We start from the raw sequence: 70,430 nt of genomic DNA on the forward strand, positions 1-70,430 counted from the left end.
CTGCCGGCGCAGGGCCCGGCGGCGGTGCCTGCTGTGAGTCAGGGCGGGACGGCTCATGGTCCTCGGCCGCTGGCGCAAGGCCCGGCTATGGTTGCCGCTGCGGGGTGGGGTGGTGCACATGGTCCGAGGCCGCCTCCGCCCGGGAACCAGGTCGTGGCGCCCGGTCATCAGCCTCGGGCGGCTCCGCCGCCTCACTACGTCGCGAGGCCACCGCAGAAATGGCCTTTGTCGGTGCAGACGCATGCACCGCCGCCTCAAAACGTGGGTGCTGGAGGTGCTACTGGACCGCGCCGGGGACAATGGGGAGACGATGGATACAATGCGTATGGTGATGGCCAACACCGTGGTTCGTCGTCGACGGGTGGTGGCCGAGGATATGCTTGGCAGAGTGATGGTACCGCGGAGAAACCTTTTCTCGGTCCTCTGGGTTGTTTTGTTGAGGGGGCGTCTGGCCCTGACTATCGGCAGCGGGGTGGCTACCGTGGTCATCGTGTTGGTTAAGGTGGTCGTTTCCGTCACCGGCAGACTCCTCCGCCTGTAGCCATTGAGCAGACGGCCGCCGCCGGGGCTGCCGAGACGTCGGAGCTGTCCGGTCAGGCTATGGATGTGGTAACGGCGCTCGCCAATGCTGAGGTACCTGGGACTGAGACCACGGCGTCAGCCTCGGTAGAGGTGGCAGACAGGGCTGACTCGGATAGAGCATCCAAGTGGGCGCGCAAGGAGAAAATGTTGTGCTATCATTGTGGAGAGAAGGGCCACTTTATTGCTGAATGCGTGGCTGAACTTTGTGATACTTGTGGCAAGCCGACACATGATACGGGGGAATGCCCGATTTTGCGTGATCAGATGCCGTCTCTTACTATTTATGGAGTGTACTGTGCTGAGCTGATGTTCTTTGAGTCTCCTAGTGCGAGGGAGATACCAAAGGAGACCCTGAGTATGACCACTGGGCTGGTGAAAGTTACCAAAGGAGATGTCTCTGAGACCCAGATTGTGCAGAGGCTTAAGGAGTTAGCTCCAGGTGACTTCCAGTGGGAGCTCGTTAGTCTCGAGGCCAACATGTTTAAGGTTGATTTCCCTTCGGTTGAGGATTTGCAGAGACTGTTGAGTTTTGGATTGTGCAGAGTACCTGGCACACAATGTATCCTGGAGTTCCAAGAGTGGAAGAAGGTCGACCTCAGGGCAAGCTTCTTACTGAGGTATGGTTACGTTTTTCCGGGGCTCCCTCGAAGCCGATGCAGGATGCTAGGGTCGTGGCTAGCTTGGGCATTATGGTTGGGAAAACTGAGAGAGTGGATACGGCTTTTACCCGAGCTCACGGGGTGGCCCGACTGTTGGTGAGTGTTCTGGATATTGAGTTCGTGCCTGATGTGGTCAAGTGGACATATAGGGGCCAGATTTACAACCTCGAGATCGAGTTTGAGGATACTGATCTGTTCGCTGAGGCTATCAATGGGACTGATGTAGACGTGCACGAGGGAGATGACAGCTCGGGTGCTAAGGAGGCACCAGTCGATGATGCTGGACGAGAGTTGTCCAACGGATCGGGGTCCGTTTCTCAGACGCCCGGGGATGGGAGGGCACCACCCTCTTCGGTGCCAATGACTTCTCTGAGATTTGGGTCTTTTCAGCCTGCTTCTGCTTCTCCCAGACTCTGGAGTGACCGGATGGAGTCCGACAATGTGTTTGAGCGCATGCTACCTACCCTGGATTTTGAGGATGCTGATAGTCCCGTTCTTGGGGGCTCGACGACCTCGGTCGAGGGAGGGGGGAGGAGCTTGGGCCGGTGGCCACTCTTTCTCCCGCTCCGCCCGTTGTCTCACCTCAGGCCACGGTACCGGTGATGGAGGTTGTACCTAGGGGAGGGGGTCCGGGGCAGGTGGCCTCGGCGCCTTCTTCTCCTATCGCGGCGACGGAGCCGAAGTTGGCGGCTCAGCTTAGAGGAGGGGGCTCGGGTCAGGTGGCCTCGGCTCCCTCTTCCCCTGTGGTGCCTAGGGTGGCCGCGCCCCTTGTGGCGCTGGCGAGTCCCTCTAGCCAGAGGGCCGGGGTGGGTGGGGAGTACGGGCAGGCGGCCCGCGCACTTCCCTCCCCCGGCACGCCTGCGCCTCAGTGCCGCGGTTCGCGGCTGACGTCGATGGCGTCGTGGAGTTCCCCGCCGCCGCTTTCGGCTGCTCATGCTATTTCTTCGACGGGTGCAGCCCTGCTGGGTGTTGGGGGTGAGGCCGGAGGCCCCACTCCGAGCAGGGTCACTCGGGAGGAGGTTATTGCTTTTGGAGGGATTCCGGATCCGGTCTCTGTGGGGCGACGGATGAGCTGCCGTCTCCAGGATCATCCGGAGGTTGATGACATGCAGCAGCGGTGCGCCATGAGGACGGCCAAGCTTCGTGACATTGAGTTCACTGCTGGTATGTCAGTCAATACCTCTAATTCCATTCTGCATTTTTCTAATAATGAGATCATTAATAATGCAAACCAATTAGGAGTTTCACTAGGTAGCAATGATAGTGAAATTTCAAATTCCGTTAATGATATCCTGAATTTGGAAGCGGAACGCGCTTTAGAAATGATTCGAAACTTAGCAGCGGTTAAACCCATGAATGATTCCGATATTGATGCATTGGGGGTCAGGGTGCTCGATAATTTTTGTGTGGAACCATCCCTTCCTGAGTCTGAGGAAGAGGATGACACTTCTGAGGCTGCAGTTGTTAGGTCCACAGAGCCTGGTTGTGAGGACCGGCTGGAGGATCAGAACAAACCTAAACGCAAGTGGAAGGGGAAGATTTACCCGGCTTTGGCGGTGCGTAGGAGTGCTAGGATCCGTACTACTAAAAAATTTCATGACGAAATATGTGCTACCTCTTGAGCACTGCGTTGGTTTTCCCTTGAAGAGGAAAGGGTGATGCAGCAAAGTAGCGTAAGTATTTTCCTCAGTTTTTGAGAACCAAGGTATCAATCCAGTAGGAGGCTACGCGCGAGTCCCTCGCACCTACACAAAACAAATAAATCCTCGCAACCAACGCGATAAGGGGTTGTCAATCCCTTCACGGTCACTTATGAGAGTGAGATCTGATAGATATGATAGGATAATATTTTTGGTATTTTTGTGATAAAGATGCAAAGTAAAATAAAAGCAAAGGAGATAAATAAGTGTTGGAAGATTAATATGATGAAGATAGACCCGGGGGCCATAGGTTTCACTAGTGGCTTCTCTCGAGAGCATAAGTATTTTACGGTGGGTGAAAAAATTACTATTGAGCAATTGACAGAATTGAGCATAGTTATGAGAATATCTAGGTATGATCATGTATATAGGCATCACGTCCGAGACAAGTAGACCGACTCCCGCCTGCATCTACTACTATTACTCCACTCATCGACCGCTATCCAGCATGCATCTAGAGTATTAAGTTCATGAAAACAGAGTAACACCTTAAGCAAGATGACATGATGTAGAGGGATAAATTCATGCAATATGATTAAAAAACCCATCTTGTTATCCTCAATGGCAACAATACAATACGTGCCTTGCTGCCCCTACTGTCACTGGGAAAGGACACCACAAGATTGAACCCAAAGCTAAGCACTTCTCCCATTGCAAGAAAGATCAATCTAGTAGGCCAAACCAAACTGATAATTCGAAGAGACTTGCAAAGATAACCAATCATACATAAAAGAATTCAGAGAAGATTCAAATATTGTTCATAGATAATCTTGATCATAAACCCAAAATTCATCGGTCTCAACAAACACACCGCAAAAGAAGATTACATCGAATAGATCTCCACGAGAGAGGGGGAGAACATTGTATTGAGATCCAAAAAGAGAGAAGAAGCCATCTAGCTACTAACTATGGACCCGAAGGTCCGAGGTAAACTACTCACACTTCATCGGAGGGGCTATGGTGTTGATGTAGAAGCCCTCCGTGATCGATGCCCCTTCCGGCGGAGCTCCGGAACAAGCCCCAAGATGGGATCTCGTGGGTACAGAAGGTTGCGGCGGTGGAATTAGGTTTTTGGCTCCGTATCTGATCGTTTGGGGTACGTAGGTATATATAGGAGGAAGGAGTACGTCAGTGGAGCAATAGGGGGCCCACGAGGGTGGAGGGCGCACCCTGGGGGGGGGGGGGGTAGGCGCGCCCCCTACCTCGTGGCCTCCTCTATTGTTTCTTGACGTAGGGTCCAAGTCTCCTGGATCTTGTTCGTTCTGAAAATCACGTTCCCGAAGGTTTCATTCCGTTTGGACTCCGTTTGATATTCCTTTTCTGCGAAACTCTGAAATAGGCAGAAAAACAACAATTCTGGGCTGGGCCTCCGGTTAATAGGTTAGTCCCAAAAATAATATAAAAGTGAATAATAAAGCCCAGTAATGTCCAAAACAGTAGATAATATAGCATGGAGCAATAAAAAATTATAGATATGTTGGAGACGTATCAATATGAAAGGAATATTTTGGAATAGCAGAGGTCTGAAAGACTTGGCTAAAAGAAGGTTTCTTGCAGATGCGTCTATCGAGCATAGGCTGGATTTTATTGCATTATCGGAAACTGGTAGAGATAATTTTTCACCCCAGTTTCTCAGTACTTTATCGGGAGGTATCGATTTTGATTGGCATTGTCTGCCTCCGAGAGGAAGATCGAGTGGGATCTTTCTCAGAGTTAGATGCGATTAGCTCGAAGTCTGAAGTGTGGTGATGGGAGATTTCGCAGTTAAGTTTCGGGTGCGGTCGAAGGCGGATGGGTCTAATTGGGCTCTGGTGGCGGTTTATGGTGCCATGCAGCCCGAACTCAAACCAGAGTTCTTGGCGGATCTTGTTCGGATTTGCGGCTCTGAGGAGCTCCCAATCCTGGTTGGGGTGATTTCAACATTATTAGAAGGCGAGAGGAAAAGAACAATGATAATTTCGACGGGAGGTGGTCGTTCATGTTTAATACCATTATTGAAAGCTTGGATCTGAGAGAGATAGAGATTTCGGGTAGAAAATTCACCTGGGCCAACGCGTTGCCAAATTCGATGTTTGAAAAGCTGGATCGAGTCCTAGCGAGCGTCGAATGGGAACAGAAGTTTCCCTTTGTAACGGTCCAGGCACTTTCGCGTGGTATTTTAGACCACACGCCTTTATTTGTGGACTCTGGTGAGGCAACCCACATGGGGAAAAAAACTCTTTTTTGTTCGAACTGGCTGGGTTTGAACGAGAAGGCTTCTTGGATCTCGTAGCGAGGGAATGGGCTAAGGATGCAGGAGGCAGGACTGTGGTTGACCGATGGCAGAATAAGATAAGGCACTTGAGAAGTTTCTTGCGTGGGTGGGCTAAGCATCTTAGTGGGATTTATAAGGTCGAAAAGGAAAGGCTTCTTACACTTATTCAGTCCCTAGATTTAAAAGCCGAATCCACAATTCTGCCAGCCTCGGAGCTTCATGCTAAGCTTGAGGCGGAGATGAGATTGAAAGAGCTTCTCCGTGAAGAGGAATTAAAGTGGGCGCTGCGGGCTAAGGTTCGCAAAGTTGTCCAGGGGGACGCAAACACTCAATTCTTTCACATGATCGCCAATGGCAAGCACAGAAAGAAGAGGATCTTTCAGCTTGAACAAGATGAAGGAACGATTTTAGGACAGGAAAATATAAAATTATACATAACCGAATACTACAAGCAGTTGTTTGGGCCTCCAAAGGATAATTGTGTATCTCTGGATGAGTCTAGGATTGAGGATGTTCCTCAACTTGCTGCTGATGAGAATGATATTTTGACTGCCCCTTTTTCCGAGAAAGAGGTGTTTGAGGCCATTCACAGATGAAAAACAATAAGGCTCCAGGACCGGATGGATTTCCGGCGGAGTTCAATAAAAAATGCTGGCATATTATTAAGGGGGATTTGTTACCGATGTTCCATGATTTATTCTCGGGACAGCTTCAGTTATTTCACCTGAATTTTGGAACGATAACCCTGCTTCCTAAGAAAACAGAGGCTATGAGAATTGAGCAGTTCAGGCCCATCTGTCTTCTTAATGTTAGTTTCAAAAAATTTACCAAGGTTGGGACTAATAGGCTCACGCAGATTGCGCATTCTGTGGTGCAGCATTCCAAACTGCTTTCATGCCGGACAGAAACATCCTAGAAGGGATTGTGGTCCTTCATGAAACGCTCCACGAGATTCACACGAAAAAACTAGATGGAGTTGTTTTCAAGGTGGATTTCGAGAAAGCGTACGATAAGGTCAAATGGCCTTTCCTTCAACAGGCCTTACGTATGAAAGGTTTTGATGAAGCCTGGCGACGCCAGGTAGAATCTTTCACGCAAAAAGGGAGTGTTGGAATTAAAGTGAATGACGATATAGGTCATTATTTCCAGACACATAAGGGCCTGAGACAAGGTGATCCGATGTCTCCTATTTTGTTTAACATTGTGGTTGATATGTTGGCAATTTTAATAGGAAGGGCTAAGGAGTCTGGTCAGGTGGGTGGCTTGGTGCCTAATCTAGTTGATGGAGGTGTGTCTATCCTACAGTACGCTGATGATACGATCATCTTTATGGAGCACGACTTGGCAAAAGCGAGAAATATGAAGCTGGTGTTATGCTTATTTGAACAATTGACCGGGTTAAAGATTAACTTTCATAAAAGCGAATTGTTCTGTTTTGGTAGAGCCAATGAGGAACAAGAGGCTTATAGGCAATTGTTTGGGTGCGATTTGGGGGCTTTACCTTTCACTTACTTAGGTATACCAATCCACCACCGTAAGCTGACAAACAGAGAATGGAAGTGCATCGAGGATCGCTTTGAGAAGAAACTGAGTTGCTGGAAGGGCAAGCTCATGTCATACAGAGGCCGATTAATTCTTATTAATTCGGTGCTCACGAGTATGCCTTTGTTTCTCTTGTCTTTCTTCGAAGTCCCAGTTGAAGTTAGGAAAAGGCTGGACTTCTATCGATTCCGATTCTTCTGGCAGAGCGATGAACTAAAAAGAAAATACAGACTCGCCAAATGGGATATTATTTGTCGACCAAAAGACCAAGGGGGTCTTGGCATTGAAAATCTTGAAGTCAAGAACAGATGTCTTCTCAGCAAGTGGATGTCTAAGTTATCTGTTGAGACTGATGCCACATGGGCGCAGATTCTCCGTAGTAAGTATCTGCAGTCCAAAACTTTGTCCCAGGTGACAGTGAGACCGGCGGACTCGCCTTTTTGGAAGGGGCTCATGGGAGTCAAATCAGCCTTTTTCAATAGGACAAAGTTTATAATCGGTAATGGCACTACGACGCGTTTCTGGGAGGATACCTGGCTAGGAGAGACGCCACTCACGCTTCAGTACCCGTCCCTTTATAGTATTGTTCAACGACGTGATGCTTATGTTGCAATGATACTTCAGTCCATCCCCCTTAATATTCATTTTAGGAGGACGCTTGCCGGCAATCGTTGGGAAGCATGGCTTCATTTAGTGAGTAGACTGATGGAGGTTCAGCTATCTCAACAGCCCGATCAGTTGCGCTGGAAGCTCACTAGGTCTGGAGAGTTCATAGTTAAATCGATGTATCTCGATGTTATCAACTCTAGCGCCATTCCTAGTTCCAAATATGTTTGAAAAGTCAAAGTTCCTTTGAAAATTAAAGTGTTTATGTGGTTCGTACATAAACAAGTCATATTAACTAAGGATAATTTGGCAAAGCGCAACTGGACAGGATCTACTAGGTGTAGTTTTTGTGATCGGGATGAAACTATCAAACACCTTTTTCTTGAGTGCCCGTTGGCCAAAGTTTTGTGACGGACGGTGCACATAGCCTTTAACATTACTCCTCTGAATTCTGTCAGCACGTTATTTGGAACGTGGCTTAATGGGATAGAGTCCGAAACAGCTAGACATATTCGCGTAGGAGTATGTGCTTTATTGTGGGCAATTTGGAACTGTAGAAATGATTTGGTTTTTAACAGAACAACAAATATTCATTTTTTGCAGGTTATCTTCCGAGCCACTGCGCTGATCCGTATGTGGTCGCTACTCACTCCGACGGAGGCCAGAGAGCGTTTGGTTACTGGATCTATCCGGTGGAAGATGGTAGCACGGGATATCTTCAACCGATTTGGATGGCGGTCATGTAATAGGATAGGCAATTAGTTTTCCTATCTTTCTCATGCCAGCCGGTTGTGGCCTTTTGACTTTTCTGTTTTTGGCCCTTTGGCTCTTTGTGAGCTTGCCTTTACTTTTGTTTCAGACTTTAAGACCTTGTTGAACCTATTTGCTTATTTATAAAGTTAGCCGTATGCATCGTTCTGATGCAGAGGCCGGGGAGTCCCCCTTTTCGGAAAAAAAAACTAATAACCATAAGCAAGAAGCTTCTTGCTTATAGTTTTTTTTTCCCGCAAGAAGCATTCTGTACAAGAAACCGAAATTTTCTTTGCCAAGGGAGCAGATAACAAATATCTACTGTGGAAGCTAACATACAAATATCCCTGCCCTGCACTTTGATTTCTTATGTCTGCTTGGAATACATTGGAGATTTCATAATTCAGGGCACATACCCAAGTACGCTTCTTCCTTCTCTCCAGCATCACTTCCTTATCTTCCTTCCCAGCAAGGGCCACCGGAGTGAGATAGAACGGCGGCTGTCAGGAATGGCTGCTATCCTTGGGGGAGAAGGGCTATCAAATTGGATATCCTGCCAAATATAAAATAAAGGAAGGCAGTATTATCATGGGCAAACAAGAAGAATTATGGGGGAAAAGACTTGAAAATTGTACACGTTTCTTACAAAAAATTCATCGACAAAGTGAAGTGCAGAAAAACATGATGTGGTACTATCAATGACGAAATACATTCCAAATATACAAAGTTAATAGGAATACATATATAACAGATATATACGCAGTACTACCAATGACGGAATACATTCAAAGTGCAAAGTTAATCTCGCACATACCTTTTCATCTATGTGAGCAAGCTTCGTCTTGTTCTCCTTTGCTTCACACCGCTGCTCCAAGATAGGGCAGCTGAGAATTGCTAATTCTTGGAGATTTGTGAGCTGTTGTATGCTACTTATTATCCACGTTCTTTCTCTCTGCCAAAAACACCATATCACGTAGGCGGTTACTCATTGTAACACCCCAGATGCAGTGGAAATGAGAGAAGCGTCGCGCGCATTCCATGGCTAAGCGCGGTGAAGCTGCACAGCGACAAGAGCAAGCTGGGACTGACGAAACTGACACTCCATCGGCCAGCCTGGGGATGTTAAGAGAAGCAGCCTCAAGAGAGAGCAGACTGGCAAAACTGACTTATATGTTGCCAAATGCTGACCAAAAGCTTGAGCAGGTCAGCACGGTCTCGCTTACATTTGTATCGTGTACTCACTGATCTTCAGTGGATTGCTTCAGTTATGCCATGCATGCTCATCACCATCCGACTGAACATCATCGCTCACCATCGCCTTACCGGAGGAGGCCACCCTGGACCCTGCACACGCTGAGCAGCACCCTCCAGACTTGCTGAGTCGACATCAGACTTATGAGCAACAAATGCCAGACTTCCAAGTCTGGAGGTAACAGGATACATGACATGATACAACAGAGCGAGCAAACATCAACAACGAACACACATCATTTGCGCAATTATAAAATGAACCAGTCCTAGCGGAGGAACTAGTTTGTGTTTTTTCGGGGTGTTTTTTGTTGTTGTGAGAAAAGAACCAGTTACTGCACACGTTGCTCGTCCGGCGCATCCACCGGTCGAATAAAACCCCCAGGTGATCCTCGTCAACAGCGCTCCTCTTGGATGGTCTAAGAGCAGCAGGCATCTCATCGACAGCACACTGAGACTTGTTGCACAGGATGTTACAATGATGCAGGTAGGAGCTAATTAAGGGTATCAGCAGGCACCAATCTCAGGACTGCCCTGTTTCAGCCCTGCTTTACATTACAGGCTATGTTTAAAACGCTGTCAGGCCATGTTGGCTTAACTTACTAGGCCTCGTAATTTCTCCTAGAGTATCAATAAAACAAGAAAGAATACATTACATTGAAGATGGAATTGTCGGTGTAACGTTCACAGTATTTTACCTAGTAACAGAGTCAAGGAAGCCAAGCAGCTGGATCTCTGAATCCACAACTAATAACCAAGCGAGAAGCCGCACTTTACAAGAGACTGAATCACATTCGCGTTGTCAAGGGAAGTTGATAACACATAACAGAGTAGCACGATATCTACTGCCGAATGTAGCATACAAACATCCCCGCACTTTGTTGCCGAAGGCACCATTCAGGGCACATACTTGAGTACGTTGGAATTGTGTGCTAATTAATCTGGAGTTTTGATTCAGATGGACGCGGGGTCAGCCGATTCATTCGAGCGGCCTAAATCCTGATTCGCGCCTCCGCTGTCTTTCTCCGGCATCACTTTCTTGTCTTCGTTCGCAGCAAGGGCCACCTGAGTGGGCAACAACGGCGGCTGGCAGGAATGGCTTCCATCAAAGGGCGAAGAGAGGGGGCAGGGCTGTGAAACTGGATAGAGGAAGTCAATATTATCATTTGGGCCATAAAAGAAGAATTGTGAGGCAAAGGACATGGAAATTCGATATCGTTCTTCAAAAAAAAATGCATAGAAGAAATGAAGCAGATTAAGACGTGGTACTACCAATGACAGAATACGTTCAAAATGCAATGTTAATAGGAATACCTATATATAACAAACATATATGGCAGGGCACATACCTTTGGTTCTATGTGAGCAAGCTTCGTCTTGTTCTCCTCTGCTTTACACCACTGCTCTAAGTTAGGGCAGCAGTCAATATTGAAGTTCTTGAGATTTGTGAGTTGTTGTATGCTATTTGGCAAAGTCGCGATAGCAGTACAGTTCCAAATTCCAAGTTTCTGGAGAGAGGTAAGTTCTCCTAACCAATGCGGCAGCTGTCTCAAGCTACGACAGGCATCCAGTGTTAATGATTGTAGCTGTTCGAGTTGCCTCATGTTATCGGGCAATTCTTCTAGCCTCTTGTATCGCTTTATCACCAGTTGCCGAAGAGATGTCAACTCGCCTAACCATTCCGAAAGTTTTGATTCGGCCGAGTTCTCCAGTGTCAGTGATTTGAGGGCCATGAGGGCGCAGGTGATCTCTGGTGAGCTTTTCAAATCACTGCAGCATTCGATATGCAAATTACTAAGGGCAGGTACATGGTGAAGCAATCTCCACTGATGCAGAGGCACCTCGCTGTGCTCAACTGTCAGATTAGTAGATACTCTTGCTTGAGAAGATGAAGAAGCACCATTGTGTGACACGCTCTCTGCCCATGATATGAGCACGTTGTCACTTGCCTTTATACTCCAAGATGCAGCTCTAGGAAGGTGTGGTTTTATCCTCAACTTGGGGCAATAATATATATTCACTTCCTCAAGCTTACGGAACATGAGTTCATCCTCACCACTGGAGTATGCTGTGTTCCATTCTTCCAGGCTTTCCATGTATCCCAGAGTAAGCACTTGGAGGTTTGGTAGTTGGGAGAAAGGTGGAAGACTGTTACAGTTGGGCAAACTAAACATGTTCATTCGGACAACATTAGGGAGATAATTCCCAATGCTTATTACCCAGTCTGGAAAACTGACACTAATATAACCACATATCTCAAACTTCTGCAACGTGGTTGGTGGCACTAGCTCCATCAGCAACTCCATGTCATCCAAAGATCTCTTAGCATGATGGTTCCACCATAATCTCAATTCTCTAATCCTCTGTTTTTCACTCAGTTTAATACAGCGTGCCTCTTCTCGGGACTTCACATTTTGAAGGTTTTCGATTTTCAGCTCGTCGGGGTTTATATGCTCAAGAACGCCAAGGTTGGTGTTACTATCATCTGCGGTAACAGAAAAATTTGACAACAAGCCAAAAAGGCTTTGACAGTCCATTTTAGCCACACATTCTGGAATCATGGTAATTTGCATGCACCCCTTAAGGACCAACTTCCTGAGGCGGCTAGCACTTTCCGGTATACTAATAAGAGGATTACCATTAGAAGACAGTCCAGGTGCTCCATATTGGGAAGGGTACATATACGGTCAATGAATCTCTCGGCTTGATCTGTTGATGACCTGTCGAAGATATGATGCAAGCAGTCCGCTAAAGTCAGATAGCGGAGTTCAGTGAGACTTATGATGACATCTGGCAGTCCTCTGAGATTTTTACATGCAGATAATCCCAAACGTTGGAGTTTGGTAAGGTCAGCCAAAGCTTCAGTTATTCCCAAAACATTAACACAGTATGATAAATTCAGATCTACCAACTCTTTGAGCTTGGCAAACGAATGTGGGAGTTCTCTTAGACTCTCACAACGTGATAAGTCAAGATACATCAGGCCTTCCATTTCACCAATTGACTCTGGCAATGCTGAGATATTATGAAAACCACGAAGGTCGAGATAATTCAATTTTTGGAGCATATCGATCCACCCGAGATCCCTTACATCGTCCATATGTGGAGCACTAAGATACTTCAACTGCTTCAATTGACCAATAGAATCTAGAAACTCATTCGAACTGACTCCTGTTAAATGTCTTAAATGTAAGGTACGGACATACTTAGCTGGTGAAATTGCATCACGATGGAACTGATATGGCCATGAGCTGCCATGGCCATGCAACGCCCTTAGCTTTTCAGATGAAGTTATGGATGACTTTAATGGCTTCAAGAAATCTGTGTGCCATGCATAGCGGCAGTTAGGGCCCGCCAAGTTAAATTCGTCAACCATGACTAATCTTGCGAGATCATGCACCAGGTCATGCATAACAAACAGTGTGAAATCAAGGTCTTGGTACAATTTTTGGGCGTCAGCCTGCATGAACGTAATATACAATAGTGTAAGAATTGGTTAAAATTCTACTACTGATGCAAGGATATGTTCTGCACTTCAGAGGTTAACCTCGGTTTACAACAGAGGATTATCACCAGATGTTAACCTCGGTTTGCAATTCAGAGGATTATTACCAGATGTTAACCTCGGTTTGAAATTCAGAGGTTAGTCTATTTAGGAAAGGCAACCGCTTCTTCCATCTCATATATTACTTACCTTGTACCATCTTTTCTTTTACTAAACTTCTTTTTCATTAACAAAATTTCATTCTAATCAGTGTGATTGTCATCTAATGCCTTTCATATTATAGAACTACACGCAGTAGGAAGTGAAATAAGAAATGGAACCCCAAATTATTACATGTATTTCAATAAGAAATGGAACCCCAAATTATTACATGTATTTTACAGAACTATACGCAAATAAGTAAAATAAGAACTGGCACACCGAGCTTATCTTGCTCCGCATACTATCAGGACCAGGTGAGGCCACGGGCGCGGTGCCACCAAGAAATCTGAGGTTTCTCCTTACTTTCTTACGGGTCTCTCCTTGATTACAGTTGAACATGTGTACATGTACGTAGGTCCGGGTTCTGTATGCAGTACCTGTAGTATCTGTCTCCCTCTGTATGTACGTGTATCTTAGGAGACAAGATACCGGTCGCACCCCTTATACCTATATATATGTGCCTAGTGCACGATCAATCAATTATCGATGCACCAAATTATTCTCTACATGGTATCTATCGCAAGTCGATCTTCCAGCTTCCGCTAACCCTAGCCGCCGCCTCGGGCCGCCGCCGCCCCAAGCCGCCGCCACCACCCCTCCTCCCCGCGCGCCGCCTTCCCACCGCGCGCCTTCCCCTCCACGCTGCGCCGCCCCTTCCTGCCGCGCCGCCTCCCTCCCCACGATCTCCTCGCCATGTCATCCAACGCCTCCACCTACTCCAACCCCTTCGCCGTCGACCCTGCCGAGATCCGCGACATCAACGTTCATGCACGCGTCCCCGTGATCCTCGATGCCTCCAACTCCACGTACTTCGCGTGGAAGACGTACTTCATGCTACTCTTCCGCGAGAACAATCTCGTGGATCACGTGGATGGCACCGTGGACTCCCGCGCCATGGTGGACGACGCCGAGTGGACCGCGATCGACGCCACGATCATTCGGTGGTTCTTCACCACCATCTCCAAGGACTTGTTCCACACCGTCGTGAGCGCCGGCGACGACGCCCGCGCCCTGTGGGTCAAGCTGAACGGCCTCTTCACCGACAACAAGCTTCAGCGCCGCGTTTTTTTGCAGCAGGAATTTTTTGACTGTCACCAGGATGAACAGTCCATTGATGACTACTGCCGCCGCCTGAAGACGTTGGCGGATGAGCTCCGTGACATTGGAGCCAAGGTGGACAACGACCTCCTCCTCAGCACGCTCACCGCCGGCCTAAACGAGGACTTCGGCAACGCCGCCTCTAACCTCACCTAGATGCCGGAGCCCTCCTTCCCCAAGTTTGTGGCGTACTTGAGGTTGGAGGAGCGCCGGATGAAGGGGGTCAAGAAGCGTGTGCAGCACCACACCCTCGCCGCCGGCACCTCCCGCGGCGCCCCTCCATCGACCGCCCCACCCGCGCCGCGCCAGCAGCCGCCGCCGCCAGCGCCTCCGGGGTACTTCCCCCTCCCGCCCCTCCCGCTGCCCCCAGCAGCCGGGTGGCGGGCGCCGCGGCAACCGCCACGGGGGCGGCCGCAAGCAGCAACAGGCGCCGGGGGGGTGGGGGAGGGGCTCGTCAGCAGCAGCAGCAGGTGACTCCCCCATGGACGTACGGCACCAACCCGTGGACCGGCGTCGTCCACGCGTACTCCATGCCGGTCCCTCGGGCTCCGGCTCTGGGCATCCTTGGGCCCCGCCCGGCGGGTCACCAGGCCCTGTTCGCCGCGCAGAACGCCGCTCCCTACAGCGGCTATGGTGTCGCCCCCCGCCGGCGCCCGCCTACGGGTCCGCGCCGGCCTATGGCGCCGCCACCGCGCCGGCCTTTGGGGCTGCTCCCGCGCCGGCCTACGGAGGGTGCTACCCTCCTCAGGTGCCGCCGCCGTGGGACCCGGCCTTGCTTGCTGCACTGCACTCCGCCCCGTCACCGAGCTCCTATGGTGGCGGTGGTGACTGGTACATGGACTCGGGCGCCACTGCTCACATGAGTGCTCATCCTGGTAACCTCACATCTGCCACTCCCATTCATACTCCCACCCGTATCACCGTTGGTAACGGTTCCTCCCTACCCATTACTCACGTCGGTCATATGTCTTTTTCTTCTACTTCCACTCCTGTGCATATGTCTAATGTTCTTGTGTCTCCTGACTTAGTCACTAATCTTGTTTCCGTTCGTCGCCTTGCTCGTGAGAATCCTATAACTGTTGAATTTGACGATATCGGTTTTTCTGTGAAGGACGCCCGTACACGGATGGTGCTCCACCGATGTGATAGCCCGACGAGCTTTATCCAGTGCATCCCTCCGGCGCCACCACCACCCGTCGTCCCGCCGCCTTCGCCGCCAGTGTCGATCTTTGGCATGCCCGTCTCGGTCATCCCAACTCCACCATTACGCGTCAGATTCTTCAGAGTTTTTCCTTCTCATGTAATAAGGTCGACGATCACACTTGTGAGGCTTGCCTTCTTGGCAAGCATGTTCGTCTTCCCTTTAGCAAGTCTACAAACATTTCCACCTTTCCGTTTCAGTTATTGCATAGTGATGTTTGGACGTCCCCGGTTGCTAGCAACACGGGCTACTTATACTATTTGATCATATTGGATGATTTTACTCATTATGTGTGGACCTTCCCTCTCCGTCGCAAGTCCGACGCTCTTGCCACACTCACCGCTTTTTATTCATATGTCACCACACAGTTCGGTCGTCCCATTCTCGCCTTGCAAACTGACAACGGCAAGGAGTTTGACAACGTTGCCGTCCGCAATTTACTTGTGTCCCACGGCACCATCTTTCGCCTCACCTGCCCCTACACTTCTCAGCAGAATGGTCACGCCGAGCGCGTCCTTCGCACGCTTAATGACTGTGTCCGCACGTTGCTCTTCCACTCCTACGTGCCTGCTCGGTTCTGGCCGGACGCGCTCGCAACCGCCAGCCTCCTCATTAACATTCGCCCCTGTCGTTCCCGCTGGAACTACACCCCTCACTAGCTCCTCTTCGGTGCGGTTCCATCTTATGATGGTCTTCGCATTTTCGGGTGTCTCTGTTATCCTAGCACCGCGTCCACTGCTCCTCACAAACTCGCGCCCCGGTCACTCCCTTGCATCTTCCTTGGCTATCCTCCCAACACCAAAGGTTACCGGTGCTATGATCCAGTCTCCCACCGCGTTTTCATTTCGCGGCATGTGTACTTTGATGAGCTCGTGTTCCCGTTTCAGCAGGTACCATCACCTTCGGAGTCTTTTGGTGGACCGCCCAGCCGCGCCCCAGGTTCGGCCCTGCCCGCGTTCCCCGCGCCGGCGGCCCCTGGCGCTGCGGCCCCTGCAGCGGCCCCCGACGCAGCGGCCTCCTCGGCCGCCCCCGCCGCAGCCCCCGTCGCGGCCCTCGACGCCGCCGCCCCCGTCGCCGTGGCCCCCTCGGCCGGCCCCGCCGCGGCCCCCGTCGCCGTGGCTCCCTCGGCGGCTCCCGTCGCCGCGGCCGCACCCCTCACTGGTGTGGTCACTCGAGCTCGGACTGGGACCCTGCGTCCCAGCACGCGCTACTCATCGGACGAGTACGCATGCGTGGCTTCTACCTCGACGTCGTCCCCGCTCCCCACCTCCGCTCGCGCAGCCCTTCGGGATCCGAACTGGCTAGCTGCGATTCGTGAGGAGTTTGACGCCCTGCAGCGCAACCGTACGTGGCAGCTTGTCCCGCGGCCACCCCGTGCCAATGTCATCACTGGCAAGTGGGTCTTCCGCCACAAGACTCGCCCCGACGGTTCTCTCGAGCGCTACAAGGCGCGTTGGGTGGTGCGCGGCTTTCGCCAGCGCGGACTTCACCGACACCTTTGCCCCGGTCGTTAAACCGGGCACAATTCACGATGTTCTCCAGCTTGCTGTTTCTCACGCTTGGCCTGTCCACCAGCTCGATGTGTCTAATGCTTTCTTGCATGGCCATCTCGACGAGCAGGTGTTCCGTCAGCAGCCGACTGGTTTCGTCAACACCGACTATCCGGACCACGTGTGCTTGCTCTCCCGTTCTCTCTACGGGTTGAAGCAGGCACCTCGGGCCTGGTACCAGCGGATCGCGGCCTTCCTTCAGCAACAGGGGTTCCGGTCCACACGGTCCGATGCCTCCCTGTTTGTCTACCACCAGGGCCCCGCCACCGCGTACCTCCTACTGTACGTCGACGGCATCATCCTGACTGCGTCCTCGCCAGCGCTTCTTCAACAGATCACAGCTTGCCTCGGCACAGAGTTCGCCCTCAAGGACTTGGGGGCTCTCCACTACTTCCTCGGCATCGAGGTAGTGCGTCGGGCTACTGGCTTCTTCCTGCACCAGCAGAAGTACGCCTACGAGCTTCTGGAGCGAGCGGGCATGCTTAACTGCAAGCCTGCTTCCACGCCTGTCGATACGAAGGCTAAGGTGTCCGCCGTCGAGGGTTCTCCGGCGTCCGACGCTCCCTTCTACCGCTCCATCATCGGTGCGCTTCAGTACCTCACACTGACGCGTCCGGACATTCAGTATGTTGTCCAGCAGGTGTCACACCCACGATGCGGCTATATCTCCCACGTGTCGAGGCACGACTTAGAGGCATAACCGCATTGTGGTTTTGTCGCAAGAAGGGTCATCTTCACACAATCTCATGTAATGAACAAGAATGGGATAAAGAGTTGGCTTACAATCGCCACTTCACACAAAACATAAATGAATTCATACATCATTCAAGATACACACATAGGTCCGACTACGGAACCAAAATAAAAGAAGACAACCCAACTGCTAGATCCCCGATCGTCCCAACTAGGCTCCACTACTGATCAACATGAAAAGAAACAACACAACGAACAAGATCTTCATCGAGCTCCCACTTAAGCTCAGTTGCGTCACCTGCACTGTCATCGTCGGCACCTACAACTGTTTTGGAAGTATCTGTGAGTCACGAGGACTCAGCAATCTCACACCCGCGAGATCAAGACTATTTAAGCTTATAGGAAAGGATGGGGTAATGAGGTGGAGCTGCAGCAAGCACTAAGCATATATGGTGGCTAACATACGCAACCGAGAGCGAGAAGAGAAGCAACGGAACGGTCGTCAACTAGTAATGATCAAGAAGTGACCCTGAACTCCTACTTACGTCAAACATAACCCAAACACCGTGTTCACCTCCCGGACTACGCCGAGAAGAGACCATCACGGCTACACACGCGGTTGATGCGTTTTAATTAAATCGAGTGTCAAGTTCTCTACAACCGGATATTAACAAATTCCCATCTGCCACATAACCGCGGGCACGGCTTTCGAAAGATAATACCCTGCAGGGGTGTCCCAACTTAGCCCATTATAAGCTCTCACGGTCAACGAAGGATAAACCTTCTCCCGGGAAGACCCGATCAGTCTCGGAATCCCGATTTACAAGACATTTTGACAATGGTAAAACAAGACCAGCAAGACCACCCACTGTGCCGACAAATCCCGATAGGAGCTGCACATATCTCGTTCTCAGGGCACACCGGATGAGCCAGATGTCGGGTTGGCATAGACTCTGATTGCCCAGGGGGCACCGGACATCGCTCGGTTTGGACCAGCACTCGAAGGAGCACTGGCCCGGGGGGGTAAATAAAGATGACCCTTGAGTCTGCAGAACCCAAGGGAAAAGGGGATAGGTGGTAGCAAATGGTAAAACCAAGGTTGGGCCTTGCTGGAGGAGTTTTATTCAAAGCGAACTGTCAAGGGGGTCCCATAAATCACCCAACCGCGTAAGGAACGCAAAATCAAGGAACATAACACCGGTATGATGGAAACTAGGGCGGCAAGAGTGGAACAAAACACCAAGCATAAGGCCGAGCCTTCCACCCTTTACCAAGTATATAGATGCATTAATAATATAAGAGATATTATGATATCCCAACATAAACATAATCCAACATGGAGCAATCTTCATCTCCTCCTGCAACTAGCAACGCTATAAGAGGGGCTGAGCAAAAGCGGTAACATAGCCAAACAATGGTTTGCTAGGAAGGGTGACAAAGGTTAGAGGTGGTTTCATGGCAATTTGGGAGGCATGATATAGCAAGTGATAGGTAGCGCGGCATAGCAATAGAACAAACAACTAGCAAGCAAAGATAAAAGTGATTTCAAGGGTATGGTCATCTTGCCTGAGATCCCGCTAGGAAGAAGACCAAGTCCAAGAAGAAGACAAACGGACGTAGTCGAACGAATCCTCACAACTCCGGAATGAAACTGAAGCTAACGAAAGAAGCAACCCGGAAAGAAGCAAAACAGCATGGTAAACAACCACCACATACACATGGCATGATGCACAAACAAGTATGATGCATGTCCGGTTTAAAGAGGCATGGCATGGCAAAGTGCACAAACGAAACTACAAGTTAAGTCGAGCTCAATATGCAACGAGTTGCATATTGACGAAACACCACAACAATTGTTTAGTTCTCTCGGTTATGTACCCAACAATATTAAATGTTATTAAACATGGCAAGGGGTGAAGCATAATTAAAAAACCTATCTAGGCAAGTTTAAATGAGGCCGGAAATAACAAACGACAATACCGGAAAATCCCCATATGCATATAGCAATTTAAATGCAAACACAATTTTAAACATTTAAATGTTGTTATCATGATGCGGATGACAATGCAAGTTTTAAGCAATTTTATGAAAATGTTGACATGAGCATGTTATGAAGCATTTGGTCACCATGGCGGAAGAAAGGGGTGCCACGGCAACGAATCCGAAAATGATGCCACGGCAACATATCGGTACCGGTAACTCGATTGAGATACCGATGCAAAAGAGAAGTGTGCAGATGTGTGGAACACGCAAGAGATGGTGGGGTGATCCCGGTTACCGGGTGTCCCACAAGACGGTGGCAAGGAAACGAGTTACAGCATGCGACGAACAAGTCGGGCACGGTGCAAACGCAAGCAACTCATACAACGCATGCATTCGTTCACGGGCGGTCGTCTCGGGGTTATACCTTCGAAGCATGCATTTTCGGAGCGGTTCAAAATCGTCGAGGGAAGTAGTGGTTCACGAGCCGTAGTGGAAGTAGTCGTTCTCGCGACGGTAGTGGAAGTAGTGGTACACGCGGAGGTAGTCGAACTTGACGGTTCCGTTACACGGGTCTTCGGCGATGGTAGTGGTACACACGTTCGGGAAGCAGTTTACGGCGTTGGTAGATGTACACGGCAATCGTAGTGTACTATGCGTCGTCGGACTTGTCGAATCCAAACTCTTCGAGGGCCGTCGTGGTACTTGGCGCTTGCGGTGTGTTGCTTGGGGGCAACCAGGGGTGCTTGGCAGGTTCCCCACGAAGATGCATCGATGGCGCTCGAAGGCAGCAGCGAGGAGGCGAACGAGGCCGCTGGGATTCGAGCGATGAGTGGCGTGCGGCTGCTGGCGAATGGGATCCAGGCCGACGGGGTCAGGCGAGGCCAAGGCGGCGAGGCGGCCATGGAGGTGGGGCGCAGCACGACAGTAGGACGACGACGGCTGCAGGGCGCCGGCGGCGGGTGGACTTGGCGAGTTCAGTAGGTCCTAGCGGGGTCGCCGGGGCTTGGCGGACTTGACGCAACTCCGACATCTCCGGGTGATGGACGACATGGAGGAGGAAGGGGCGCGCTGGATGTTGCTGCTACTGGCCGGCGAAGGCGAGCTCCGGCGGACGAGGTCGCCGGCCGACGGCAGGGTCGACGAAGACGCCCGGGCACGAGGGACTCCGATCTCGTGGAGAAGGCGCACGGGCACGAGGGGAAGGCACCGGCGACGAGCTCCTGCGGGGGTTTCGTCCGGCAACGGAGATGCTCCGGCGAGCTTGGGGACAAGGCGCCGAGGACGAGGCAGGAAGGGAAGAAGAGACGCAAGGGGATCGGGGCGAGGCGCTGCTGTTCGCTCTGTCTCTCTCTGGCGGCGCTGGAGGGAGAGATCGAACGAGGGGAGAGGGAGGTGGATCGGGCAAGGGAGCGGCTAGGGTTAGAGCAGGGGGGTGCTGGGCCTTGGAGGGGCAAATGGCCGCGGGGGAAGGATGGGCCGGCCTGGGAGGCTGGCTGGGCTCTCTCCCCTTCTTCCTTTAATTTTCTTAAACAGAAAGCATTGGAGAGAAGGAAAAGGCAAAGGGGGGTTAGGGAAAAGAATTTGAGCACGAGGACAATTTTCCTGGACTCACAAAAATGCGCTTGATCCAGGAAAAATAGAAGTGGCATGATTGAAAGATAAAAATTCAAATGCATTTGAATTTAATTCAAATGATTTGAATAGGAAGTGAGGGTTGGGAAGGTCCAAAAATGTTCGGATTTTTGGTGGAGCTCCGGAAAGTGAAGAAAGAATATATGGCAAGGTTGGAGACCAAGAATTAAGATAACAATGGCATTGGGATAATTTACAAGTGTGTTATGGTGATTTCCAAGATAAAGAAATATTTAATATAGCTCCCTAATATTGGGAGGATATGTTATAAAGAGAAGTCACCCTTCCCTCGATTTAAATGGATCGAAGATCCATGCAATTTATTTAGTTGAGTTTTGATGCAAAGATTAATGACATGATGGCATGATGACATGATGCAATGCAAAAATAAAAGAGCAAGCACCAAAAGGAACACACGGTGATCACGAGAATATGGAAGTCTTCTGAAGCGTCGGTCTTGGGGCGTTACAGCAGATGTGCCTTCACATGCATGCTCCTCGTGACACCCATTGGGCTCTCGTGAAACGTATACTTCGGTACATACGTGGCACCACAGCCATGGGTCTCACCTTGACGGCCTCGCCAGACACCAGCCTTGTCGCCTACTCCGACACCGACTGGGCTGGGTGTCCCGACACTCGACGCTCCACTTCCGGCTACTGCGTCTACCTCGGACCCTCTCTGATTTCGTGGTCGTCTAAACGACAACCCACGGTCTCACGATCGAGCGCCGAGGCCGAGTATCGGGCCGTGGCTAACGCCGTCACGGAGTGTTCCTGGCTACGACAGCTACTCCAGGAGTTGCTATGTGAGGTCACCAAGGCGACGCTCGGCTACTGTGATAACGTCTCCGCGGTGTACCTCGCTGCCAACCCTGTCCATCACCGACGGACGAAGCACATTGAGCTCGACATCCACTTCGTCCAGGAGCACGTCGCACTTGGTCGTGTTCGTGTTCTCCATGTGCCCACCGATCAGCAGTTCGCCGATGTGATGACAAAGGGACTACCCACCTCGACTTTCGAGGGCTTTCGGTCCAGTCTTTGCGTCACCGGCGACGCTTCGACTGCGGGGGGTGTTGAACATGTGTACATGTACGTAGGTCCGGGTTCTGTATGCAGTACCTGTAGTATCTGTCTCCCTCTGTATGTACGTGTATCTTAGGAGACAAGATACCGGTCGCACCCCTTGTACCTATATATATGTGCCTAGTGCACGATCAATCAATTATCGATGCACCAAATCATTCTCTACAATTACCATTGACTGGGAGGAAGGTACCAATAGTTACATTGTCTCTAAGATGGTGGAGGGTTGGACGCCGTCCAAGATGGCCGCATTCCGGTGCTTCCAGATAGCCGATCCCATGCGGTAAGAGCGATGATGGAGTTGAGGCCTTTCCTTAGGTTCTCAGGGGATGCCGCCGTGGCCTGAAGCCACCAATCAAAGATGGGTGGTGCAGCCAGCCGACACCAGGAAAGAATCTCATGCCAAGTGATCCGCGAGAAAACACAACCAGCGAGAAGATGGTCAATGTCTCAAGCTCCTGAGAGCAGAAGATGCACTCTGGATCATGCGCGAGGCCGTGTCGCACACGACGTTCCGTAGTCCAGCAACGATCAAGCGAAGCTAGCCAGAGGAAGAACTTGTTGGTAAGGGGAGCCCAGCCCTTCCAGATCAAATGCCAAGCGGGCGGGGAGGTTGATCCAGAGAAAAGCACCTTGTAGCAGGATTTGGCAGAGTAGATATCACTGGCGGTCCATTTCCAGCTGATTTGGTGACACAATATCCAATGTGAGGTCTGGATCAGCACTCTCATAAGCATTCAGTGAAACCCATGTAAACTTGATAGTTATTTAAGGAAACTACGTACCTTGTGTTGTGATTTGACAATTTAGTTCCAAATTCGCAGCTGTTTTCATGCATTCCATATGGCCTACACTTAGGTGCAGTCAGCAACACAATGTCTTCTGCATCAGATTTTTCTTATACTTGACGTGTACTTCCCTTATATGGAGGAATCGATATACTGATAATTACTTTATGAAGCGAAAGAAGGGTTGATTGGAATTTAGAATAACCTATTATTGTTTTCTTTGGTTGAGGGTCCTCATCAAAGATTGGCTATGTGCACTTTCCCTCATCATTTAACCTACATTTTACATAAAACTTCTGATACTATCCATATCATTATGATTGACATGAATGCCCAGAAAACACAGGGACTTCATGTGCAGGGATCAACGGTAACATCATCACAGGTGGTCAAATTATTCCCCAGGTGTGGTTCTCACAAGCCAACATATACCCAGAATCATGCTTCCCGTGGTGAGGTTCTTGCATTAAATACCAGCCGGCGAACATAATGTGTCCAGCAAACAGAATACTACAAAAAGAAGTCTTTCTGCTAAATGTATGTTTCAAAGTGGAGACTTGATAGCTGTTATTCTAACGATGAAGTCAACTCCCCCCCCCCCCCCCCACCCCACACACACACCCTACTTATTTTTAGCTACACAGTAACTATTGTATTCTTATGCCTTTCTATGTGCAAGTTATTCATATCGATATCTCATAAATAAAAAATGATATGCATTGGGACGGAATGCTTTGTAAGGATTTATGTTCTCCATTTTCTCCCTGTTCCTATCTATGAAAATCTAAAAACCATAAACTATTTGTTGAACGCTAGGTCCATGTATTGCGTTACTAAAGCTTGATTTCTTAGGTAAACCTTTAAATGAATGTGTTGCTGACGTTGAAATCAGCGGATTCGCTATTTCTCGGGTGCCTGAAATTCTTTTTTGCGTCAGTCACTTTTCTCCTACTTCGTTCCTTCTCCTTCTTCCTTCACTGTTGGCTGGACCTCGCCGGATAAGAAACAAGCTTGGCAGAGGAGAGGCAGCCCCACCGAATATCCATTTCTGAGCCGAGACACATCTGCATCCGGTCAAGAAAAAAATCATAAAAAATACCAAAAAATTCAAAAAATCCAAATATTTTATGTATGGTAGATAATTTGGTGCGTGAGGTGCACTCCAAATTTCAGATCATTTGGACATACAAGTAGCTCTCAGCAAAAAAGACAAATTGGGGTCAGAACAGTAAATGAACAGTGAACTTTTGCAGACCCCAAATTAGTCATTTTTGCTGAGAGCTACTCAGATGTCCAAATGATCTGAAATTTGGAGCGCACCTCACACCAAATTATCTACCACGCAAAAATAATTGAATTTTTTTTGAATTTTTTAGTATTTGTTGTGAATTTTTTTTTCTTCGGCGGGGGTGCAGATGAGCCTGCGCACCGTATCGCTGCACTCCAGCCCCACCCCCACCATCTATCTTAGGGTCAAGTAATAGCCCCATTATCTATATTAGGGGTTGGGGGTGCAAAGGATCGCCGGAGTTCTCCATTGATGCGGCGGGGCTTAGAGGGATGGCCGGGCGGCAGCCAGCAATAGCGGTGGGGGCAGGTCGAGGGGAGGGCGGGGCGGTGAGGCAGCGCGCGGTAGCGCCCGCCGGCGGATGGGGCGGGGTAGGGTGGGGGATCGGGAGGAGGAAGAAGGAAAGGAGGTTGAAGTGAACAGTGCCAGATCTGTTGTAGGCGGTTGGATGAAGATCGGACGGCTCATATAAGAAGTGACTGATGAATCATTTTTTCAGTTACCTGATAAATAGACGGTCCCTGAAATCAGTTATTTCCAGATATGAGGTGTACACCAGTTGTGTTTTTTTTCATTTTGCGGGGGTATACACAAGTTGAGTTATTGGGGGCTTTATGGTTTTTCATTTAGCTATTTTGCTGAGTATGATGATGTCTACTTGTAAGAGGTGTTTGTATATATAGGACATAATTTTTCTATTTGTTATGTCACTAATATGAGTTTTCTAATTATGAATATTAATTCGCATCAGGCTTCAGTTAATAAAATAACAACCCAACATATACAGATTATATACTTTAACAATGTTCCGAAGTTAAAAGTTAAATTCTTAATGTATATCATCATGATGTTTTGTTTCATACGCTATTAATAACTCCATATTCCTGGCTCGGAGGATGGATGTCAGAAATATCAATGGACATTTTGGGTGTTATATTGAGTATTTTCTGTTGACCATGTATAAATTCACATTGGGTAGTCAAAGATTACAAGCATCACGGGCTACTCTGCTCAACAACCTATGTTTCATGGTCATACATGACTTATAGCTTGAATGGGGAGTTATTGTCACTTGAGAAATGCTCTCCTTTCCCTGCTACCTCGTCATGCCATGTATCAGTAAATTTGTACTTTGTTATTTATATTTCTACATGCATATAGTTAAAAATAATTATATCCACATCACGTAATTCCCTGACTTTCAAAATCGTTGGCCTTGGGTGGCCTCTACACAAAAACATCTAATCATCAATCTTTCCTCTCTGGATATGTGCACTAATTTATTTTCCTATGGAGAAATCCACATCATATCTGAATTGTGAAAAACATTAAAATAAAATAATACACAATTAGTTGTGAAGGTATGGATTAATCGACTCACCTTTGAATGTTGAAGAAATGACATCTCCAGAAGCTGCGTAATGTAACTCTCACCGAGTTGCCAATTAGAGGATGTACTAGATGGCTCCATGAATCCAAGAGCAATCCATTGATAAATTAGCTCCTCTTTAATCATTGTGTGACCCTTTGGAAAGATTGCACAATAAGCAAAGCATAACTTCAAGTACGGAGGCATGAATTTGTAGCTTAACAACAAGGATCCAAGCACTTCATGTTTGGATGATGCATCTGTATAAGCAGATAGATTCCAGATATGATTGTTTCTGACCAAATCCCATTCTCCACACGGCTTGGACTTCAACAAGTGTCCAAGTGATTGAGCAGCTAAAGCTACACCTTTGCACTTCTTTGCAATATCCCTTCCAATCGGCTCCAGCCGTTCTTTGTCACCCCTTGTTTCAAATTTACTTTTTTGCCTCATTATATCCCAGCACATCTCATCTGACAACTGAGGCAACTTGTACGGCTGAACAGTACCGATTTCACTTGCAATGCCTTCATCACGTGTGGTAACTACAACCATCACCTTGCACCCCTTACCCTGCTTCAGCATAGACTTCAATTCTTCTAGTTGAGAAGGACACTTCTCCCAAAGGTCATCCAAAATGATCAGAACATTCTTCTTCTCAGCAAGTAGCTCTTGAAGGCGAATGTTGATACTGTGCAGATCAGGTATTTGTGGGCTCTGTTGTCTTGATAGTTGTGATATTATAGTGTTGCCAATTTTCTTCAAGTCAAATATCTGGGAAACATAGATCCATACCCGAGAGTGTTTTTCAAACTCAGGATGATTGTAAACCGATCTTGCCAAGGTGGACTTTCCAATGCCTCCAAAGCCCCATATGGGAACAAAGGTGGTCTGTTCAGTGGTGCTCCCAGATAATCGAGCCAAGATTTCCAGTTTTTCCTCGGCCCTCCCAATGATTTCTGCTTCCACCATAGTCCCTGCATTTTCCCGGATATCAGGAAGTTGTGGCTCATTGCTGTGAGTTTCTGGCGGAAGACGATAGTTCTGATGGTCTTCTGTTATCTTCTGTAGACGCTCTTGCATCTTTTTCATCTTGTCTGGCATACTGATCTTCTTCCTCATAGCTCCGAACTGCAAGAGGAATGATTTGATCCGTCAGTACCATTGAAGACATGCAAAGGGCATATACGCGGTGGCAATCTTATGAGATGCAGTTGCTATTTAAATCAAGAAAAGCGCACATGGCATTGGTCTGGACTTCCATCACATACTAACAAGTATGGTCCTATCTGTAATTCCGTATAGCGGAACAGGATATCTAAATAAATTCAGATTCATTTAGATAATTTACTACACTATATGGATTCAGATTTTTTGGATGATGAATTTATTTACATAATTTACTTGACTACAAAAAGAAATCCAGATCTAGTTCGTCATCTAGATATATTCAGATCCATCAGTAATATCCTAGGAAAAAAAAGCAATAACGTTCAGATCCAGATTGATGGCAACCAAATGAACATACCCGGGACTGGGTGTCAGATTCGAAGTCGTCGAGCATGTCAGAGATGTCGTACATGGCGGCCTTAAGCCGGTTCACCCACAGGAGCGCCGCGTTATCCGTGATAGACCGCCTCTCTGCGTCGCTGAGCGCGGCCTCCACCGACTCCAGCGTCATCTTCATCTTCTCCAGATCTTTGGTCAGTTCCTTGTGCAGCTTGATCTTGCCCAAGATGGCGGAGCCGAGCTGCTTGATCACCACCTTGATGACGCCCGAGGCGACCATGCCCCCGATGGCTGCCGCCATTGCTGGCCCCGGCAGATCCAACCAATGCTGATGTTCTCGGAGCCAACTGCAGAGGAGTCAGTCAGTGAGGCAGAGGACGCCGGAGAGAAACTGAGATGGGAGAGAAAGAGACTGACCTGTATCAATCGCCGTCGTGGACGCGGAAGCGGCGAGGATGACGAGCTCTGGACTGTGGATGCGGTTAAGTGTGAGGGTGAGAGCGTGACTCCACTCCATATGTCACTCCATATAGGTGAAAATAGGTTTGCAACTTGGAATATATTTTACCAAAAAGAAACAAGGAATACATCGGAGTTGGCGATTGCGCGTACCAACGTGATGAGTTTAGTATTACTCTTTGCTTTGTGGATCTCCATGCATCAGTGGTGTGCAGCTCTGCCACTTGTATTATAATATGCTATAGATCCAACCATCTTTTAATCAGGCTATCCCATGGCCATTAGCCCATTACCTACTACGCATTTACAAGTTTACAACACGTAGATCGGAAACTGAGACCTTAAACTGTACTAGAACAGCCAGACACAAGTAGCAGCAAGCAATAGCGTTGCAAGACAATATCAAACGGCATCCCAGAAACAGCACAACGACTCCATGTAACAAATAACTCAAAATGTGCATCGCTGCTCCAGGGATGCTCATCGGATTCGTTTCGTTGGTCCGAAGAAGTTCAGCTCCTTTCTAAGCATCTTCCATTGGGGTGCTTTTATATATTTGTTTTTTAGCTAGTATGTTTTCAGCATCTTTCCGTTTGGATTCAGAGGGTTTTATATGTTAGATAGATAGAGCAAGGTGCATGCCTCAGTTGCTCACTCCACTTAATAAGCCCACTTCCATTAGGTCATTCTCTTCCGCCCCTGGTTACAAATATGGATGCTAATTAAGATCATCAGTGAAAGCGTGTAAGAAGTTCTAAGTTAATACTACTACATGGAGCCCCGCTCATGGATGGCTACATGTCGACACAAATGTCACGTCCCTAGTTCTGGTATGACCTAGACTAGCTAGTCATGTGTGCATCATGTCTAAATTTCATTTAAATTTGAAATGGGGATCTGTGAAACCCTCAGAATCATTTCTGGAAATGACCCAGATAAAAATTGCTCCAAAAGGGTCCAAGAAAATGTTCATGTTGCTCTCTGAAAATATTGGACAGAGATAAAAATCAAACCAATATTTTTAGGAGATCATAAATATTTATTTTGGGTATTTGGAATTAATGCAGTAATTATTTGCTTTGGATATATATTGTTATATATATAAAATATTGTCCAAAAATTATGCCATTTGTTGAGGAGTTCTGGAATAATACCACTAGCCCCTACAAAATTGGCATAAGAAAATAAAATGGTTTATCATTTTTATTAAACCAAACAAATGTCAGAAAAATAGAAAATAAACAAAAAGGGGAAAACTCTTACCTGGACTTACCTGGGCCACTTGCTGGCCTGGCTCTGTGCCGGCCCAGCTGACTGGCCAGTGCCAGTCGTCGTCCTCCTGGCGCCAGGAGGACGATGGGCACGCGCTCGCCGCCCGCGCGCATGCGCGCCACCTCCTGCTTCTCCCCCCTCATCGCCCTGGACACCTCCCGCGATGCCACGCACACCCCTGACCCCTCTCACTCTCCCTGGACCCCTTTCCCCTCCTCTGCTCTCTGTTCCGCGCCGCCCGAGCGAAGCTCGTCGCCGCCGACGCCGTTCACCGTAGCCACCACCTCCTCCTCAACCTCTCTCCACGCCCAGAAGCTCCGCCACGTCGCGGGCTACCTCTCCATCGAGCCACGCGCCTCGGGAGGCCCTGGAGCGCCTCCATCGCCATCGCCTTCCTCCTCGGGCTCCGCCGTCTGCCGCCGTCGATTCGCCGTCACCAGGTCTCCCCCGAGCCCGCTGTGCTGCTCCGCGTGATCGCCGTGAGCACCTCCCCGTTTTCCCCCTCTTCCCCCCCGTCGTTCCCGCGTCGAAGCCGCCGTTTCCTCCACGGCCGTAGCTCCTCGCCGCCGTCCATGTCGCCGCCGTCGCTCAAGCCACCGCAGCCCGCAGCCGCACGCGTCACCGTGTTCCTGGTGACGCCAGGAGGCTGTAGCGCCTCTCCGCTCCGGCGAGCTCCGCCGCCCCCGCAGCCTCTCGCGGGCTCCCCTGGATGCGCGGGAGCGCGGGTAACCTCCTGGTGTCCCCAGGCGCCGCTCCCGTGGCTTCTAGTGGGGTCTCCGCCGTGGCCAGTGGTCGCCGGCGACGAGCCCTGTCGCCTGAGCCCTGCCACGTGGGTCCGGCCTGCTAGTGATTAGCTTAGTGCTAATCACCACCTAACCTAACCCCCTGACGCTGACAGTGGGCCCCGGTGCCCCTAATCTTTTATTTAGGCTTAAACTAACCCCTGTTTAACCCCGTGTCACTGACGTGTGGACCCCACACGTCAGGTTTGACCTGGTTAGCCGTGGTTGACTCGCTGACGTCATGCCACCGTCATGCTGACGCATTTATTCTTTTCTAGATTTAAATTAATTCAGGAAAATCCAGAAAATAGCCAAAACTTCTAAAATTCATAGAAATTCAACCGTAACTCAGATTGAAATAAGTTATATATGAAAAATTATCAGAAAAATTCAATCTATCCATCTGTACCATTCTCATGCATGACAAACCAACTTATACCTACTGTATAAGTGAAAACATATAAATGGCATATATAAGGACTTAAATTAGAGTTGCATTTGAAGCTTTGGTTCAAATGGATCTCTTCCAAGTTGAATGCTAAATGCATTGGCTCAAAATACATCACATATTCATGCCATATTCATGCATCATATTGTTGCATATGATTGTGTTTTGATTGTCGACACCGTTCCTTTTCGATAGGTCCTGCTCCGGAGAGTGTTCCAGAGTACCTGTCTGAGGAGCAGTGCCACCCTGTTGATCTACCAGGCAAGCAAACCCCCTTTGTTCATTCCGATACAATCCTACCCTCTCGCTCCTGCTCTCTTTTACTGCATTAGGACAACAACGATTCAACTGCTACTTTATGCTGCGGTAGTTGAACCCATTCCTCTGCATGACCTGTCATTGCCACAGTAAATAGTCGAAACCCACTAGCATGTGTAGGAGTTGATTGAGCCATGTTGTGTTCCTACCATGCCATGCCTGCTATTGCTTAGAGTTGTGTCAGGTCTGGTTCATTGGGAATGAATTGGAGTGTTATGATATGTTCTGGTGCCGAGAGTTAAGCGTGTGAACACGATTTGGTAAAGGTAGCGGTGAGAGGCCATGTAGGAGTACATGGTGGGTTGTCTCATTGGAACCGTCCTTAAGCACTGAGTTCTATGTATGTTGTCCAATGACTAGTTACTACCACACATTGGGTTCCGGTAACTCGACCCCTCTCGACTTATTAACCAACTTGATCTCTGTCCAGGAGTTGCAACTAGTTTCTGGTGTTTGTAGGTAGTGTTATTTTTCTACCGAGTGGCACCCGGCAGGGTGGGCTTGGGACAGACTAGGCACACGTGGCCCGGTGTACCGAGTGGCACCCGGATGGTGGGCTCGGGAACCCTGCACACATCGTTTGGGGCCGTGAGCGACACCCCGGGCGGATCTCCTTGCGGATGGAACCCGAATAGGCGATAAACCTGGACTAGAGTCTTGCGTGGTTAGTCAGGTCGTGGCCGACACCCTCGCCAGGCTTCCGCTTGAAGGTTGCCGAGGTACATGACGTGTACATGGCGGTAAGTGGCGAGAGCGTGTGTGACGCAGTACACCCCTGCAGGGTTATCATGATCTATTCGAATAGCCGTGTCCTCGGTTATGGACTTCTTGGATGCTTACGTGGTACATAGACAACTTGAAGTGGATACTCTAAAATGCTCAAGATAAGTGTGAGTGCTATGGAAGGCTTCTCGTGGTGAGACGGGACTGAATCCATAGTGGTGTATTGAGGTGGTGATTAGTGGACTCGTGTGCGCCTTCTTACCTCAAAGAAGTTTCTCGTAGTCGTAGAACAGGATAGCCACTAAGTCAAAGCTGGCTTGCTGCAACTAAACCCCACACTACCTTCTTGATACAAATGCATGTAAGATAGGATCTGATGTAAGTCTTGCTGAGTACCTTCGTACTCATGTTGCTTTATTTATGTTTTTGCAGCGGAGACTTCAGTCTTACTAGTAGCTCCGCTTGAACTTCGACGAGTAGCTTGTACCTCAGCTACGATCTTGAACCCTTGGGAGGGTCTTGTAGATAGTCAGGCTTCTCAGCCTTTTTCTTTTGTAGTTGTCTGTACTCAGACATGTAATGCTTCCGTTGCTTGTATGCTCTGAATGATGGGTCATGTGACCCCTGTTTGTACTTAATGCTATGTGGCTCTTCTGGGCCTTTTATCTATATGAGTTTGCGTTATGTTGTGATGCCATGTTGTACAGCACATACTTGCATGTTATGCGTACGTGTAACATGTATTGCTATGTGTGGGATCCGACAATCTAGTTGTTTATCCTTGGCAGCCTCTCTTATGGGGAAATGTAGTCTAGTGCCTCCTTGAGCCATAGTAGTCCGCTACAGCCCGGTTCACCGGAGTCCTGCTAGCCCAGCACTACTGCTCTGGACACTTGACTGGCCGGCATGTGTTTCACATCGTTCCTGTGTCTGTCCCTTAGGGAAATGTCACGCGGTGACATCCGGAGTCCTGCCTAGCCTGCTACAGCCCGGGTTCCCGAAGTCCTGTTAGCCCAGTGCTACAGCCCGGATTCCCACGCTGCTGACCGACACGTTCGATGTTGATTCATGTATGCCTATCCCCATACGTTAGTGCCGCTTTGGGTTCACGACTAGCCATGTCGGCCCGGGTTCTCTGTCATATGGATGCTAGCGACATTGTCATATACGTGAGCCAAAAGGCGCAAACGGTCCCGGGCCATGGGAGACACCCGTGGGAATACCGTGCGTGAGGCCGCAAAGTGATATGAGGTGTTACATGCTAGATCGGTGTGACTTAGAATCGGGGTCCCGACAACAAAGTACTGATGAACGCAGTATATTAGTCCCCGGCCTGGCCACTCTTCATTATAGTAGCCCTATTCCATTGCTACCCAAATCAGACACACTGCACCAGGTCCAGGAACCTTTGCTTTACAGCAAAACCGATACACGGTGCTATTATTGTTTGAAATGTTCAAAGGAATCTCTCTTCACTTTCAGCTTGGCTGCATCGAGAGATCGTAGATAGTAATAAACTGTCTAGCTTGGCTAAAAGTAAACTAGTCCTAACCCCATCATGCCTGATTGCTGCACCCGTCTTCACCTAATCTTCATTTGTCATTCTTTTAACTAGCAGAGATTGAGCCTGTCCACTCTCATTTTGCACCTGTTTCAGCTCTGCTTTACAGCTATGATTAAAACCCTATCAGCCATGTTGGTTTAACTAGGTTTAGTGATTTCTCCTATGAATAAAACAAGAAAGATACAATACATTGAAGATGGAATTGTCAGTGTAAGGTTCAGACTATTACCTTCTTGCCGAGTCAAGGATGCCAAACTGCTAGCTCTCTTTTTTTGACGCGTAACTGCTAGCTCTCTGACTCCAAAACTAATAACCAAACGACAAGTGCTCTTTATAAGAGATTGAATCACATTTTCGTTGTCAAGGGAAGCAGATAACAGAGTAGCACGATATCTACTGCCGAATCGAACATACCGGAGTACGTTGAACTCTTAAATGTGTGCTTGGAATAGGCACGATATTTTATAATTCCAGGCACATACCGGAACTGCGTGCTAGTAATTACTATGGAGTTTTGGTTCAGATGGACGTGGGCTCAACCGACTCGATCAAGCGGCCTAAATCTTGATTGACGCCTCCGTTTTCTTTACACTAGCATCAGTGTTTTATCTTCGTGGGCTAGCGGGAATGGCTACCCTGCTCGAGGGAGAACAACAGACGGGCTGCCAAAATATAAAATAAAGGAAAAGTCAATATTATCATTTGGGCAAAATAGAAGAATTACAAGGCAAAGGACATGAAAAGTCTAGACGTGCTCAAAAAAAAAAACTCATCAACAAAGTGAAGAGCAGAAAAAGATGTGGTACTACCAATGGCTGAATATGTTGAAAGTGCAAAATTAATAGGAATACCCATATAACATATATATATGGCAGGGCACATACCTTTTGTACTATGTGAGCAAGCTTCGTCTTGTTCTCTTCTGCTTCTAACCACGGCTTTAAGTTAAGGCAGACGGGAATTTTTAATTCTTGGAGATTTGTGAGCTGCTCTATGCTATTTGACAAAGTTGTGATAGCAGAGCAGTTAGAAATTACATGTTTTTTGAGAGAGGTAAGTTCTCGTAACCACAGCGGCAGCTGTCTCAAGCTTTGACAGGTATGCAGCATTAATGATTGTAGCTGTTTGAGTTGCCTCATGTTATCGGGCAATTCGTCTAGCTTCAGGTATCGTGTTATCACAAGTTGCTGAAGATATGTCAACTCGCCTACCAATTCTGACTGTTTTGATTGGGCTGACATCTCCAATGAGAGTGATTTGAGGGACTGGAGGGCCCAAGAGATCTCCGGTGAGCTTGTCAAATCACTGCAATGTTCGAGGTGCAAACCACTGAGGGTAGGTAGATGGTGAAGCAACCTCCGCTGATGTAGAGGCACCTTACTGCTTTCAACTGTCAGATTAGTAGATACTCCTGGAGAAGATGAGGAAACACCATTGTGTGACAAGCTCTCTGCCCATGATATGAGAACATTATCACTTCCCTTTATACTCCAAGATGCAGCTCTTGGAAAGTGTGGTGTTATCCACTTCTTCGAGCTTACGGAACATGAGCTCATTCACACCATCCTCACCACTAGAGTATGTTGTGTTCCATTCTTCCAGGCTGACCATGTCTTTCAGAGTAAGAACTCGGAGGCTTGGTAGTTGGGCGATGGGTGGAAAACCATTGCAGTTTGGCAAACCAACCATCTCCATTTGGACAACATTAGGGAGATAATTGCCAATATTCATTACCCAGTTTGGAAAGCTGATACTAGTATAACCATATATCACAAACTTCTGCAAAGTGGTTGGTGGCACTAGCTCCCTCAGGATGGTTGTAAACCGATCTTGCCAAGGTGGTCTTTCCAATGCCTCCAAAGCCCCATATGGGAACGAAGGTGGTCCCTTCAGTGGTGCTCCCAGATAAACGAGCCAATATTTCCAGTTTATCGCCGGTCCTCCCGATAATTTCTGCTTCCTCCACATTCCCTGCATTTTCCCAGATGTCAAGAACTTGTTGGTCATTGGTGCGAATTTCTGGCGGAACACTATAATTCTGATGGTCTTGTGTTATCTTCTGTCGACGCTCTTGCATCTTTTTCATCTTGTCTGGCATATTGATCTTCTTCCTCATACCTCCGAGCTGCAAGCGGTATGACCTAATCTGTCAGTACAATGGAAGATATTAAAAGCACATGCACGCTGTGCCAATTTGATGAGGTGATGCTGTAATTTAAATCGAGAAAAACATAGGTGTGTGTTTTTTAGCTCTCCTCGATCGACTGTAAAAGTGTGTGTAGCACTAGCTTTGACTTCTATCAAGTACTATACTAACTAGTAGGAACCTAATGCACGTATGGTCATACACGTAGAGCAGGACAACTGATCCTCTCTGCACCACTGTTTCTATCCCGACAAAATTCAGATCTGCTTCAATGTCTAAAGAAATTCAGACCTATTACTTCACTACATTTAAGAAATTCATGTCCGTCAGTAAATATCTTAGAAAAGAGCAGCGACACTCAGATCCAGATTGATGGTAACCAAGTGGAAGGGATCTTGAGCCGATTCACCCACAGGAGCGCCGAGCTGTCCGTGATGGACCACCTCTCGGCGTCGCTGAGCGCGGCCTCCACCGAGCGTCATCTTCATCTTCTGCAGGTCTTTGGTCAGGTTCTTGTGCAGCTTGACCTTGCCCACGATGGCGGAACCAATCTGCCTGATCACCACCTTGATGACGCCCGAGGCGACCATGCCCCCGACGACGGCCGCCGCCATTGCTGGCCCGGGTCGGGCGGATCTTGCGGGGACACCAACGCTGGCGTGGTTCTCGGAGCCTGCTGCAGAGGAGTTGGCGAGTGAGACAGAGGTCGCCGGAGAGAAATGGAGAGGGGGAGAGAGAGATTGACCTGCGCCAACGCCGTCGTGGACGCGGACGCGGCGACGGCGAGATCTGGACTGGATGTGGAAGTGTGAGTGTGAGCGTAACAGCATCTCCAACCGTTGGCCGCAGGAGGAGTTAAAAATCGCCGCCTGGGAACGTACCGGCGCTAACCGCGCGCTGGGAACGTGATGCCCCCAGTCGCCGCGCCCACGTTTTTTTTAAAAACTAAATTCGGCCCCACATTCGCACAAACAAGACACAAATTCAACCAAATTTTGGCGAGTTCCTAACATAAGACAAATATTTTACAAAAGAAAAAAAAACAGTACTAGACCCGTCGTCGCCCTCGCCGTTCCTCGCCGCCCGCCGCCCTTGAAGCTCTATATGCCGAGGAGCCTGTAGAACTGCGTGTAGTCGCCGCCGCCGCCGTCGTCGTCGTCGCCTCCTCCGCGGCCGCCGTCCCTACTACACCCCTCCACAGGTTGGCGCGGCGGGTTGGACGGTCCGGGGCGTCCTCATCCTCGTCTCTGTCGAGGATCACCACGCCGTTCTCGTCCTCGCGCCCACGCTGGCGGGGCGGCTATCTCCTGCAGGACTCGGCACTGCCGGACCATCTCGTCGCGGAGGTAGTCGTCCCGTGCCCACTTTAGGGCGGCCTCGTCGGAGAAGCCGCGCCGGACTATGGCCTCGTACTCCGCGGGGAGGCCGGGCACCATCTTCGGCCTGACGAGCCGGGCAGAGGTGGGGGAGGACTCGGCGATGCGGACGTCGAAGCTGCGGGTGCGCTGGCTGATCGGCGCGTCCTGGGGCTCCGGCTTGACGGGGAGGAGGGAGGGTGAGCCGGACGAGCGACCGGACGAGGAGGAGGAGGCCGGGTCCATGCGTCTCGGCGTCCACGAGCTCCCACGCCGGCGGGAGAAGCTGGGGGGAGCGGGGTACTCAAGCCTGGGCGTGTTGCCGCCCTCGATGTACTCGAGGACGGCCTCCAGCGTGCGGCCGGGCACGCCCGACCATCGGCGGCGGCCGTCGGCGTTGAGCCTCCCGGAGGGCACGATGCCGTTGGTGGCCTCGAGCTGCTCGGCGTGGCGGCGACGGAAGTACGGCTCCCACAGCGTGCTGTCGGGGGTGTACCTCGGCCCTTCTCTCGCCGCCTGCGGCAGAGAAGCACGTATATGGGTGATCTCCGCGCGACGGCGCTTATCCTCCACGCCCCAGGCACCCGCATGCGGGCGGGACCGGGTACTCGGCCTCATAGAGAAGCCGGGTTTCATCCTCGTGAAGGTGGCGGCGGCCGAAGCCGTTCGCCGCCGCGCCATCGCCTGGGAAGCGCTCGGCCATTGGGGTGAACTGGAAAGGGCGAGAAGAGAGGGAGGAACGAGGGCGTCGGCGGTGGAGAGCGAGGTGTGTGCGTGGCTCACCGTGTTGGAAATATGCCCTAGAGGCAATAATAAAATGGTTATTATTATATTTCCTTGTTCATGATAATTGTCTATTGTTCATGCTATAATTGTATTATCCGGAAATCGTAATACATGTGTGAATACATAGACCACAACATGTCCCTAGTGAGCCTCTAGTTGACTAGCTCGTTGATCAACAGATAGTCATGGTTTCCTGACTATGGGCATTGGATGTCATTGATAACGGGATCACATCATTAGGAGAATGATGTGATGGACAAGACCCAATCCTAAGCATAGCACAAAGATCGTGTAGTTCGTTTGCTAGAGCTTTTCCAAATGTCAAGTATCATTTCCTTAGACCATGAGATTGTGCAACTCCCGATACCGTAGGAGTGCTTTGGGTGTGCCAAACGTCACAACGTAACTGGGTGGCTATAAAGGTGCACTACGGGTATCTCCGAAAGTGTCTGTTGGGTTGGCACGAATCGAGACTGGGATTTGTCACTCCGTATGACGGAGAGGTATCTCTAGGCCCACTCGGTAATGCATCATCATAATGAGCTCAATGTGACCAAGTGTCTGGTCACGGGATCATGCATTACGGTACGAGTAAAGTGACTTGCCGGTAACGAGATTGAACAAGGTATTGGGATACCGACGATCGAATCTCGGGCAAGTAACGTACCGATTGACAAAGTGAATTGAATACGGGATTGATTGAATCCTCGACATCGTGGTTCATCCGATGAGATCATCATGGAACATGTGGGAGCCAACATGGGTATCCAGATCCCGCTGTTGGTTATTGACCGGAGAGTCGTCTCGGTCATGTCTGCATGTCTCACGAACCCGTAGGGTCTACACACTTAAGGTTCGGTGACGCTAGGGTTGTAGCGATACTAGTATGCGGTAACCCGAAAGTTGTTCGGAGTCCCGGATGAGATCCCGGACGTCACGAGGAGTTCCGGAATGGTCCGGAGGTGAAGAATTATATATAGGAAGTCCAGTTTCGGCCACCGGGAAAGTTTCGGGGGTCACCGGTATTGTACCTAGACCACCGGAAGGGTCCCGGGGGTCCACCGGGTGGGGCCACCTATCCCGGAGGGCCCCATAGGCTGAAGTGGGAAGGGAACCAGCCCCTGGTGGGCTGGTGCGCCCCCCCATGGGCCTCCCCCTGCGCCTAGGGTTGGAAACCCTAGGGGTGGGGGGCGCCCCACTTGGCTTGGGGGGCAAGCCACCCCCCTTGGCCGCCGCCCCCCCTGGAAATTGGATCTCCCAGGGCCGGCGCCCCCCAGGGGGCCTATATAAAGGGGGAGGGCAGCCGCACCACAGCCCCTGGCGCCTCCCTCTCCCCCTGCAACACCTCTCCCTCTCGCTGAGCTTGGCGAAGCCCTGCCGAGATCCCCGCTACTTCCACCACCACGCCATCGTGCTACTGGATCTCCATCAACCTCTCCTTCCCCCTTGCTGGATCAAGAAGGAGGAGACGTCGCTGCACCGTACGTGTGTTGAATGCGGAGGTGCCGTCCGTTCGGCGCTCGGTCATCGGTGATTTGGATCACGACGAGTACGACTCCATCAACCCCGTTCACTTGAACGCTTCCGCTCGCGATCTACAAGGGTATGTAGATGTACTCCTCTCTCTCGTTGCTAGATGACTCCATAGATTGATCTTGGTGATGCGTAGAAAATTTTAAAATTCTGCTACGATCCCCAACACACCGGTGCGGTAGGGGGCAGCTTATATAGACTGCGCTCGCGTGGCCGCCGTGCGTACGCGTGGCGGGCGAGTGATGCGCGTCGGCCCGTCTTCACTACGCCGCCGTGAGGCATCAATGGAGGAGGCTGACCGGCGTGGCAGCGCGCGGCAGCTTTGGCATTGATTCCCCCCGCGGGAACTGAGGCGATGAGGATGACGAAGCGACGAGAAGAGCCGAGTCGCTGCCAAGGAGGGCCCGTCGATTTTCGCGCCAAAAACGATTCGGCCGGCGCCCCCAAGCGCCCCCAGCGTGCCGGGTTTGTCCTGGGTCCGCCGGCGCCAATTTCGGCCCGAGCCGGCGAAAAAAGGGCCTTCGGGGGCGCGACTGGGCCGATTTTTCACCGCCGGCGGTCAAAAAATCGCCTGGGGGGCCTTGTTGGGGGCACGGCTGGAGATGCTCTTAGAACCGTTTTGGTCGAAGGGGCAAAGTTTTAAATAACCGACGTTTTGAGTAGAGTGCTGGTAGGAGCATCTACAGACGGACTTTGCAAATCCGGCCCCTCAAGCACATCTTAAATTAGCCACTTTGCATCCGCCTCTCTCATATTTCATCCCCTCAACCATACAAAGCATTCAAAAGAAACCCTACATACTGCCCTAGCTACTCTTCGTCGTCGGAGATGTCCACGACAATGGTGCCGGGCACCGGCTGGACGGGCAGGATAGGAGGGCTCCGGCTCTGCCTCCTCCTACTCGACCTCATCCATGTAGGCGGACATCTCCGCCTCCTTCACGGCCTCTTGTGCTTCCGTCTCTTGCTGGCGACGGCGTCTTGCCTCGGCAGCTGACTTCGACCGAAGGGAATCGAGGATGGCCTGTAGCAGCTCCGCCTGCAGATCCCTGTCGCCAGCGTCCCCCACATCCTCCTCCCCCGGCTCATGCCCGTCCTCCTCAAAGTCCTCCTCCTCCCCCTCGTCCTCCTCCTCCTCCTCCAGCTCCTCCTCCGGATCCACTGCATCCAGAGGTAGCCCCGCGACGATCCGGGCTTCACGCCTAGCCCGGATCTGCTCAAGGAGCTTGAGTCGGCGCTCCGGCGTCAGAAATGGCTCGCTCCCCACCCGAGGCGGCAGGGGGGAGTGGGCATGGCTACTGGGCGGACAGGTGGAGTGGAAGTGTGGCGGCGGCAGACAGGAGGAGGAAAATGTGGATCGATGGTAGGGTTTCGGTGCCATCGGTCGACTTAAATAGCCGGGCAGTGCACTACATGGCCCGCCAGAGCTGCCACCGGTCCGACGAAGGAGACGAGCTTCAGACCGCCGGGTTTGAGGGTGTTTCCGCGTGAGACCCCTTCTTCAGTCCGACGTGGCGGGCGTGCCCTGGCGCCCCCATATCCAACCCATATTTGAGCTGGATATGGGGTGCCGGTCAGCCCGGGTGTTTGAGGCCCGTTTAAGGCATCCGTCTGGGTTGAAAAAACGTGACCGGACGGCCGTCCGGCCCGCCCGGGCGTATGAGGCGGGTTTGAGGCGCCTGGCTGTAGATGCTCTAAGTTTTGAGCAGGGTGCTGCTAAATGACCGGCTGATTCACGTACAATTTTTTGAAAAAGTTGGCTACAGCCCGCCTACAAAATCGTCGCTATATGGCAATAGTCCGCTATTTAAAATAGTGGAAACTAGAGAGGAGGAATTAAGCAATCTCCAACACTGATCCCCAAAACAAACACGGTATTCACGTGCGGACATTGATGTGGGAGACGGCCATCGAACCACATCCCCTAAACGTTCGTCCAGGTCCGGCCAATTTGAAATTCAAATGCATGGTGAAGGATCACATGGATGTTGCTCCACTGCCGACGTCCATGACCAGACAAGTTGCCATGACGTAGACTCGGAGAAAAGGAGGGGCGCCGCATTGATGCCGAAGCAATAAGGCACGTGCCCCACGACGGATGTCGAGGACTGCCTGCCGAGCTGCTAGGCAGCATAAAAGTAGGGAAGCTTGTATTGATCCAACCAGGACGGCATATGCATGGACGTCGACGCCCGCCCCTGCACCACGCCCGCCTCATGCACCACGCTCACCCCTGCACGTCCACCACCACGGCCGCCGCCCTACTTTTTGTGCACCGTCGCCTCCTTTGCCTTCTGTTCGAGGCGGTGGACTTGTCATGTCATCGAGTTGACCTTATGGGCGGTCGCCTTTGTCGGATCCTCCACCACAGCCATCTCAGGTAGCTTTTTGTGCGTGCCCATGCGGCGGCGGTGACAAGGGATGGGAATTGGGGTGGAAGGCAGCGGGATGGTAGGGGAAAGGGTTGAGAAAGGGGGTTTTGCTGCAAAAATAGTGCGGCCAACTCTAAATGCGCAGGCTCCGCCTCATTTTTGAGTGGGCCGGGGGTGTCGGAGTCCTATGTGGCTGGTGTCTGAACTCTCGCAACACCCCCTTGTTTGCTTTCGGTTTGTGGGAAAACAGACACCTGGACTGGTCCGCCGACAAATGTGGGACACCGTTGGATGGCATGCAGCGTCCGGACAGCTTGGTCCGGACGCTGGGAAGAGGTTTGGGGTCGGTGTCGGAGATGCCCTTACTCCTTTAGGGCAACTCCAATGGGATGCATGAAATCAGACACACACAAAATCAACAGGCACGCTTGGATGGACGTGTTCGTGGACATCACTAGAGGAGTCAGTCGTCCAAACCAGTGTATCAAATGTTCGCCCCAGGTCCGATCTCCTTTGTTTGACATGCATATGTAGATGAATGGCAATTTAGCATATGTATAAATAGATACAAATATATACAATCACAACCAAAAAGCATCAGATGTTCAATAAGTTTCTACATTCAACCGATCTCAAAAGATGGCAGTCCGGTTGTCTGTGCAAAAGATGTCAATTTCTTTCCTCCCAGTTCGTCTGCCTGTGCCAAAGTATTCACTCTTCGGCTAGCTACTCTGAAGCGCCCGCTTAGCGCTTCAACATGCTAGCACGATACACTTGCAAATGTGATCTTAAATCAATAAATGTAAAATCTAAGTCCTTGGCTTGGCAACACTTGTCTTCATGCAATTTTGTGGGCTTCACCTTTCAATCCCTTTGTTGCAACTAGTTGGAACTTTTCTTGAGATAAGCTAATTAATGCATTAAATTTTGAGATATGTTGATATAATTACAAAAATCCATCAAGAGGATTAGATGCACTTCCAATTTTCATTACCCGGTTCTGAAAAAGCCAGTGAGTCCTATACAGTTTCAAGAAAAATAAAATTGGGATCATTGGTATGAGTTAGTGATGAAACAAAGATCAACATCACATTCCACCATACCAAGGATAAACCACCTCATTAAACTAGAAGATGGCAGGCAGATTGGTTTCTGAGCCAATTTGAGCTTCTCACCCCACAACCATTGATGGGCCTATATATTAATCGAGAGTAGATTGGGCCGTGAACTGAAATAACGGAGATTAAAATAAAAAAATCTTGTTAGCTGCTGGTCATTATTTTTTGGAGAACAAATTTAGTTTTGAAATTCAATTCTTACCCTAGGGGCTCGTATTAACCAAAAGAACTTATAGGGCCTCTTTGGTTGTGGGAAGTTTATAACATACTGGAGGATTTGAATCCTAAGGATTTTTTTTCATGAAATCCCTTTGGATTATGGAATGTGACTACTAAATTCCTACGAAATCCATTCATATGCCCCGATTCTATGTGAAACTCGACATTAAAGCTCATTTTATTTGTACTTTTAGAATTCCCATATACTTACATTTTCTCTGTGGCATCTCAATGTGTTTATTTCTTATGCACCATCCATAGGCACTTGTCACAAAATTCCTATGTTTTGAAATCGGGTTCAAATTTATAGTGCATGGCATCTCAATGTACATTTTCATATTCCTATGTTTTCAAATTCCTGCAATCCAAAGGAGTATCATTACTAATATTGTTATTATTATTTTTTTTCTTGAGAAAAGTTCATATGATTGCACTACTATTCTTTTGCTTCTATTGCTTGTGAAAAATAGATGAAAAAAAGGAATCGTTGGCAAACAGGTTTCAAAATTTTATTGCCAATTATGATGTTAGTCTACTGGCGTTATGTTAATTTAAGCCAAGAACTGAGTCAAACTTTTGGTTCTACGAAATTTGGTCCTTGATGTGTCATAAACCGACTGTTAAGCAACTTGGAAAGATCAACTTTCTTTAAAAATCGAAGAACCTACCCGACTGGTTCGGTCTAGTTTTAGCTTCGCCCTCTAACTTTCTTTACATAGTATTTAATGTTATTAAAATAGTTGTTGGCCTAAAACTTTTTATTACTCATCGTCTCACTTAGTATTTGTGCCAATTTCCTGTTTCTAGATTTATGGCTTCAGTTTGTTTTTGTGTTCCTAGTTTAGTTTACCTTACCATTATTCTCATTATTATCTCATAGAAGGGCGATATTAGCGAGTGTGGCATTGCAAAGGACAAGCTCCATGGAGCTCGTTTTTCAAAAAAAAAAATGTTTAAAAGTTTCAAAAAATGCCAATTTTTTTTCTAGAAATACATATGCATATTCTTCAAGTATGTATAAATTTTCATCCACCAATTTGATTATTTGCATGCTACACAAAAAATGACAAATATCTGACACAAATACAACAAATAAAAAGCCTATTTCAATCCGTGTATTTGTCTTTTTTGTGTACATCACATATGAATATATATGTTCATGAAAATTTATACATGTATACTAAAAGTATATGCCTACATGAAAACATTTTTTCAGATTTTTTGACATGTGGTAAAGGTATTTTGGCTGGAAAATATATATATAGCTCAATGGAGCCCGGCCTCTGCGAGCACTTTTCGGATATTAGCAAGCTATTTCCATGTGATGACTCATGTGAAAATGCTGCTAGTCATGCTCAATCTTTGCTCCCGTGGTTTGAAACATCTATACTGCGGTGAACCATGCGTTTGTGATCATCAAGATAACTTTCTTGGTCCGTTGCAAGAAGCACAGGGCACAAAGCTAATTTTGGACGTAGACAATGGTACAAAGAAGATCAATAGGAGTAACCTTTATTAGTATCATAGGTACTAGAAAGGTCATAATGACCTATTTTATTCTCCATGGCATACTTATTGCGTATTCCAGTTGCTCCAATTGCACAATTGGAGTGGAAACAAATACGTACTACTAAAATACCACAAGAAGAGATTATTTTTTCTCCAACAGAGCCTTAAAGGTAACTGGAAATGTAAACTGGGGTGGACCATAGTAGAACGCAGCGGCTGTCAGCTTGGCGGCCCTATCCGTCATGAACTCCGGGTCCCAGAACCAGTAACCGTCTGGGTTGTAGCAGTACGTCCAGTCTGGGTAGCCCCACTGGCTGCACGAGTCCTTGGTATTCACTAGCCCTGCATGCCATACAACAAAACAATTATACAATGAAACAAACCACAATTAAATGAGCATTGGACACACATGTGCTTTATGGTAAATAGAGCATCGGTGCTTGGTTAATTTTCAACAAAAAAGAGTATTTTTTATGTGCTTTGTACCATAATTTGCTGGGTGGGCGAAGACAGCCGTGGTGAAGCCGTAGAAGTCGCCGATGGAGTAGGAGAGCCCCTGTTTCTTGGACGAGAGGCTGGCCATGAGGGATTTGAGGGCGGCGTCAAACGCGGTGGCGTTTTCGTTCAGGCTCTGGTCGCAGACATAGTTGTAGTTGTAGGGTTGCGGCTTGCAGCCAATGAGTCCAACATTGACGATGGCCATCTTCCTGGCGCCCATGTCATAGAGGGACGAGATGGCTTCCCCGTAAAGGGTGATGAGCTCCTGGAGCTCGGTCTGTGATCGTGGATATCGGGACTCGACGTTCCATCTTGGATCGAGGTCCTGGCCACCGGTGCCAATTAGGAAGAAGGACTTGGAGAGGAGCTCGCGCACTTTGGCGTCGCCACCCAGCTTGGCCTCCATCTGGGACCTCGTCGCCTTGAAGTGCTCAAGCTGCTTCGGCAACGAGATGGACCGTTCTCCGTTCTGCATGCATCTCTCATTTTAAATATTGGTAAGTTCCCACAGGTAGAAATTTAGTGCAATGGGTTGAACTTACGGTGGAGATTTTGATACCGGAACCCGCTGAGGCGTAGTTGGCGCCCCACATGTTGAGCCCACCGTTCAACGACATGTAAGCTGGAGGGCTCTGCTGGAAGCCGATAGATGTTGCTGGACACCATGAAACGAAACAGCCGATCAATCATGGATGATCGACGAGTAGCCGTATGATCTGTTAATGCAGAGGCTAGGGATATCCTCCTTTTCTAAAAAAAGGATGTATCATGGGTTTGGCACGCACTTACCGACAGTGTCAGCCAAGTTGGCTCCGTTGCTGAACCTGCCGCTGCTAGATTGGGAGACTTGAGGGGGGTACCCCTCCTCCGTTTCGACCTTGGGCAAGTATGCATTGTTGCCGACGTCCAACGCCCCGTCTCCGAACACGAACATGGCCGGTGGAGGCACGGGCTTCGCCGGCTTTACCTCGTCGTCTATTTTCACCAGAACATGCATTATATTATACTCCATCCGTTCCAAAATAGATGATCCAACTTTGTACTAACTTTAATACAAAGTTAGTACAAAGTTGGGTCATCTATTTTGGAACGGAGGGAGTACTATTTCATCGCAAACCCAACACCCAATCAACATATTCAAAATTAAAGAGAATTTTAAAAATTATAATGAAAGAGTACGTACGGCAGAATGTCTTGCAGTCGGGGCAGAGGACGATGCACTGCTGGGGGCAGCGGTCGGGGCAGGTGCTCGTGCACCCCGGCCTCTTCCCGTCGGTGTCCTTGCAGGTGACGTTCCTGGGAGGGACGGCCTCCCCCTCCCCCTCGTTGCCGTCTGGGGAGCCCGGAGACGGGTATGAGCCCGGGGATGGATACGAATCCGGGGAGCTTGGGGACGACCGGTATTGCGCCGATGCCGACGCCGACATTGCTAGCAGGCAGAGGATGCCCACCCTGAGCACACTAACACGCACCGTCATTGCTGCTGCCAACTGGTCCAAGCTAATCGATGGAAAGACAACGTATGCTGCTGCCGCTGGCCGTTGTGATCGAGGGCCTCAAGGATATCCTTATATAGTAGTATGGTTATAGTCAGCACAGCATGCTGGGTTAATGGCGAGCGTTGACCTAGATTGCCGGACCAGCAATGTAAGTAGCCGAACTGTCTTATTAACGACGACAAGTATCAAGCAAGATTTAATCAAGATACTCTTGGAATACAAGTATAGAACAGATCAAGTCGGCAACTCATAAGATTCTCCGGAGCAGTCGAGGCCGGTGCCTCGGGGTGAGGATATATATATATGCTTCAATAGGTAATGCAACTGCAGCTGGAGAATTGTACGCGCAGGCAGCGGGAAACAACCCATGGATGAACTGGAGAGATAGAGAGTAGCCTGTGCGTGCGATCGGGCTGACGGCAGACCTACGCGTCCATGCTTCATATTAGTAACTACGGAATGCAGGAGACTAAGTCAAGGCCTCACAAGTCAAATCTTGAGATGATATGCCTCCTCACGTGCTCATGCTTGAAATCTGAAATCTTCGAAACTAAGTCGGTCGCCTCAAAAGTCAGAGCGCACAATTTTTGTACTTTATTTTTTTGAACACGCCAGAGCTCATAACTGTGACTTACCTAGTAGCCATGGAGGGCGTCCTAGCGATTGGATTTCAATGGAATCCAATTTTGTAGATGATCTTGATTTGTGGCTGGGTGCATATCTCGTCTATATTTGCATGATTTTGGTTTAATTGCCTCGGTAAAAATCGATAAATCTTATTCGAGAATGAAAAAAACTACACCCACCTTCTGTCCTGGAAATACAAGAGTATGTGCAGCGGTAGAGAAAAGCTTCCGACTAGCCAACAGAGGGAATACTTGGCAAACCATTTGTCGAGATGATATTGGCCTTCACCGAGTCCTCGTCGCACTTGGCGAAGAAGCTATTTCAGTTTTCACTCGGCGAAATGTGTATTGTAACAGGAAATTACACTATCATAACAGGAAGAATACACTTAAGCAATATAAATGAATAACAAGAATGGATCCTACCATCAAAGCTCCAATCCAATTCAGAATCATGATTCTGACTAGCTTGACAGCCGCCTCCTCCTACCACTCTGTCCCCCCTTCCTCTCGCCACTGCTAGAGACCAATGGCCAGGCTAAGTCCCGACGCTAGTCGATGAAGGCGTCAGCGAGGAGATCTCTGCCCTAGTAACCATAACCGGCGAGATGCGATCTACAAGCGAAGACTTGAGCTAGAGGATATGGTTGTGCAGCGGTGGCGGTGGTGTTTTCGGCCAGGCAGGCGATCTCTCGTGGTGAGCTGTCGGTGGCCACAATCCGGTCTGGAGATACACGAATGCCAGCGGCAACATTCTGCATCCCAACGAGGCGACCCTTCACTCGAACGCGTGGATGGCACAGTGGTCCTGCACTATGAGGCGGTTATCGCTCCAGGCCGGAGGGTCTTGGACCTCCATATCTAATAGCAACGGCGAGTATGTTTTGCCGACCAATTTTGTTTGACAGAAGAGGAAGGCGGAGCATGAGGACGGTGCAGCACTGCTGTAGTATCCCCAATTGGGATATTGGCGGTGCCAGTGACCTTACTCCCTCGCCAATTTTCCTCGTATGTGCGCGTCGGCGAGACCTTCGTCCTTCCGAACCTTCGGTGGTCACCGATACTTGTTGCGGTTTGACTGTATGCTTGTGTGGGTATGGTCTTCACTTGCATGGCATCTCACGTCAAGACTGTGCTATACATGTAACAGCTCAGATCATGGAAAATGGTGGCGACAACACATGATGACTTTGATTTGGTGGTGCTTCTCGAGTACTCGGCCTCGAGGTCCGGGTGAAAACCCAAGGTTTGAACCTAATTGGTTATACCTAACAATGGCGGAAATTTTGCATTGTTACCTTGTTGTAAGCACTGCTCAGATGTGCTCGACCTTATCTTCGGGGTGAAAACCCAGGTTTTGAGCTTTTGTGCTCAGATCCGGAGACATCGGCGCTTGACTGCCATTTCCTTCCTGGAGGCGTTCTGTTGGAGAACCTTTCTTGATGTTTTTGTGATCTCACGAAATGGTTGGTGTGGATGGTCTATGTTATAGTTCGTCGGTCACTGTTTTGATCGCTTCTTAGTTTTTTCCTTTTCACTTTCCTCCACCTAGGTAGAGTTTCGGTCTTGTATGACTTTGCTCTTTACCGGCATAATTCTTTGTGTGTACGTGCGCGCGTTAGTGTTGCTTGTGTGCATCCTAGTTATGCAAAGACCGGGTTCATTCTAATTGTGTTTGTATCCCGTTGAATAAAAACAACCTTTATCAAGAATGACTAATCAGATACCCTGATCTTGTTGTTTCCGCCCTTTTGTCTCGATACGGAACAACTGTAGTCGTCGTCTTCATTCTGTTGCCGTCTTCCTTTTTTAGCAAAAGCGTAGGGCTAAACGACTTCGTCAGCAAAGTTGTCAATTTATGTGTTCTTCGGAGAATGTAAGGTGGATGTGATGCGGCTGGGGGCGCCCTCGTAATCATATTCCACGGGACATTCGTCCAGCTGTATAGTACATGGCAAAAATCACTACGTTCTATATATGGCAAACATGAAGCAGTTGGTTTTCCAGGGGAAATTTTTACCCAGAGACTACCGCTACAATGTTCACGACCTGGCCTGCGAGGAGGCACGCGTGCAGCTCCCTCTTCTGCCACCTCCATGGCGCCGGGAGCGCCATGCTGTACCGCGTGCTGGACGCGGTGACGTCGGTGAAATGCGAGACGCGGCGGGCTCGCAAGCAGATCAAGGTGCTGGAGGCCCTCGACGTCGCCGGGACGCAGCTATACCACTTCACCACCATCGTCATCGCCGGCATGGGTTTCTTCACGGACGCCTACGACCTGTTCTCGGTCTCCCTCATCGCCGACCTCCTGGGCCGCATCTACTACCACTCGGCGGACGGCAGGCTCCCCGGTAACGTTGCCGGCGCCGTCAGCGGCGTGGCGCTCTGCGGCACGGTCCTGGGGCAGCTCTTCTTCGGCTGGCTCGGCGACAGGATGGGGCGGAAGCTGATCTACGGCGTCACGCTCAAGCTCATGGTGGTGTGCTCGCTCGCGTCCGGCCTCTCCTTCCACAACAAGCCCGAGTGCGTCGTGGCCACGTTGTGCTTCTTCCGCTTCTGGCTCGGCTTCGGCATCGGCGGCGACTACCCGCTTTCGGCCACCATCATGTCTGAGTATGCCAACAAGAGGACTCGCGGTGCCTTCATAGCAGCAGTCTTCGCTATGCAGGTGTGTAAGTAAAACCATCACAATATTTTTTGGACCCTATGCTGCATCTCATTCTTAATCTATAGCCCGCTTCACTTTTCTCTCGTCTAACTCACTCAAAGATAATATTTTAATTCTTATCTTATTATGCTTGCACTGCATAAAGGGTCTTGGGAACTTGGCTGCTGGGGCTGTTGTTCTGGTGCTCTCTGCGAGCTTCAAGAACACGGCCGCGTATGATACTGACCAGCTCGGGCAAGCAGACTACGTGTGGCGCATAGTACTCATGCTCGGCGCCGTTCCTGCCCTGCTCACCTACTACTGGCGCATGAAGATGCCCGAGACGGCGCGCTACACCGCGCTCATCACCAAGAACCTCAAGCTAGCGGCGTCTGACATGGCCGCCGTCCTGAACATCGACTTCGTGTCGGACATGGACGCGGAGGCTGTCGTCAAGCAGGACGAGTTCGGCCTCTTCTCCATGGAGTTCCTTCACAAGCATGGCCGCCAGCTCCTCGGAACCACCGTGTGCTGGTTCGTCCTTGATGTCGTCTTCTACTCCCTCAACCTCTTCATGAAGGACATTTTCAACGGCATCGGCTGGTTTGGAGACGCGGCCGAGATGAGCCCTCTCGAGCAGACCTACAAGATAGCCCGCACGCAGGCCATCATCGTGGTCGGCGGTTCCCTGCCAGGGTACTTCCTCACCGTCCTCTTCGTTGACCGCATCGGCCGCATCAAGATCCAGCTCATGGGGTTCACCATGATGACCATCTTCATGATCGGGCTCGCCGCGCCCTACAAGTTCTGGTCCAAACCCAACATGCACGCAGGCTTCGCCATCATGTATGCATTGATCCTCTTCTTCTCAAACTTCGGCCCCAACTCCACCACCTTCATCCTGCCCACCGAGATATTCCCGACGCGGCTGCGGTCGACATGCAATGGCATATCGGCTGCCGGGGGTAAGTGTGGTGCCATCATCGGTGTTCTCTGGTTCCAGTATTCTCATACAAGCATCCGGAGCTCTCTCCTTCTTCTGGCAGGGTGCAACCTGGTTGGGGTCATGTTCACTCTTGCCTTGCCGGAATCCAAAGGGATGTCACTGGAGGATATCACCGGGGAAATGGAGGAAGAAAGCGAACCATCTCAAGAATCTGCAACCATTGCTGAAGTTGAGTTCATCCATAGCGTGGAAGTTTTGTAACCAGTACCATTCATCCTGGTTGCTGATTTTAGTGTCTTCTCAAAATTACTCGAACATTGGAAACTTGTATCTTTGAGATGTTTGGATTATATAGTGTTCAGTGTGACATGAGATGGGATAGACTCCAAACGAAGTGGCAATAACATAACTAAATCTAGCCATAGCAAATAGTAGAGCAAATTTCAGTTTTACCACTTCCTTTACTCCTCTTATCCATATTACTTGCCGCTGGTTTAGTACAACTTTAATACAGAAATGTACTAAAGCAGCGACAAGTAATCCCTATGAGCCTACAAGATATTGAACCCAGGAGGTTGTGAGCACGTTTTTTTTTTGCATGGTAATACATGTCTCATCTATAAGGTTGTGAGCACGTTGATAGCCACTAGAACCAACCAGATTTGGTGATACATACGTAGCACAGTTTCTTATCAACAAGAATTGATTTACTGTAGCAGAACAAACCAGCACTGTAAGACCGGGCAGGACACTGTAGCAAACCGACCGAGGGGGTATTGTAGCTAATGTATTTTTTCAATTTTTAAAATGTTTTTCGAAACACGAACATTTTTAAAAATCCAGAATGATTTTCAAAATTTGAACTTCTTTTAGAAACATGAACATTTTTTGATTTTGTGAACATTTTTTCAAATTTATGAACATTTTTTCAGAATTGTGAACATTTTTCGAAAGTGCGAACAATTTTTCAAATTTGCGAACATTTTCTTGGAAACTTGAACAATTTTTAAAATTTCAGAATATTTTTTAAAAATGCAAACAATATTTCAAATTTATGAGCATTATTTGAAAACACAAACATTTTCTAAAATTTATGAACATTTTTGAACTTTATATACTTTTTCTGAAAACATTTTTTATGTTCTAGGGCATAAGCATTTATTTATTTTTCTCTTTTTTCGTTTTTCTTCTCTTTTCTCGTTAATTCATTTTCCTCCTTTTTGAACTATATTATAATTCTTGAAACCTTTCAAAAACTTGAAAAAAATCTTTGGACTACCAGAAAATGTTCTTATTTTCAAATATTGTTTACAATTTTTTTTGAGATCTAGAATTTGATTCAGAATAATCCCTTTCTTGAATTTTTTGTTCACAAATTTCAAAAATGTTTGTGCTCCAAAAAGTTGATAAATTTTTTAGAAAATATATGGACTGAAATTTTTGTTCAAAATTTTCATCAATTGTTGGGAATTTGTTACCAATTTCGGAAAATTTGTTTAAGTTTCTAAAATTTTCATACACAATTTGTTATGCCAGGATTGTTGACAAATTTCAAGAAATGGTTACAACATAAGGAAATGTTCATGTTAATTGATAATGATGGAAATTGCAAATATCAGAACAATTAATTAGGAAAAACTACATGCTCATGGATGCACCCATCTGGCATAGTCTGGCACACTTCTCTCAACTGGTGTTTTTTGAACTAGTAGTAACCGTGCACGTGAAAATTCACATGTACAGAGAAGATAGTCTGGTAGTAGTAGTCAAAAATATTGCAAACGAACCTAGCATGTTTTTGTACAATCAAGGATGGTCATTCTCACTGTTTGACAAAAGGTACTCCCTGCAAGTGATCTAAAATGGCTTAGAGGGAGTATAATTTAGAAAATCTACTTTTGCAATGCACCTAAGAGCATCTCTAGTAGATTTGTAAAAGGCCCAATCCTGTAAAATAACCGTTATTTTACGGTTTTGGGTGAAAGAAAGCGCCATTCTAGATCCCACAAAACGGTTGGTCCTGTAAAAATTTATACAGCTCCCCTTAAGAAAAACCTCGTCCTGGAGATATGTAGTTTTTGAGGCAAATTTTTTAGCTCCCCCTATACCAGAAAACCGTTGGGGAGAGGGAAGTTTCGCGTCAACCGCCACCGCTAGCTCCTGATTCTGTCCTTCCCCATTGTCGTCGACTGGCCGGCCGACGTCCCCCGCCCTTCCTTGCCTCACTCCCGAAGTCCATCGAGACGTTGGGGAAGAAGATGACAATGAAAAAAAAGAGAGAAAAAGCACCGGCTGATGGAATATTCGTTTTTACGGTACAAATTTGCGGTGTCTATTCAGTGCCAGCCCTCGTGGTACTGCAAATCCATTTTAGGAGGATCCGTAAACTGGTTTTGCAGAACGGTGATTTGTGGGATCTGCTAGAGATGCTCTAAGCATGTTTCTGTACAAAGGCAAGGTCAATCCTCATTATTCCTGAGCTGCTGCCGGCCATTACTATAGTTATTTGATTGCTTGCATGCATGTACAATTTCTTACTTTTCCCTTTCAATTGCATCATGTTATTATGAGTATATGATACGTACTTATGACATATGTACTTCTATTTATATTTGCCTTCATTAAACTACAAGAAAAAACCTTATACACAAAATCTTAACAGTAGCGTTGGATGAAAAGAGGCGATACTGCTAATTAGCCGTAGCGCGTGTCATAACAAGGCACTACTGCTATAGACTTAGCAGTAGCGCGGCGTGATAAAACAACACTACTACTAAAATTGCCCCACCGTTCCCGTCACGCTAGGTTTAGCAGTAGCACACCTCATATAACCGCGCTACTGCTACTTTAATAGTAGTAGCGCATTTTTTGTGCAGGGCGCTATTGCTAAGTTTGAACCTGGCCACATGGCAGGCCCCACTTAGCACTAGCACCTCTCCCAGGGGCGCGCTACTGCTATCTTCTTAGCAGCAGCATGTTTTACACCCAGCGCTACTGCTAATCCACAGCCACCACCTTTTTCCTCCCCCCTCCCCCTCCCCCATCCTCTATTCCTTCACTTTCCCCTAGCTCCCACCTCCTTTCTCCCTCACTTTGCTTCTTCCTCACTACTTGTCCCCCTATTACTCTCCTTCTTCTACCTCTCCACTACAAGGATCCGGGTCTATTGCAACAAAATCGTTTGTCACAATACATGCCGATTTGTGGAGATACGTACCTATTGCCACGAAACAACATTCGTTGACAGCCGTTGCGACTGGACACATGGTAATAGGTTATTGCCACAAAAAAGTAAATGTTGCAATAAAGTGTGTTATTGCAACAACCATATGGGAAGTTGCCACATGTTTTCTTGTGGCAGCACTCACCTGATGCCACAATTTGCTTTGTGGAGATAGCTTTAATGCAACATGTGACGAATCATGGCGACTGATAGCTCGTGGTGATAGACATTTGTGGCAACAACCTATGCCAACGACGCTCGCTTCGTGGCGCATACTCTTACGTGGCAATAGTCAATTGTGGCAATAAACTATGGCAACAATCCTTGTTTCCGTGGCATTAGGCATTTTGCCACGAACTGCTACACTTGTGGAATTAACTTATGGCAACAAATATTCTAGTCGTCGTAACAAGAAATTGCAACATACTAGTTTTGGTGGTGATAAATAGGTATCACAACGGGTGAAATGTTTGTAGCGAGAAACTATTGTGACAATTTAAACTTTTCGTGGTGCTAACATGTGGCAACCGAAAGTGGGTTGTGGTAATAGCCTATTGCAACCGTAAAAAAATACAGGCATTAATTACAATATTTAAAACCATACTTATAATCTGTAGATTCATAAAATTCATATTTCTCATAGCAAATATCCATCAAATGTAATTTAGCCATCCTAATTAAGTGCTAATACTAAATTGTCCGTGATCTAGAGTCCAGTCAAGCTAGTTCTTTGGATCCTGCAATCAAGAAATCAAAAAAGTAGTTCTAGTTAATGAGTTCAACATAACATATGACATACAATTATTCTAGCCCCATTGTTAAAAAGAACTGTTGCCAAACTAAATGGAGTAATATTGTGTCAAAAGCATAAGCACAAGTAGATGCACTAAAATCTTCCGCTATTGATTTAAGTTGTGACAAGATCTATAGTTTCAGTTAAGTTCATGTCCCTAGCTAGCACATATTCATTTTTTTAAGCTGTGACTCGATGCGGCAGCAACACATGGTGAAAGAGAAGAAGCAACCAGCTAATTATGAAGGCCAATGGTGTATAAAATGCAGGTGAACATAAAGAGAAAGCAAGGTTGTGACTTACCATTGCTTTAAACATTCAATATTCCTTGTTGCAGCTTGTATGAGCGCATTTGAAGAAATAACAGTTAGGCTAGCACCTGGAGTCTTACTAGGACAAGATCTCTGTAAAAGAGTATTTTGGAAGTTTGGACTACTATTTTCTTTGCCAATCCTTTTCGTAGGCACCTGCAAATAGAATTGCACTTTTAGCAATGTAAGTAAGCAACATAAATCTTGGAGTTGATCGCCAGCCTCTATATCGCTCTTTTGCAATTTTGAGAACTGTTGCTTCTGTTGCTGGTGTATCTTCCAGGTCCCATCTGTCCTATAAAGCATAAAACAAATGAATATACATAAGCAGTGCATTATCGATGGTAAAATAAGATAACACATATGAAAAAGGTTGTACGCACTATGATATCAGCAACAACGAGTCGATGGATGGTAGGGTAAATGTCCGACCACTTCCTCACTTCAATGAGCAGTGTTGAAGGTTTAGCAATTTAACCCATACAAGGATTTTATGCATTATAGCAAATGCTAGAGATAGCTTAAGTGACATAAAAAATTTACCGGATATGGGTTATCCATGTTGGTTTGTGTATGCTGTTATACTTTCCATCCTTGTTAAGACAGCAGAGCCTTTCCTTCCTGCACACAAAATCAATCAAGGGACTTAGCATTAACAAAGCATTGATGTTGTGCACCATTCAGATAGGTGATTATGAAGTAAGGATGTTGTGTACTAGGAGCATCCTCCCTAGAATTCATCATATGCCCTTGTGTAAGATAATATTAGAATTTGAGTCAATTTAAGAAGAAACGCAATACATAAAGCAGGCATAAAATCAAATCAGTTTAATAAAAAATTAATAAAAATGATAAAAACTACGTTGGGAATGTGGAACGAAATAACTACAAAGCCCCATCTCACACACGTCTCCTCCTCTCTTCTCTCTATTTTCTTTCTCTTCTTGAGCAGATCCATTTATCTCCCCATGATCCGATCACACTACCAAAGGTCCTGATTGTACCACACTGGGTCAATTCCTTCTCACTTTTCTCTCAAGTTTCTCCAATCTCTCCTCTGCTTCTTTGAGTCCAATTGTTTTGAGTGAACAATTCTTCAGTTAACCTCCACATTACACAGCTTGTTTCTATGGACGCCGGGCCAATAATTAATACCTTTTGTTTTGATTCAAAATTATCCATTAAGACGAATATGCAGAACAGAATCATACATGTCCATATTAACAGAAAATGCATCTAGATGGAACTTTATCTGAATCCTCACGACACGGACTTCAATTCAGCCTAGGCAATCTAACGAAAACTACAGAGAGATGCCGGTCCAGGTGCCAGGAACTTGGAGGTTAATACAAGTTGCAGCCTAATTGGCTACTAATTGAAGCAGGAGTAGGGAATACAAAAAAAGACTGATCTACAACGCTTCCTATGGAGGATCAGGGATGCGGCTTGGTGATGAACCTGGTTGCAGCGCTCCACCTCCGGGTCGGCCATGTGGCGAGCAACCCTGACGTAGGCAGGCCGGCACTGCGCTTGCGATGTAGGGGAGAAGACGGGAACTCCGCCGGCGCCGACGGCGCACCGCATCGCTGCCGCCGGCAGCCCAGCCGAGGACGCGGAAACGCGGCCCGTGTCGGCGGGCGCGGAGGAGAGGGGGGAGGGCGAGATCGAGGACTACGACTCCTCGTCGGCGGCACCGCGGGGCGCGCTGGGCAACCGCCGCACCCGATGGACGACTCTAGGATTTCTGGATGTTCTACGATGGGAGGAGATCGGGAGAAAGAACAACCTGAAACATTCTCCGCGCAGTTGACTCCGGTGTGGTTCGCTGTGTAGAGGCAGAGCACGGGGTGTGCCCTCGACCTAGGCAGCCAAAGAGGTCTGCGGGCACGGGACCATGGCGGCACCAGCTATGGGAGTTAGGCGGCGGCGGGCGAGGAGCTGCGCGGTGGTGATAGCGAGTGGATTCGGTGGAGATTGGAGATGAGATGAAGGAAACCGTGTTGATATGGGGGAAAAGTTGTCGATATTGTTGGCGCAATTACCTCATCGTGATCTGTTTGATATTAGTCTCCGTCCAGGCTTCGTATGATGAGTGGGGCCAGGGTAATGTAGCGCGCGTACTTAAATATTTTTTGACCAGATTAGTCTCTATGGGAGGAAGAGAACGGCAAGGGAAAGTGAAAATTGAAGTGAAACAAAAATAGAAATACGAGGCAGTCCAAAAATTTGGAGCGAAACAAATTATAAGTTTTGTTATTATATATCATCTTGCCCGTGACAGGCACTTTACATATACTTGTTGTGTCGGACAGAATGTACTTCTTCTAGGTTTGTACTCCCTCTGTTTCTAAATATAAGTCTTTGAAGAGATTACACTATGAAGCACATACGGAGCAAAATGAATGAATCTATACTTTAAAATGCATTTAGATATATTCGTATGTGGTCCATAGTGAAATTCTACAAAGACTTATATTTAAGAACGGAGGGAGTACAAATTAAGATCACTCATTGTCCAGATCACTAGCTAGTTCTCATTGACATGAAGGCGGAAGCAGCATTTTCCAACGTTTGCACTCATATGAGGTTTAAGGTCATCGCAAACGCCCGCGGTTAAAACGGACACAATATTTGTTTGGGTACACAATGATACGAGCTTCCCCCAAACGTCCACCCGCAATATAAACAAATTCAGACACAATCCATGCAAACTTGACGGAACTCATTCAAACAGATGTACGTTCAATATATATAAATTAGAGAAAAGTATAATTTTCGTCTCTTAACTCTTAGCGAAGTCTAGATTTAGTCCCTCAACTCCAAAACCAGACAACCTACACCCTCAACTCTTGAAACCGGACAAGTTATGTCCCTTGTCTAGGCAGACCCAGTATCACTGCCGCCTTGGCTTGGTTTTGAACGGTCTTTGTCCAGGTGGCATTATTTCTCTCTCCTACATTCTTCCTTCTCACATTGACTTATTGAGCCATTTCATCGAACACATTGTATGCACTTTGTGTGCCGTCAATGGCCAATACCTCGCAATTCCCTCTAGCCAACGATAGGTCACGAGCGCAGGCCTAAGTGAGGTTAGGATCTGCCAGGACCCAGGCCGGCGTCGCGTCGGACTTCGCAAATGCCAAGTGGCATGCCGCATTGCGCCACTCCCACCGGGTCGCTTGTCTGGCCACCGTCTCCTTAGCCATGATGCTGCTCCGCGATTATTAGGATTCGCCGCCGGCATTGAGGCAGTGGAGGAGGCACCCACGCACCTTCGCAATTGCCGGGGGTACCTCCTCCTTCACGATCTTATTGCGCCAGATGATGCACAGCGATGGTGCCAACCAGGCGATGCGAGTGTACCCGCTAAGCGGCGGAGACGTTGGCTCCTCCTTCCTGAGGCGTTACATTTGGAATCCACGATTGTGCCGCAGAGGTGGCGAAGCCGTCTTTGTCTTGGCGTGGTAGCAAGGCGTGATGCTGGTCCCACGTTGACTCCACTGTGTGGCGGTGAGTGCGGTGTCGGACGACGGTCCATGATCTACCGCTCGAGGAGGATCACCATGTGTCGCTAATACTCCTCGCCCGTCGTCGCCTCCTCCGCGAGGAGGCGTGGCTGCGGCGGCTACTGTCAAACCAACTTTGTCACATTCATGTAGCCATCGGACGACAACCCTTTTGGCGGCTCCTTAGGCATTGATTAATTCTGAGTAGATTGACTAAACACAGAAAGCCTTCCATAGGCAGGCAGGCGTGTTTTTCACTGGATTTCGGCTCCTACTCCTCCTCGTCGCCGCCTACCTGTTGCTCCATTGATCCGTCGCCGCCTTCCTGCTGCTCCATTGATCCGTCGCCGCCTTCCCGCTGCTCTATTGTCCGTACCACTTCCTGTTATTGCTGATGAGGAATTCCAAAGGGCGCCAGTCGCCGGGGTTGCTCCCCCTCGAGACCTGAACACGGTTCGCCAGGGTTGCAAGGGAAGCACGGAAAAGGAGATGGAAGGGGAGGATTGCCTGCTGCCACAATGGAAGATTCTTTTTCCAAAAAAGAATTGATTTGTCGCTGCGTGTAGTTCTTAAATATTCGCACGGCCAAGTGATCATCAACAAGCAGTAGTTTGAGTGGTAGACGACTTTAACTCTCGATCGTGTGCTCCCCAGTTCGATTCCTCGATCAGTCATTTTAACGGCGGCTTTTTGTGACGCCCCGAATGGGCCGGCCCATTCAAATAGCGCGTCCCGCGCGGAAGCTCACTGCGGTGCGTTCTTTTATCGATCGGTAGTGAAGTATTGAGCTAAGATGTGAGGCCCAGCTAGAGGTTAGTAGCGGGCTGTGCGCCAGGTCGAAAGATATTTATTTTTCAGCGGGCTGGGACTTTTTCTTACGCCCAGTCAATGGTCTCGGTTGCCTGTGGCCCAACCCCGCCATCGCTGAACAAGAAGAGATTCCATTTCTCTCTCGAAAAAAAACAACAACAGGAGATTCCATTATTCATTTGTGTCGTAGTTGGAGGAAGAGACCTAGATCGATATACCCTAAGGATCACCTAAGAAAAATCTAGCCCTAAAGAAACAAACCTAGATCGATCTGATATAAATCTGTATCCAAGAATAAAAGAGAGGGGCTTCACGCGATTTGGTTTTGCTCGAAAGGATAGCAAATATTTCCGCGCCAAATTCCTTATGTGTACAGGCATGTATAATTACTTTTTGCTCTTTATTATGTATATTTACAGTCTTATAACAAATATAATTTGCAACATATACCAGGCAATGTACATGTTCTGTTGCAACTTATGTACTACAGTATGGTCATGAGCTGCAACTCTGCAGCACATGAGCTACAACGCTTATATGTGTATTTACACTGAATTTTGCAACATATAGTCAAAATGTTGTGGAATTTGTGTTGTTGTATAGGGGGTACCCTTGTAGTGATTTCAAATCCAAATTTAACAAATTAAATATGTATTCCTATCAAGAAAGTGTGTTCTACCCATTTATATACTTTTTCTACTGTTTTGGTCAATTAAAATTGGTGCAATTAAAAAATATTTTAATTACTCCTTAAAGGTTGCAAAAATCATAACTTAATATCTATGAATTCAAATAATATATTTTCCACTGTTTTACTTGTAACAAATGCAATGTCATGCCGATGTTGCAATATCTTTCTGAATATTACCAGAAATAGTTATTCTGTTGAAATACCTAGTCTCTATTACAACAAAATGGCTGCCTCGCGCAACGGAATTTGTTTGTCGCAATATCGCTACCATATTGCAACGCTGATGCAGTTTGTTGCAATAGTTAGCCACTTTTTTGCAACAATATTTGTACCTAATGCAATGTCATGCCGGTGTTGCAATATATTTCCGAATATTGCCATGAATAGTTATTCTGTTGAAATACCTAGTCTCTATTACAACAAAAGGACTACCCTCACGCATCGGAATTTGTTTGTCGCAATACTGCTACTATATTGCAACGCCGATGTAGTTTTATGCAATATGAGGCCTCTATTGCAACAAAGTTAGTATTTATCATGACCAAACTAAGTTATGGCAATATGTGCGGCCTATTACCACAGCTGGAGAATTTGTGGTAATATTGTGTTTTATTGCAACAAAACATAGTTGTAGCAATAAAGTTTGTTGCAATAGACTGGAATCCTTGTAGTGCTCTTTCTCTCTCTTTATTGATCCTAACTAACTACACCACCTCCATTAATGAATCTCCTTTCTCTTTTTCCTTCCCCCTTCACTAGTTGAACTTATTTCCTTCCCAAACTAGCTAGGTAGATCTAGCAATTAGTGAAGTGACATATGTACCTTCCTAATTAGATCTAGCCTTGTCAAGAAGTAATTAAGCTTTGTCCACTTTTGATTATTCCATAGGTGTGTGGCGACACCGATCGACATCATCATCACCGTGCTCGATCTCGAGATAGGTGATTAAAAATTTGTTCCTTTGCAAGAATGGAAATATATGTATGTGTGTGATATGACATAATCAGGCGATATGATGGAAATTGTGTGTGTGGCGTGAGTTGCCGCCGAATTGTGCTTGTGAGTTGCCTATGTTTTGCCAAAATGTCGGTTTATTTCCGTCTCGGCGAATTTCGGGCAAACTCTATATGTCCTATTTTTAGGGAAGGTCATGCCGAATTTTTGTATGACTTTGATGCATGCATGCATTTTTATAATCAATTTGTTTATTATTACCGTGCAGGCGTTCATAATGGTCAGTGGAATGACGGTGGAAAGGTGGTTGCGATCCGCTGTGCAGGACATGAAAGAAAATAACCGGATAGAGATTTTATGTCCATGTTAAAGATGCAAAGGAGGAGTTTGGCTCGACCCCTATGAGGATGGTCATGTGATGGCGCACCTGCTCATGACTGGTTTCATGGATGGCTATACTCGGTGGATAATTGAAGATGAGGATGATGATGAGGAGGATGCCGACGGGGCAGGCAATGACGACACGGGGCAAGACGAAGAGATGACCGATAATGGCGGTGGAGAAGGGGCCGGACATGGCGGCGGGGAAGAGGCCAGACATGGCGGCGGAGAAGGGGCCAGACATGGCGGCGGAGAAAACATGGACTCCACGCCGCAGACTCATCGGTACTAAGTTCAATCGTGTGGGACCCTCATGTTCAAGAACTGCTTCGCAAGGAGACGAGTACTGACAGAGCTGCTTCTAGAGAGGAGGCCAAGCTGCATCAACTGGTGGTAGACTCGAACACTCCATTGTATGATGGTTGCGATCCCGAGGTGACCCGCTTGAGTTTCATGCTCGAACTTCTGAAGACGAAGGCTAAAAACAAATGGGCCGACACTAGCTTCAATGAGCTTCTCAAGTACCTAAAGGATGTTCTTCCTGCGGGGAATCTATGTCCTACTAGTGTGGATGAGGCCAAGAAGATCATGTGCCCTCTTGATCTGCCGCACGTTAGATACCATGCATGCATCAACGATTGCATAATTTATTAGAAGGAGCACGCGGAAAAAACTAGTTGTCCGGTGTGCAATGCTTCTCGATATAAGAAGGCCGGGAAGAAATCTCCCTTGAAAGTTGTATAGTACTTACCGATCACTCCCCGTCTGCAACATTATTTTGTAGATCCCAAGGAAGCAAAACTCATGCGTTGGCAGGCGGAGAGGAAAAAGCCCGATGATGGAGATGATCCGAAGCTGAGACGCCTCATGGATGGAAGCCAGTGGAGAGCGTTCAACGGCGAATATCGGTATTTCACATGTGATGCAAGGAACATCGTGCTTAGCACGTGTACTGATGGCATGAATCCGTTTGGCAACCAGAACACCAACCATAGCACATGGCCCGTGTTTGTATGGATGTACAACATCCCCCTTGGTTGTGCATGAAGTCGAAGTACATACACATGAGCATGCTGATTCCAGGGCCGAAACAACAGGGAAATAATATTAATCTGTATCTGGGGCTACTTCAAGAGGAGTTAGACACGTTATGGAAAACACCGGCCAAGACATGGGACGCCAGCAAAGGCGAGTATTTCTATATGAGAGTCGTGCTGATCGCGATGGTGCATGACTATCTCAGTTACGAATATGTCGCAGGCCAGGTGTGCCATGGATATTGCGGATGCACACGGTGCATGGATGATACGATGTCTCAACTGCTAACGTCAACGAAAGATGGCAGGCCTGGGAAAATTGTGTACGTGGGGCATCGAAGATGGCTCGAGAAGGACAACCCATGGAGAAACCGTGGAGATCTATTCAATGGTGAGGCTGAGCATCGAGGACCTCCACATAAGCGGAGCAGTGCCGAAATCGATGAGTTGTTGAAAAACTGGGAACAATGTCCGTGCCGGGAAAGATGATGAAAAAGGTGTCGGAGCTGCTACTGAATGTATGGAAGACGAGGTCTGTTTTCTGGGACTTGGAGTACTGGCACAAACTCAGCACGCCTCATTGCCTTGATCAAATGCATATCTACAAGAATGTCCTTGAGAGCTTTCTTGCAACACTGATGAACATGCCGGATAAGACCAAGGATGGGCCGAAGGCAAGAAAAGACTTCCAAGATTTGGAGATTAGGGCAGATTGATGTCTACTATGCAACTTTATTCTTGTAGACTCGTGTTGGGCCTCCAAGCGCAGAATTTTGTAGGACAGTAGCAATTTTCCCTCAAGTGGATGACCTAAGGTTTATCTATCCGTGGGAGGAGTAGGATGAAGATGGTCTCTCTCAAACAACCCTGCAACCAAATACAAGAAATCTCGTGTGTCCCCAACACACCCAATACAATGAAAATTTGTATAGGTGCACTAGTTTGGCGAAGAGATGGTGATATAAGTGTAATATTGATGGTAGAAATATATTTTTATAATCTGAATAAATAAAAAACAGCAAGGTAGAAAATAGTAAACGGGCACAAAAACGGTATTGCAATGCTTGAAAACAAGGCCTAGGGTCCGTACTTTCTCTAGTGCAATCTCTCAACAATGCTAACATAGTTTGATCATATGATTATCCCTCAAAGTGTAACGAAGAATCACTCCCGAGTTCCTATTAGTGAAGGACAAAAGATAGGAATTGTTTGTAGGGTACGAGGCCACCTCAAAGCTATTCTTTCCGTTCGATCTATTCAAGAGTTCGTACTAAAATAACACAAAGCTATTTTTCCGTTCGATCTATCCTAGAGTTCGTACTAGAATAACACCAAAGCAAATTCATATTCATAATACTCAATCCACACAAAGAACTATAAAGAGACTCCAAAGTTTCCGTCGGAGAAAAACGTGCATCAACCCCTATGCATAGATTACCCCAATATCACCGCAGGAATCCGCGAGTTGAATGCCAAGACACATATAAAGTGAATCAATATGATACCCCAATTGTAACCTCAAGTATTCATACCGCAAGATAAATATCATGTGTTCTCATCTCTGAATATTCAACCCGACAAAACAAAACCTCAAAGGGTAAAGATTCAATTCATCATAACAAGAGTATAGAGGGTAGAAACATCATATGATCCGACTATATTAACAAAGCCCATGATAGAGATCACGAGAGAGAGAGAGAGAGAGAGAGAGAGAGAGAGAGAGATTAAACACATAGCTACTGGTACAAACCCTCAGCCCCGAGGGTGGACTACTCCCTCCTCATCGTGGTGGCCGCCGGGATGATGAAGATGGCCACCGGAGATGATTCCCCCTTCCGGCAGGGTGCCGGAATGGGTCTAGATTGGTTGTCGGTGGCTACGGGGCCCTGCGGCGGCGGAACTTCTGATCTAGGTTAACCCCAATGGGTTTCAGAATATTTGGTAATTTATAGTGCAAAGAGGGGGTGCGGGAGGCCACCGAGGTGGGTACAACCCACCTGGGCACGCCAGGGGGGCCTGGCGCGCCCTGGTGGGTTGTGCCCCCCTCGGGGCACCCCCCAGGTGCTGCTCTGGCCCAATGGATGTCTTCTGGCCCATAAAAAATCCCCGTGGAGTTTCGTTGCGTTTGGACTCCGTTTGATATTGATTTCATGCGGTAAAAAACAAGCAAAAAATAGCAAGTAGCACTGGGCACTGGGTCAATAGGTTAGTTCCAAAAAATGATATAAAGTTGCTATAAAATGATTGTAAAACACCCAAGAATGATAAAATAACAGCATGAATACTTCATAAATTACAGATACGTGGAGACGTATCACAGATCTACACATGCCCCCGTAAAGAGTTAGAGGAGACAGATGCGCGGGAGAAGAAGGGCAAAAAAGTAAAGGAAGAGGATTATTGCCCCCCTTCTTGCTTCACCTTAAGTCCGGCTGAGATCGATCAGTTCTTCAAGTGCCTTACCGAAATCAAAGTTAGTTCCAGTTACTGTGGGAAGATAAGCAGATTTCTAGACACGAAGAAGAAAAGGTTCAACGCGATGAAGTCCCATGGCTGTCATGTGTTGATGACACAGATACTACCCGTTGCCCTTAGAGGAATAATGGACAAGCACGTCCGTGACATGCTTATTGGTCTCTACAACTTTTTTTGACTTCATCTCTCAGAAGTCGATCTGTCTGAATAGCTCCGAAGGCTACAGGAAGAGATCGTTGTGATACTAAATGAGTTTGAGATGTACTTCCCGCTCACGTTCTTTAACGTCATGGTGCATCTATGTGTCTATATTGTGGACGACATAATAGATTCATTCGTACAACATGATGCCGTTCGAGAGGATGAATGGGGGATCATCAAAGGATTCGTTCGTAGCATGTCCCGTCCGGATGGACGCATTGTCCAGGGCTATCTGACACAAGAGTGCATCGCTTTCTGCGAGAATTTTCTATATGGCGGAGACCGGCCGCCTGGTGTTGGTTTGCCCGTTAAGAAGCACGTTGGGAGGCTCGAAGGAGAAGGTCACTCCAACGGTCACAGAGAACTGCATGTGGCCTACTCAGATCGACGCAACGACTTTGACAGAACAAACTCAGTGGTGCTACAACACCTAGACTAGGTAGATCCTTTCGTGACACTGCACATAGAAACCATCGCCAAGAAGTATCGTGACGGGGGGTAAGCAGGACGGACGCTAAAGTTACTAGAGAGCATGTAAGGGAATATTTATTCCTAAGGTGTTTTGGTGATTGATGACAATGCTTTTGCGGACTAATCGTGTGTCTTGAGTTTCTCAGACGTTTCATCGCTAGGCACAAGACGGTTTTGTGCCCCTCGAAGACTATTGAAGACGGCGTTTTTCTACGTTTCTTTTCGGTGAATTTGAGTCGTAGGAAAGCCGTACTATTAAGAGGGGGTCCGCTTCGGAAAGGTTCGGGTGGAATCATCACGTACACGTTCTCCTCCTTTGCACCGCCTTTCCTCTGGCACTTTGGAGCATCCTCCGTTTTATCCTCTATGCATCCTGTCTTGGTTGCTGAAATTGGGATTGCGGTAGTACTGCTCCCTGGAGCGGTAGTACCGCAGGAACTTGCGGTAGTACCGCTCCTCAGGAGCTGTAGTACCGTAGCCCCCAAGCGAAGTGCCGCTGCGCAGCGGTAGTAGGGGCGGATGTAATTTTTTTACATCCGCGCCCTCCGCGGTAGTACCGCACCCTGTGCGCGGTAGTACCGCGCACCCTGGCCTGGCTCAGCCGCCACGCGGTAGTACCGCTCCTCCAGCTATACTACCGTGTCGGATTTTTGCATCGACCCCAACTCAGCGGAAGTTGCTACGGATGTAATTTTTTATGTCCGTGCCTCCCCGTTCTCTGGACCTTCCTTGCCTTGCGGTAGAACCGCAAGGTGATGCGGTAGTACCGCTTGTGCGGTTCTACCGCTCTCCGCTTCAGTGCGGTTGGGCTGGCCAGGTCTGTGCTGATCAGGCAGTAGTACCGCATGGCCCCGCGGTAGTACCGCGTGTGCCTGCGGTAGTACCACAGCCCCGGCGCGGTAGTACCGTGCTGCGCAGAATCGGTTGGTGGATAACGGTTGGATTTGTCTCTCCACTATATAAGGGCTGTCTTCTTCCCCGAGTTGACTACCTCTTTCTACCCTAAGCTCCATTGTTGCTCCAAGCTCCATTGTCGCCCGATCTCTCTCCCTAGCCAATCAAACTTGTTGATTTGCTCGGGTTGGTTGAGAAGGCCCCGATCTACACTTCCACCAAGAGAAATTTGATTCCCCCACTAATCCCTTGCGGATCTTGTTACTCTTGGGTGTTTGAGCACCCTAGATGGTTGAGGTCACCGCGGAGCCATAGTCCATTGTGGTGAAGCTTCGTGGTGTCACTGGGAGCTCCAATTAAGTTGTGGAGATTGCCCCAACCTTGTTTGTAAAGGTTCGGTCACCGCCTCCAAGGGCACCAATAGTGGAATCACGGCATCTCGCATTTTGTGAGGGCGTGAGGAGAATACGGTGGCCCTAGTGGCTTATTGGGGAGCATTGTGCCTCCACACCGCTCCAACGGAGACGTACTTCCCCTCAAAGGGAAGGAACTTCGGTAACACATCCTCGTCTTCACCGGCTCCACTCTTGGTTATCTCGTGCCTTTAGTTGTGCAGGCTTATTTGTGTTATATCCCTTGCTTGCTCGCGTGCTTGTTGTTGTTGCATCATATAGGTTGCTCACCAGTTGCATATCTAGACAACCTACTTTGATGCAAAGTTTAAATTGGTAAAGAAAAGCTAAAAATTGTTAGTTGCCTGTTGACCCCCCCCTCTAGTCAACTATATCGATCCTTTCAATTGGTATCAGATCCTCGTCTCTTTATTAAGGACTTTACCGTCCGAAGAGTATGGTTGACGTCGTAGACGGTGTGGATGAGCACTCCGGTGCGAATCCGGTCTCGTGAGGTCGAAAGCATGTCTAATAAATTCATAGAAGGGCTTAAACTTTCCACCGCACCGTTGAAAGTGGGTGATCCCGCTAACAAGGTGACGGATGCTACCTCCGACAAGGGGGAAGCTACTAGCGAGAAAGCTCCTTCGTCTAGTGGTAAAAATGGCACCGACATCTTTGCCCATGTGGAACCTCCACTTGTCTATGGTGGACCGCTTCCTTCCACTCATTTGAATCATGCCGGCCCGACCCCTAAGATTGAGAAGAATGTGGAATTTGATTCTTGGGTCTATCGCTTTAAGTGTCATTTAAATCATGTGAACACTAACCTTTGGAGAATCATTGAAGAAGGTTTCTATCCGCATGACCGAAGCAACTTCACTCCTAGAGAAGCCATGGATAATCAATTCAATGAGAATGCTCTCTTCATCATCAAAGAAGCAATCCCACCCGAAGATCTTCCTCATCTCCGGCCCTACTCCATGGCCAAAGATGCTTGGCACCAAGTTGTTTCCCTCTACCGGGGAAGCGCAAGCATTCAACGCTCCAACTATGAAGTGGTGCAAGATGAAGCCGATGAGTTTGCAATGAAAGAAGATGAAGAACCTCGTGAGCTTTATCGGAGGGTAACCAAGCTCGCGGTCTCACTCCGAGATCATGGAAGTAAGGACACGGATGACAATTGGATCAAGCACAAATTCCTCAAGGCAATGATGCCCTACCACAAAGCCATGTCCTCCGTCATTCGTCAAAGACCGGACTTCCACACCTTGTCCTCAAGTGAAGTGTTGGATGAGTTCGTTGCTATGAGCATCTTGGACAAGACCGCTGATAATGCGGTACTACGCTCTCAAAGAGTAAAGAGGCCCAACCTTGCACTAAAGGCCAAGGTTAGTATGGAGGAAGAGGATGAAGAGGAAGAAGAGGAGAGCAACCTCGAAGATACGAAGTATGCCTATCATGAACACATGGCTCTTGCTTCAAGGCTATTTTGGAGCAAGAAGAACTCAAGGCCCAACTTCAACAAGAACAATTCAAGTGGCGCAAAGGGCAAGCAATGAGTGAGGACTTGCTTTAATTGTGGCAATGTGAGCCACTTTGTTGCGGAGTGCCCTTATGAGAAGAGGGAAGACAATGGTGGCAAGCTCATCTGAAAGGACAAGGCCAAGTCTTTCCCCAACAAGAGCAACTTCACCAAGAAGACTCCTCCCAAGGCATTGGTGGTACAAGAAGAGTACAATGACGATGATGATGATGATGACGATGGTGAGTCGGTTGCCATGGCCTCCGTTGCCATTGCGACGACTCCACGGGTGTCTCTCTTTGACTCACCAAATGAAAGCATCACCGCCAAGTGCCTCATGGCGAAAGCCACCAATAAGGTAACCCCCAACATCAAAACTACCATCATTGATCATCCTTGTTTGACGGATTGCATTGATGAACATGAGGAATCTTATGTGGAGGAGAATGAGTTTGAGTCCTTTATGGGTAAACTCAAGGGTAAACCCAAGAAGCACTTCATTGCTCTCTTGGAACAACTTGGTGAAGCCAATGACATGATCGAGGCTCATGAAGATACCATCTCTAAGATGGAGGGGCATAGTCGAGACTATGCCGACGAGATTTCGGATCTTTCCAATGCTCTTGAGGAAGAGCGTGGTCTTCGTTTGGCTCTTGAGGAGTCACACAACGATGATCATGCTAAGTTAAAGAAAGATCTTGATCATGCACTTGTTGTTTCTCGTGTGCTCAATTCCGAGAAAGCCAAGCTTGGGGTTGATCTTGCTAGACTCAAAGAGGAGTTTGACATACTTGACAAGGCCCACAAAGTCTTGAAAGGTGCTCATGCTAGCCTCAAGGAGTCTCATGATCAACTCCAAGTAAAGCTAACCAAGGAGAAAGCCACATTTCCTCATATGGTGTTAATTGATAATGCAAATGCTACTAACCCATGTTGTGAGCATGCGCATCTTGTTGAGGAGAATGCTAAGTTAAAGGAGCAGCTTGAGAAGGGTCTTGTGTCATGCATACAAGGCGAGAAGAACCTCAACGACCTTTTGAGCAATCAAAAGGAAGTTGTGGCCAAGGAAGGGATTGGGTATGCACCCAAGTCCAAGAACAAGAAGAAGAATGACAAGACCAAACGACCTCCCCCTCTCAAGCAAACCTTTGTGAAGGAGGGAGAGGGTGCTTCCAAGGAGAAGAAGAACAATGTGAAGGGTGGTGGTGTCAAGAAAGGCAATGCCACCCCTTCCAATAAAGCTGACGACTTTAACCCTTCTTATATATTGTGTCGTGCTAGTGATGGGCATGTTTATACCAAATTTGTTGGTTCTCCTTATGAGTACATTGAATGGTCTATTTGGGTTCCTAAGACCCTTGTCACTAACATCAAAGGACCCATTACAAAATGGGTACCTAAAACCAAGCATTGATCTCTTGTAGGTGTTTGCTTCCGGTGGGGGATCATGGTTGCTCGATAGTGGAGCTACAAATCATATGACCGGAAGCAAGGACTTGGTGGTGGACGTGCACAAGATTCCATCTATGCCCACCAATGTCGAGTGGGGTGATGCCTCGTCCTCAAAGGTATTGGGACCTGGCAAGGTTGTCATTTCTCATGATCTCACGATCGAGAAGGTCATGCTTGTTGAGTCCCTTGCATACAATTTACTTTCTGTTCCTCAACTCGCACTCATGGGCTTTGCCACTTTCTTTGATATTGATACCGTGGCCCTCTTGTGGAGCAAGACTCTTAAAGTAGCCTTTGTTGGGCATGTCGAGAACGGTCTCTATGTGATCAACTTTTCGGAGCGACCCACTAAGACCGCGACATGCCTAATGGCTAAAGTTGATGTGGGATGGCTTTGGCATCGCCGTTTAGCCCATGTCAATATGAGATCTTTGCAAAGCCTCTCAAGGGGGACCATGTCCCACTAGTGCAGAACCGGGCTTTAGCACCGGTTTGTAAGGGCCTTTAGTGCCGGTTCTGCAACCAGCACTAAAGAGTGGAGACTAAAGGCCCCCCCTTTACTACTGGTTCAGCACGAACCGGCGCTAAAGTGCCACCACGTGGCACGAGCCAGGCCCGGGTGCTGGTAGACCATTTGTACCGGTTGGTAGCACCAACTGGTACTAAATGTTTGGGGGGGGGGTTTGGTTTTAATTTTTATTTTTCCATTAATTTTGTGTTTTCCATTTAATTCTTTTTTGTTTGCTGGTATTTTACGATACTACATATTGTACACGTTATGCATATATATAAATAGATTTTCTCGTAGAACCGCTCATATATATATATATAATCGAATGTCTCACAACCACCATTAATTATTCACACATACACATGTATATATATACAATTTCTCCTACATGTTGCCTTGGTGCCTTCGGAGCACGATGACAAGTGGTTCATGGGGGCGGTAGCGGGTAATAGTATTCTCCTTTGGGATCTATGACCTGGTCGAGCAAAAATCCCGCTATTTCCTCTTGAAGTGCTCGTATGCGCTCCTCTGGTAGGAGCTGGTCCCGCACCTCTTTGAACTGTTAAGAAGGAGATCAATATGCATGTATATTAGTTGTGTGACTAGATATCGACAATCATGTAAGATTTGTGAATAGTGTTCTGGCAAACGTACCCAGTCCTGTCTATCAGATCTGCTCCTTTCGGACGCCATCATGCGAATGTTCTCACAAACGTAGTGTGCACACACTTCAGTCC

The 70,430-nt window shown here is 48.1% G+C and overlaps 4 protein-coding genes and 1 long non-coding RNA gene across 9 annotated transcripts; 1 reads left to right on the plus strand and 4 right to left on the minus strand.

Annotated features, from left to right (window-relative positions):
• Window positions 1-9,974: 9,974 nt before the first annotated feature.
• Window positions 9,975-28,923, minus strand: LOC109774159 (putative disease resistance protein RGA4). Of its 4 annotated transcripts, XR_005763613.3 has the most exons (5): window positions 27,664-28,922; window positions 27,266-27,593; window positions 25,750-26,868; window positions 10,691-12,801; window positions 9,975-10,480 (listed from the first exon to the last, which is right to left on the minus strand). XR_005763613.3 is itself a non-coding variant. In XM_045231695.2 (4 exons), the coding sequence occupies exons 2-4, from the start codon at window positions 27,545-27,547 to the stop codon at window positions 17,909-17,911; spliced, it is 1,407 nt and encodes a 468-aa protein (XP_045087630.1). In that variant the 5' UTR covers window positions 27,548-27,593; window positions 27,664-28,920; the 3' UTR covers window positions 17,659-17,908. The 4 variants fall into 4 exon arrangements, 3 of the variants coding, with proteins under 3 accessions (XP_045087630.1, XP_073358937.1, XP_020188463.1); XM_045231695.2 differs by lacking the exons at window positions 9,975-10,480; window positions 10,691-12,801 and adding an exon at window positions 17,659-17,914 and having other exon boundaries at window positions 27,664-28,920; XM_073502836.1 differs by lacking the exons at window positions 9,975-10,480; window positions 10,691-12,801 and adding an exon at window positions 18,942-19,246 and having other exon boundaries at window positions 27,664-28,923.
• Window positions 28,924-33,119: 4,196 nt separating this feature from the next.
• Window positions 33,120-35,802, minus strand: LOC123495041 (uncharacterized). 2 transcript variants are annotated; one of them, XM_045231696.1, is made up of 4 exons: window positions 35,704-35,797; window positions 35,372-35,634; window positions 33,697-34,937; window positions 33,120-33,474 (listed from the first exon to the last, which is right to left on the minus strand). In XM_045231696.1, exons 1-3 carry the CDS (start codon window positions 35,786-35,788, stop codon window positions 34,566-34,568), a joined length of 720 nt encoding a protein of 239 aa, XP_045087631.1. In that variant the 5' UTR covers window positions 35,789-35,797; the 3' UTR covers window positions 33,120-33,474; window positions 33,697-34,565. The 2 variants fall into 2 exon arrangements, 1 of the variants encoding a protein (XP_045087631.1); XR_012188392.1 differs by having other exon boundaries at window positions 33,697-35,631; window positions 35,704-35,802.
• Window positions 35,803-43,840: 8,038 nt separating this feature from the next.
• Window positions 43,841-45,866, minus strand: LOC109774173 (GDSL esterase/lipase At1g29660-like). Its single transcript, XM_020332888.3, has 5 exons — window positions 45,531-45,866; window positions 45,137-45,322; window positions 44,890-45,002; window positions 44,336-44,816; window positions 43,841-44,191 (listed from the first exon to the last, which is right to left on the minus strand). The coding sequence occupies exons 1-5, from the start codon at window positions 45,823-45,825 to the stop codon at window positions 43,992-43,994; spliced, it is 1,275 nt and encodes a 424-aa protein (XP_020188477.1). The 5' UTR covers window positions 45,826-45,866; the 3' UTR covers window positions 43,841-43,991.
• Window positions 45,867-48,510: 2,644 nt separating this feature from the next.
• Window positions 48,511-50,326, plus strand: LOC109774161 (putative inorganic phosphate transporter 1-13). Its single transcript, XM_020332876.1, has 2 exons — window positions 48,511-49,140; window positions 49,286-50,326. The coding sequence occupies exons 1-2, from the start codon at window positions 48,511-48,513 to the stop codon at window positions 50,324-50,326; spliced, it is 1,671 nt and encodes a 556-aa protein (XP_020188465.1).
• Window positions 50,327-53,809: 3,483 nt separating this feature from the next.
• LOC109774167 (uncharacterized) lies at window positions 53,810-56,590 on the minus strand. Its single transcript, XR_012189142.1, has 5 exons — window positions 56,179-56,590; window positions 54,936-55,013; window positions 54,776-54,834; window positions 54,385-54,687; window positions 53,810-54,025 (listed from the first exon to the last, which is right to left on the minus strand). It is a non-coding gene; the product is annotated as an uncharacterized lncRNA (long non-coding RNA).
• Between the last annotated feature and the right edge of the window lie 13,840 nt (window positions 56,591-70,430).

This window comes from Aegilops tauschii, chromosome 7 (genome assembly GCF_002575655.3).
Source record: "Aegilops tauschii subsp. strangulata cultivar AL8/78 chromosome 7, Aet v6.0, whole genome shotgun sequence".
NCBI classification, from domain to species: domain Eukaryota; kingdom Viridiplantae; phylum Streptophyta; class Magnoliopsida; order Poales; family Poaceae; genus Aegilops; species Aegilops tauschii.

Coding starts and splice junctions, on each gene's coding strand:
- LOC109774159 (XM_073502836.1), bottom strand. CDS start 27,547: ATGGCGGCAGCCATCGGGGGCATGGTCGCCTCGGGCGTCATCAAGGTG. Junction 26,869..27,265: donor AATCTGACACCCAGTCCCGG/GTATGTTCATTT, acceptor TTCCTCTTGCAG/TTCGGAGCTATGAGGAAGAA. Junction 19,247..25,749: donor CATTTCTTCAACATTCAAAG/GTGAGTCGATTA, acceptor TTCTTTCGTTAG/CTTCAGTTTCATTCCGGAGT.
- LOC123495041 (XM_045231696.1), bottom strand. CDS start 35,788: ATGCTGTTACGCTCACACTCACACTTCCACATCCAGTCCAGATCTCGC. Junction 35,635..35,703: donor CCACGACGGCGTTGGCGCAG/GTCAATCTCTCT, acceptor ACTCCTCTGCAG/CAGGCTCCGAGAACCACGCC. Junction 34,938..35,371: donor ACGGACAGCTCGGCGCTCCT/GTGGGTGAATCG, acceptor TACCGCTTGCAG/CTCGGAGGTATGAGGAAGAA.
- LOC109774173 (XM_020332888.3), bottom strand. CDS start 45,825: ATGACGGTGCGTGTTAGTGTGCTCAGGGTGGGCATCCTCTGCCTGCTA. Junction 45,323..45,530: donor CGACTGCAAGACATTCTGCC/GTACGTACTCTT, acceptor TGGTGAAAATAG/ACGACGAGGTAAAGCCGGCG. Junction 45,003..45,136: donor CAACTTGGCTGACACTGTCG/GTAAGTGCGTGC, acceptor CATGGTGTCCAG/CAACATCTATCGGCTTCCAG.
- LOC109774161 (XM_020332876.1), top strand. CDS start 48,511: ATGTTCACGACCTGGCCTGCGAGGAGGCACGCGTGCAGCTCCCTCTTC. Junction 49,141..49,285: donor CAGCAGTCTTCGCTATGCAG/GTGTGTAAGTAA, acceptor CACTGCATAAAG/GGTCTTGGGAACTTGGCTGC.